At 36.1% G+C, this 54,738-nt stretch overlaps 1 protein-coding gene across 2 annotated transcripts; it reads right to left on the reverse strand.

The window, feature by feature from the left end:
• Positions 1–24,468: 24,468 nt before the first annotated feature.
• On the reverse strand, positions 24,469–28,060 carry LOC131168126 (probably inactive leucine-rich repeat receptor-like protein kinase IMK2). Of its 2 annotated transcripts, XM_058127360.1 has the most exons (3): positions 27,954–28,060; positions 25,830–27,880; positions 24,469–25,302 (listed from the first exon to the last, which is right to left on the reverse strand). In XM_058127360.1, exons 2-3 carry the CDS (start codon positions 27,787–27,789, stop codon positions 24,689–24,691), a joined length of 2,574 nt encoding a protein of 857 aa, XP_057983343.1. In that variant the 5' UTR covers positions 27,790–27,880; positions 27,954–28,060; the 3' UTR covers positions 24,469–24,688. The 2 variants fall into 2 exon arrangements, with proteins under 2 accessions (XP_057983343.1, XP_057983342.1); XM_058127359.1 differs by having other exon boundaries at positions 25,830–28,057.
• Between the last annotated feature and the right edge of the window lie 26,678 nt (positions 28,061–54,738).

Genomic DNA, 54,738 nt, shown 5'->3' on the forward strand with positions numbered 1-54,738 from the left:
TGGTGGTTGTAGCAACAGCAGCAAAGGATGGCTGGTGGCGGGGCTGGGTTGCAGCTGGTGCAAGGGAGTCTTCTCCTCGAGTTTGTGGTAACAGCAGCAGGCTTGGGAGTTGGCTGATGCAGCAGAGGAAGGAAAAGGATTGAGGGAGAAGGGGAGTGTAGGGAAGAGAGTAGGGAGGGATACTGAGATAGAGAGGGGCCCGAGAGACAGAGAGAATGATAGAGAGAGAGAGAGAGAGAGAGAGAGAGAGAGAGAGAGAGAGAGAGAGCGGAGGGGAGGAGAGGGAAGGATGGGAGCTTGAGGGTGCACGGGGGCACCGCCCAATAGGGGAAAGAAAAAAAAAGATTAAATAGAGAAGAGTGGGGTGTTACCCTATGCGAGACCTAGTGGAGGACCCGAGTGGATTCAACCCGACCCAACCATGCATGGTCGGGTCACATCTACTTAATCATTTTTTTTTCTCTTCTTTCTTCTCTTTTTTTTCATCTTGGCGATTGATCTAATTTTGATCCTTTCGGAGCCTATTTCTCTCAAAATAAAAACATCAAAGTTTTAAATAATCTTCTTGCCTTTCTCTAGAAATTCGAATCGGCTCGATCAGAGCTTGGATGAGAAAGTTATGCGTGAATTACGAACTAATGCCGATTTTGGCTCCCGAGAATTTTCCTGCGATAAAAAAAAAGCCAAAAATTCATAAATTGTTCCATAAAACTCATAAATTATAAATTGGACACTTTGTTAAAATATTGAGAGTAATTAGGCATTTAATTAAAAATATAAGCCCTAATGATTGGAATAAGATGCCTAATTACGCAGTTTAAGCACGTAATTAGGAGGCCAGCAGAGAAATATGGCTTTAGCCAGAATTTTTTCTTTGACGCCTGGAGAAGCTGAGACAGCCGTTGACATGGTGACAGGTATGATTAGCATACTTTCATTTAGAGTTACTGTATTATTTGATTCAGGAGCCACACACTTGTTCGTGTCTATGGAGTATATTAGATTATGTGGGGCAGAAACACGGTTATTAGACATGGGGTTATTAGTATCTACATCGACCGGGTCAACATTGAGGTGTAGTAGGGTGCTTTGAGGTTGTCCAGTTGATATCCAGGTGAAAGTCTCGTCTGCTGATTTAATAGTACTGGACATGCACGGGTTTGACGTCATATTCGGCATGGATTGGCTAGCAGCTAACTTTGCCGGTATTGATTGCCATTCAAGAGAAATAATATTCAAACCTCCAAGGATACCAGAATTTAGGTTTGTAGGGTCGCGAGTGCAATCCCTACCTTAGTTAGTTTCAGCTATTCAGGCGAGGAGACTGCTCCTGAGTGGTTGTCAGGGATTCGTGGCCTTTTTGAAGGAAATGTCAGGGAATAAATTGAAGCTCACTAGTATGCCAGTAGTAAAGGAATTTTTGGATGTTTTTCCGGATGAGTTACCCGGTTTGCCACCTAATCGTGAGGTAGATTTTCCTATTGATATGTTACCAGGTACAATGCCGATTTCTAAAACACCTTACCAAATGGTGCCAATAGAGTTGACAAAATTAAAAATCAGTTGTAAGATTTGCTTGATAAGGGTTTTATACGGCCCAGTGTATCTCCGTGGGGAGCTCCAGTATTATTTGTGAAAAAAAATATGAGTCTATGAGGATGTGTATAGATTATAAAGAAATTAATAAAGTGACAATCAAGAATAAGTATCCTCTACCCTGTATAGATGATTTGTTTGATCAGCTCCAGGGTACATAGGTGTATTCCAAAATTAACCTCAGATCAGACTACCATCAGGTGAAAGTGATAGCAGAAGACGTCTCGAAGACAGATTTTAGGACCAGATATGGGCATTATGAATTCCTCATTATGCCGTTTGGTCTGACGAATGCTCCTGCTGTATTTATAAACTTAATGAATAGAGTCTTTCACCAATATTTAGACCAGTTTGTTGTTGTTTTTATTGATGATGTACTAGTCTATTCGAGAAGCTATGAAGAGCATGAGACGCATTTTAGGTAGGTTTTACAGACGCTCAGGGAAAAGAAGTTATATGCCAAGTTCAATAAATGTGAATTATGGCTCGAGAAGGTTGTGTTTCTGGGGCATGTCATTTCAGGAGATGGTATTTCTGTGGATCCTAGTAAAATTGATGCATATATCTAGATATACTGATCTGTATAAAACTATAACATACTTATCTAGGTAAACATCTGTATACATATATATGTATATATATCTGTTTTGTGAAACTATTTGAATAAAATTTGTATATGTACGTATATCTGTCTGTATAATCTCTGTGAATATCTAGCTATATCTGTATGTTCTGTACAACTTCATATACTGGAAAAACTGTATAAAGTTCTACATCAAATATTATCTACTCATGCCACACATACTTTAGAACACATATTCTAAAAAACTACATCATAACTGGTATACATTCATGTTGGTAAAATTTCTATTAAAATATTCAAATTTCCTAGCATAGCATATTTCCCTTACCTTATCTCTGAAAAGTCCCTACTGTACTCTAGCCCTATACCCGCAGGATTCTCCACTTAACACCCTGAAAACAACATCCCCCAGAACAAAACATCAGTATTTTCTTGCCTACAACATTTCTTATAATAACAAAGAAGGCATAATCTGAATAAAATACGTTACCCGGAATTTGGGACGAATTTCAAACCAACTTCTCCACCGATCAGTTTCGGCAGACTTGCAGAGAACTTTGTCAAGAGCATCATGGTGGCCTCAAATCTTCAATCTGGCAAGAAACGGAGCTAGGATTGAATGGAGAAGGAGTGAGGTGCATTTTAGAGAGAGAAAAGGAGAGTTTGTGCTAAAAATTTGTCTAAAAATCCGGGTTTTCACTATTTATAGAGTCAGATTCGTTGATGAGACATGGCACCTCATCGACAAGTCCTGTAGAAATTTTGTTAATGAACCTGTACCCTCATTGATAAGTTTCAATAAGCATTTACCCTCTCTCGGTATCTTCTCATCGACGAGACGTGGCTTCGTAGACGAGGCCCTGTGTAAAATTTTCTGGGCTATTACATTCTCCCCTCCTTATAAAATTTTTTCCTCAAAATTTACTTATCTGTATTACCTTCTATCATCCCATGAAAGCAAATGGTCTACTTATTTTATTACTTACCCTCACTTATGGCGGAGGAATACCGTGGTTACTAGGTTCTAGGAGATTACACATATAAAACTAAAACCTATCTACTAACTAAATCCATACATATACCTGCAAAAGAAACTTATCTAACTATTATACTTTACCTGAGTACCTCTATACCTCTTGGAATAACTGCGGGTATCTCTGTCTGATCTGCTCCTCGAGCTCCCAAGAAGCTTCCTCTATAGCGTGATTTTTCCACAAAACTTTCACTAACTGAATTTTTTTTGTACGTAATTCTTGTGTGTTCCTGTCTAATATCTGTAGTATTGCTTCTTCATAAGCTAATGAATCCTCGAGTTCTATCTCTGCATAGCTGATGATGTGGGACAGGTCTGGGACGTATTTCCTCAACATAGCAATATGAAAAACGTCGTGTATTTTGGTTAAAACTGGCAGCAAAGAGGAGAACGACATCTTCTGCTATATAATGCCTCGTAAGGTGCCATGCCGATGCTAGCCTAATAACTGTTATTGTAAGCAAACTCAACTAATGACATAAACTGAATCTAACTGCCTCTAAAATCAAGCACACAAGCACGAAACATATCCTCTAAGATCTAAATTGTCCTCTTAGTCTGACCATCTGTTTGGGGATGGAAAGCAGTGCTAAAAGCTAACTATGTACGCATAGCCTCCGGAAAACTTTTCCAGAATCGTGAAGTAAACTGAAGATCTCGGTCGGAGACTATGGATACCGGCACACCATGGACACGAACTATTTCTTGAACGTATATTTCTTCCAATCTATCCATGGAATAGCCAACTTTAATAGGGATGAAATGGGCGGTCTTCATCAAACGATCAACAACCACACAAATTGCATTCAACCCCTATCGTGCTGGTGGTAATCCCATAATGAAATCCATCGAAACGTGATCTCATTTCCACTCGAGAATAAACAATGGCTGCAACTGCCCTTCTGGTCTCCAGTGCTCAGCTTTAACTTGCTAGAACTTCAAGCACTGCTGTACAAATTTAACTATCTCTCTCTTTATTCCACTCCACCAGAAGTACTCTCGTAGATCTCGATACATTTTAGTGCTACCTGAATGTATAGTGTATAGGGATCTATGAGCCTCCTCCATTATAGTTCTCCTGATCTCGGCATCTGTAAGAACATAGAGCCTAGTACGAAACTGCAGGACTTCGTCATCTGATATGCTAAATTCCTCACCCTGACCATCTTGCACCCTAGCCATTATCTCTTCCAACTCTGCATCATCACCCTGAGCTGCTTTAGTCCTCTCGTACAGTGTAGGCTGAACCACTAAGCTGGCAACGGACGACTGAGGACTATCTTCTACCAATTCTATACGAAGTATCTCCAAATCCTTTAGAATCAATCGCTAAATCTCCATGGCTGCCAAGACTGGACCCACTGATTTCCTGCTCAGAGCATCAGCTACCACATTCGCTTTCCCCAGGTGGTAACTAATGGTGCAGTCATAATCTTTAATGAGTTCTAGCCACCTTCTTTGTCTCATATTTAGCTCTTTCTAGGTGAAGAAATATTTCAAACTCTTGTGATCCGTGAAAATCTCGCACTTCCCACCATATAAATAATGCCTCTAGATCTTGAGAGCATACACTACCGCAACTAATTCCAAATCATGCACAGGATAATTCTTCTCATATTCTTTAAGCTATCTAGATGCATAAGCAATGACCCTGTCATGCTGCATCAACACGCACCCAAGACCCTTCAAAGAGGCATCATTGTATTTTATGAAACCGTCCTCCCCTGATGGAATAGCCAAAACTAGGGCCGAGACCAACCGCTGTTTTAATTCTTGAAAACTCTGCTCACAGTCAATGGTCCAATCAAACTTCACATTTTTCCTTGTAAGTCATGTTAATGGACCCGATAGTCTGGAGAAGCCATCTACAAAGCGCCGGTAATAGCCTGCTAATCCCAGAAAACTCCAGCCTCCTAAACGCTACTTGGCCTTTCCCAATTCACCACAACCTCTATTTTATTCGGATCAACTGATTCTCTTACTTCAGAGATCACGTGGCCGAGAAAAGTAACCTGCTTTAGCTAGAACTCACATTTCTTTAATTTTGCATACAATTTCCTTTCTCTCAATATCTGCAACACCAGCCCCAAATGATGCTCATGCTCCTCAAAACTCTTTGAATAAACTAGTATATCATCAATAAACACAACCATAAATTGGTCCAAATACTGATGGAACACCCAATTCATCAAATCCATAACTACTGCTAGTGCATTAGTCAACCCAAATGACATCACTAAGAATTCGTAATGCCTATATCTGGTATGAAATGCAGTCTTCGAAATATCCTCTGCTCTAACTTTTACCTTATAGTAACCCGACCGCAGGTCAATTTTAGAGTAAACCTGGGTCCCCTGAAGCTGATCAAATAAGTCATCAATTCTAGGGAGAGGATATTTATTCTAGACTGTTAGTTTGTTTATCTCCCTATAATTGATGTACAATCTCATGGTTCCATCTTTCTTTTTCACCAACAGAACTGGCGCTCCCCAGAGCGACACACTGGGCCTGATAAAATCCTTGTCCAGGAATTTCTGTAGCTGATCTTTCAATTCTTTCAAATCGACTGGAGCCATACGGTACGGTGCTTTAGATACTGGCACAAATCCCGGCAACAGGTCTATAGTGGACTCAATCTCATGATCAGGTGGCAAACCAGGTAATTCTTCTAGAAATACATCTGGAAACTCTCTCACTACTGGTATGCCAGCTTGTCTCAATTCTTCTTTTGGCAAATCTTTTATGTATGCGACATACCCCTGGCAACCACCCTGTAGCAATCTCCTCACTTGAATGGCCGACACCAACTGTGGTGAGGCACGTACGCGTGATCCTACGAATCTGTACTCTTGCTCGCCCGAGGGTCTGAAAATTACTTCCTTTTGATGACAATCAATACTGGCGTGATAAGTTGCTAGCCAATCCATGCCTAAAATCACATCAAACCCCTACATATCTAGGACCACAAGATCCTCAAGTAGTACTCTCTCTTGAACACTCACTAGAAAATTTCGAAACACATTCCTACATCTTATTATAGATCCTATCGGCATACCCACAGATAGTTCTATGTCTAACGGTTGTGTTTCTACTCTAGTCATTTTTATATATGTCGCCGATATAAAAGAGTGAGTGGCACCTGTATCAAACAAAACAACAATTTTATATGGTAAAGCAATAATGATCCTGTGACCACATCTCCAGCCGTCTCAACGTCCCTTGGTGTCAATGCATAAACCCTCGCCGGCGCAGTATTCCTCTACTGACCTCCGCAAGGTGCCTGATATCCACCTTGAAACGTTCTGGGAGCTAGTGCATAATTCAATGGCATCCGACACAATCGAGCCATATGGCCGGACAGGACTGCAACAATAACAGACATTCTCCCCTAATCGGTACTCACCAGGATGTCTCCGTTCGCATCTAAGACAAATGGCAGAAAACTGTCCACCCTGAAATCCACCATGCTCTACCATCTTTCTCTGGCCTCCGCTAGATCTATCTCCTCTCCAAGGGCCTCGACTGGGACCCGCCTGAAAACTCGAGGGTGTAGTCCTCTTCCTCTAACTCTATGTATCGGCCTCCCTAGGTAGACTCTCCTCCGCTATAGTGGCCTTATCAACCAACTCTGCAAAATCCTGGATCCTCAGTACCACCACCTACCTGTAAATATCTCGCCTCAGGTTCCTCTCGAACATTCTGGCCTTCTTCACTTCATCAGGGACAATATATGGACAGAAACGCGAGAGCCCGATAAATCTCTCCGCATACTGCTGGATAATCAATGATCCCTAAGACAGGCTCAAAAACTCCTGTACTCGAGCCTCTCTAACTGAGGCAGGGTAATATCTATCAAAAAACACATCCCTAAATCGAGCCCAGGTCATCGGCACTGGTATAGCCCTCTGTTCCTCTAACAATTTGGTGGCTACCCACCATCTCTCGGCCTCCCCTACTAGTATCTATGTAGCATATAAGACTCTCTGCTCATTGGTGCAATGAAATACTGACAGAATCTTCTCTACCTCCTGCATCCAGTTCTCAGCAACTGCAGGGTCAGTCGCCCCAGAAAAAGTTGGCAGATTCATCTTCATGAATTTCTCTATGGTACATCCCTAAGCTAAAGGTGGACCTCCCTGTTCCCTAGAGCTCCGAGCAATCACAGCCATAACTTGCTGAGCCACACTACGTAGCATAGCATCTGAATCTTCACCTCCTATGCTAGAAGAACCCACTTCATCATCACCATTGGCATGAGCGCTACTGCCTCCTAGATCCATCCTAGAACCTTATAAAACACCATTTCAAAAACCTACTTCCCTATAAACCCAACTTATTCAACTAAAACTCCAAATTCTCTATTAACCATCCCTTCTGATCCTAACCCCAAATCACATCCTAAAACCTAAATACATAACTCGTCAATAGTTTACTATGGATTTCCTGAAGTTGTCACCCCAGGAAAAACACAGAAGCCACCATGAAAATCCTGTATCTAGATCACAAAATAAAACCTCAAATTCTTTTCCTATATTGTGGTATTGTTTCCCGCTGCACTCTAAAGTCTACAGAACCTAACAACCTAGGCTTTAATACCAAATTGAAACGACCTCAAAATTAGATCATTTTTTTTTCATATTATACATATATATTAACTATTATGATACCCTCTACTATGAAACTCGGGCCTAAGCAGGCACCAGGGTACTCATGTATACAATATTCATACCTACGCAGCGGAAACATAAACCATACATCCATACATACTATACAATATCAGGGTTCAATACATTCATACCATAGTCATATAAAACATCTCCCTCCAATATCAACTTTCCCAAAAATACAAAACTCAGTCACAAACTCACCCTAAAACCAGGGCTATCAAGAAATCACTCCATCTGTGAGCCTGATCTGCTAGCCTAACTGGCTTACCTAAAAAAAAATGGTAAAATAATAGGGTGAGACGACGCTCAGTAATTGGAAATATGCTATTACTAGTGTGTGGTGACTGAGTCGTAAAACTATAATAATAGTATGTTAAACTGCATGATCTGGTAAATCTGTAAAACACATATATCATATGTATAGTAGCTTAAAATATATGTATCATCTAAACTTTCTATCATTCATACTGCTAATACCATACTATATACAACAAAAAATGTAAAACTATATACATATACATAACTGTGTTTTATCCCTAGAAATCTGTATGTCATGATTTGACCCCTCATGATAGGGTTGTGCGGCCCGTAGGCGGGACTTAACTCTGGTTGGCCCTCCAGGTAAGTCATTATACTCTACACTACCTCAGCACAACCAAACTGCATTCACTCCTAGGCTTAGGACTGGCTGCTACCTCGTCAAATTGGCCCCCTCAACCCAGTGAAATAGGGAGCTGCATCCTCTCCGAGCATAGTTTGACGGTATCTACACACTATCTGAGATATGTAGTTGCACTATATTTTGTATATAACAAGGGTACCATGCTCTGTATTCTTTATCTGTATCTGTCTGTAATCATTCCCCAGGGATCTAATACTATATATATATATACTCTTTTACTGCTTTCATCATGTTTCCAAAATTACCATAAAGGCTATCTTTCTATACTGTAACTTCTATAATCTCTATATCCTGTATCTGTAGCATCTTGATGCTATCGTTGTATATCTGTCTATAAAATACATATCTATATACTCTATCGGTATACTCTAAATGTTATGGTAATAGGAAACACGGCATACTGCAAAAGCTATATATGCTGATCTGAGTAAAACTGTAATATATTATTCTGGATAAACATCTGTAATATACTGATCTGTATAAAACTATAACATACTGATCTAAGTAATATTATATATATTTTTTGAAACTATTTGAATAAAAGTTGTATATGTACGTATATCTGTCTGTATAATTTGTGAATATCTGGCTATATCTGTATGTTTTGTATAATTTCATATACTGGAAAAACTGTGTAAAGTTCTACATCAAATATTATCTACTCAGACCACACATACTTTAGAACACATATTTTGAAAAACTACATCATAACTGGTATACATACATGTTGATAAAATTTCTATTAACATATTCAAATTTCCTAGCATAGCATATTTCCCTTACCTTATCTCTGAAAAGTCCCTACTGTACTCTAGCCCTACACCCGCAAGGTTCTTCACTTAACACCCTGAAAACAACATCCCCCTGAACAAAACATCAGTATTTTCTTGCCCACAACATTTCTTACAACTACAAGGAAGGCATAATATGAATAAAATACCTTACCCTGAATTTGGGACGAATTTCAAATCAACTTCTCTCATGATCAACTCCAGTAGACTTGCAGAGAACTTCGCCAAGAGCATCGTGAGGTCTCAGATCTTCAATCCGGTAAGAAATGGAGCCAAGATCGAAGAGAGGAGTGAGGTGCATTTTAGAGAAAGAAAGGGAGAGTTTGCACTGAAAATTCATCCAAAAATCTGGGTTTTCACTATTTATAGAGCCGGATTTGTCAACGAGACATGTCACCTCGTCAACGAATCCTGTAGAAATTTTTTCGATGAACCTACACCCTCGTTGATGAGTTTCAGCCAACCTTAACCCTCTCTCGGTATCTTCTCATCGACGAGACGTGGCTTCGTTGACGAGACCTCCTTATGCCCTCGTCGACGAACTCCCTATGTTCGTCGACGAGGCCTTGTATAAAATTTCCCGGGCTATTACAATATGCCAGACTACATTCTTTAACTCCCTTTTGGTTTCCATTTTCCCTTTTCCTTATATGTGTATTGAAATATAAACATGTTCACATTCTAAATACACACATAAGATACGAGTGGTTTGTCATAATCAAAACGGGATCGGACTCAAAACGTCAATAGATGGAGTGTAAATATTTATAACACCCATCTTGGAAATAATATTAGAGAAAAGATAGGAACCAAGGGGCTTCATTAAAATATCAGCTAATTGACCATTGAAAGAAACATGTAGTGCTTTCATAGTGTCGGCCAACAATTTTTCTCGAACAATATGAAAATCAATGTCAATATGTTTTGTATGTTCATGAAACACTGGGTTGGTGGCTATATGCAAGGCAACCTCATTGTCACAAAAAAGTACAACTAGTTTATTGTGGGTGACAAGTTAATCATTCAACAAATGTTGCATCCAAGTAACTTCACATGTAGTCAATGCCATGGCACGATATTCTGCCTCTGCTATAGATCTAAACACTGTATTTTGCTTCTTCGATTTCCATGAAATGAGGGATTGTTCAAGAAACACAAAAAAGCTTGTAATAGATTTTCTAGTGTCTCGTCATGTTGCCCAATATGCATCACAAAATGATTTCAACTATAAATCATTTGCTAATGAAAAGAACAACCCTTGACTAGGATTGCTTTTAATGTATCTCAAAACACGATGAGCAGCAACCAAATGAGCTTCAATGGGATTTGCAACATACTGGCTTAATATTTGAACTATAAAATGACAAGGTAGAACTCATAATGTTCAATTAGAAAAGTCTACCTACTAATATTTTGTAACAAAGCGGATATAAGAGAGATTTTCCTTTTGTTTTAGATAATCTTAAGCTTAGGTCCATAGGAAATGAAGCCGATTTACAAGCCAAATACCCTGAATCAGATAATATCTTAAGGGTATACATCCTTTGTGAATTCACAATGCCTTTTGTGGTACGAGCAATCTCAAGACCAAGAAAATATTTCAAAGGTATGAGATCTTTGAGCTTGAACTAAGAATGGAGGTACTTTTTTTAAATCAAGGACATCATCATCGTCATTACTTGGAATGATGATATCATCTACATATACCAACAATGCAATGAACAAATTATTTTTTTGTCAAGTGAATAGTGTGTGATCAGCAAAAGACTGAACAAAACCATGAGTTAGCAAGGTAGATGAAAACTTAGAGAACCACTATAACATCCTCAAAACTTCTTCTTCTTCTTCTTCTTCTTCTTCTTCTTCTTCTTCTTCTTCTTTTTAACAAATTACTCTAATATTTGAATATAATGGGCACCCCTATGCAACGGAAAACATAAATCACATAACCACATATACATGTATATACAATACCAAAATTCAGTATTTTCAACCACAGATACATAATACATCTCTCTCTCTCCAATGTTAACTACCCAAAAATACAAAACCCTACACAAAACTTACCCTATAACTAGGGTGACCAAATGATCTCTATCCGCGAGCCTGATCTGCTCGCCTAGCTAGCTCATCTGAAAAATGTTAAAATAATGGAGTGAGTCGACGCTTAGTAAGTGGAAATATTCAATAACTAATGTGTGGCGACCAAGTCATATAATTATAATAATAGTATTTAAAACTGCATGATTTGGAAAATCTATAAAACACATGTATAAAAGCTTAAAATATTTGTATCATCCGAGCTTTCTATCATTCATACTGCTATAACATACTACATATGATAAAAACTATAAAACTATATACATATACATAACTGTGTTCTTTCCCTGGGACTCTGTATGTCATGATTTGACCCCTCATAACAGGGTTGTGCAGCTCGTAGGCGGGACTTAACCTGGTTGGTCCTCCAGGTAAGTCATCATACTTTACACTACCTCAGCCCGGCCAAAGTGCATCCACTCCTAAGTGCTGGACTGGATGCTACCTCATCTAATCGGCCCCCTCTACCCAGCATACTGGGGAGCTGCATCCTCTCCAAGCACGGTTAGACGGTACCTATACACTATCTGAGATATGTGATTGCACTCTATCTGTATATAGCAACGGTACTGTGCTCTGTAAATTGTATCTATCTGTAATATCTCCACAAGGATCTGATACTATATAAGTACATCTATATATATATACCTTTACTATTTTCATTATGTTTCCAAAATAATCATAACGCTATAATTTTGTACTGTAAATACTGTAAAATATGAGTAACTATAGCATCTCGATGCTCTAACTATATAATCTGTCTTTATAAACTGTGCGTTATGGTATTCAGGAAAACATAGCATTCTATAAAAACTATGATATACTAAGCTGAATAAAATCTATATAAATTTGTCTGTTAATCATCTATGAATAACTGTACGTACATGCTATACAACATGATATGCTGAAGTAATGTATAAATTTTACATCAGATAAATATCTACTCAGGCCACACAACATTAAAACATTCGTTCTGTAAAAACTGCATAATAACTGGTATATATGTTTCTATGAAAACTTTTTTAGTATTCTTAAAACCCTAGCATAGCAAATTTCCCTTACCTTAACTCTGAAAAGCCCTTACTAAATTCTGACCCTATACCCGCAGAGTTCTCCACTCAACACCCTAAAAATCAATTCTCCCATAACAAAACATCAGTATTTCTTCGCATATTGTATTTCTTATAACTGAAGGAAAGGCAAATACTGAATAAAATGCATTACCCTGAGATTGGGATGAAATCCAAGCCAACTCCACCAATGATCAACTCCAGTAGACTCGTAGAGAACTTCGCCAGGAGCGTTGTGGTGGCTTTAGATCGTCGATCCGACGTGAATCAAGGCCGAAATTGAAGAAAGACGGACATGGGAGCATTTTAGAGAGAGAGAGAGGGTTAATTTGCATTGAAATCTGATAAAATATGAGTTTTTCACTATTTATAGGGTCCGATTTGTCGACGAGACACGTCACCTCATCGATGAGTCCTTCAATAATTTCTTTGATGAACTTCCTCCCTCGTTGACGAATTTCAAACTGTCCAAAAACCCTCTCGACATCTTCTCGTCGACGAGGCCTACTTATGAGCTCGTCGATGAACTCCATGTGTTCGTCGATGAGGCCCTGTGTAAAATTTCTAGGTTATTCCATCCAAAAGGCAATGTTGTCAACGAACGCTGCTGCCTCCTTCTGTTTCTGTTTCTGTTTCCATTTCCCTCTCTCTTTAATATTTAAATATCATTATTTTTGGGTTGTTACAACCACTATCTTGTTGCTTGCTTAAGACCATACAAAAATTTATGCAATCTACACACAAGCTAAGTGTTAGTAGAATCAACTTGAGCAAACAATAAAAACTCCCCTTGAGCAGATGATCCCTTCAAATTGTAATGAAAACCAGGAGGTAAAGATATGTACACCTCCTCTTCCAAGTCTCCATGCAAAAATGCATTATTGACATCCAATTGAGGCAAAGACCAATTCTTGGAAGCAATTATGGCTAATAAGACTTGTACGGTAACTAACTTGACAACTGGTGAAAAAGTTTCCAAGTAATCCAATCCTTCCTATTGTGTATAACCCTTAGCAACTAATCGTGCCTTGTATCTTTCCACAGAACTATCAGAATTATATTTAATCTTGTAAACCCATTTACATCCAACAACTTGTTTGTTAGGAGGTAAATGAGTTATAGTCCAAGTTTTATTATCTTCCAAAGCTTGAATTTCATCAGTCATGGCATTACACCATTGAGTGTGTTAAATGGCTTATCGAAATGATGTTGGGTTTTTTTTTTTTTTTTTTTGAAAAGAAATAGAAAGTGTGAATGCTTTATGAGGACAAGAAATATTGGAATATGACAAAAAATTATAAATTGGATATTTAGTACTTGAGAGAAGATCATTACTCATGAAATCTGATGATGAAGTGGCATCTACAATGTTAGCTAAGTTTCAATGATAATCTGCAAGATATGATGGAGCTTTGTGAATTCTAGTGGATCTTCTAATTTTTGTCTGCAAAGTAGTAGAATCAAGATTTTGCTGGGAAGAAGTTGAAGTATTTACTGGTTCATTTATAGAATTAGAAATAATATCAACAGAATCTAAAGAATTGTTTTGAGTTGTAGGATATGTGAGTATATCAATAGGAATGAGATCATTTGTTTGAGGAATTGGTATGACTACCGATGGAGTGGGAATATCATGACCAATTTTGAATGGAAATATAGATTCTTGAAAAATTACATCTCTAGATAATATAAAAAAAAAAAAAAATGACACTGGTTTCAAAATCATAGAGCTTGTATGCCTGGGTGCCATATGGATATCCAAGAAAAACACAAGGATGAGCTCTAGTATATGCAAAAAAAAAAAAAATCAAATACCCTAAGATGACTATAAATTGGTGGTTTTGAGAATAATACTTCATATGCTGTTTTATTGGATAAAATAGGAGAAGGTGTTCTATTTATTAAGTAAGCTACTGTGAGAACACGTTCATTCCAAAAAACAAGGGGTAAATTTGCATGAAATCTAAGAGATCTCGCTACATTTAATAGATGTTGATGCTTACGCTCAACTATACCATTTTGTTGAGGTGTGGCAACACATGTTTTCTTATGCAAGACTCACTTTGAAGAATAAAATTTAGGCATATCAAACTCAACACCTCTATCAGTCCTTATAGTATTGATATGAATATCAAATTGTGTCTTTATAAGCTTAAAAAATGACTGGATAAAGTGAGTATCAGATTTATTTTTCATCAGATATACCCAAGTACAACGTGAATGATCATCCACAATTGTAAGAAAATATCTAAAACCAATAATTGACACAACAGAGAAAGGACCCCATATATCACAATGTATCAAATTAAAGATTTTATTTCTGATCGAATGACTATTATTGAATGGCAATCTTTTATGTTGTGTCAATGGACAATCATTACAATTAAAATCTGAATAAGTATGTATATCAGGAAACATATTTTGTAATGTTTGAATCTTATTGATAGCTTCGCCAAGGCTTGAGTCCTCAACCACCAAAGATAAAATTTATAAATACCTAACTACTCCCAAGTTCAGTAGAACAGTAAGTCGGGCGTCGATCCTCAGAGACTCAATGCAGTGGTGTACCAGAATTAACCTAATTTACTACCCTAGAAACAATAAGCAAAGATTGAATGGTGGATTTTTTATTTAAAACTACGAAAGCAAATAAATTAAGGTTGAAGGTCTTATAGGAGAGTAATTCCTCGGTTACGAATCCACCCAAAGCCATTAATTCGAAATAACTAAGGTTCAGTCAATTTTCCATAATGGGGTTTCAATGGTTCATCTTAATACGAGCGCATAAAATGAACCCTAAACAAACACAAGTAATCCGCTCAAGTAGTATAGCGTATCCAGGTTCGCACCAATCATCCGGAGCATGATCGGGAGAACCGGGTATACCCTATCTAGCGAACACGAATTCCTTTCAATTAATCCCGTTGCATGAACATAGATTAGGCTTGGTCCACTCTAATCTAAACACTTTGATTATGAAAATTAATTTAGAAAAGTGTAAATAACATCATGCAACCATACCCAATTATGAACAATCAACTAAACCCTAGCTTCATGAATCTAACTTAGGGTTTCATCACAACCAGAGAATCGAGGGAGATTAGCTACTCATTATGCATGCAATCAAACATAAAGACAAGATGATAAACACGATTGTAAACATTGCTTTTATTGAAAATCAAAATTTTCACATAGTAGAAATGAAACTACGTTCAAACTTTTCAATTCGAGATTAAACAAAAATAATTCAAGGCTTGATGGCCAAAGGAAAACTTTTTTTTTTTATCTCTAGAAGTTTCGATTTATACCCCTTAGGGATTACACATGCTCAAATTCAAATAAAAAAACAATCGGCGATAAAATCACAAAACATATCTCTGAAGTCAACCAACGTCGACCTAGTCATACTGCCAAGGTCTCCTAGTTGTGCTTTGGTCGACATTGTCTAGAGGATCTTCAATTATTTCTTCGTGTTCAATCGACATGGTCACACTTCAAGGCCTCCTGGCCACGCCCTGGTCAAGAGTCTCTATGAACCTACTATTAACTAGCACTTTGGAATCTTCTAGCTCAACCTGGTCGCCCCTCGTGACTTCTTGATCGCACCATACAGTCGATCAAGGAAATTTTTCTATAGTTGAATCAAGGCCATGGAGACCTAGTCAAGCACTTCGTCGAGCCTTGTGCTTCCAAATTGCTACATTAACTCCCTGCACTATGTAACTCTTCGATTTAAGCTCCGATTTCCTAAAACATAAAATATACCACGTGTAACTCTGAACAATAATAAGAAGTGGTAATTACGAAGTAAATAGGAACATCGCACGGGTAAATGGGGGACTAAATAAGCATATTAAGGAACACATCACAACCCCCAACTTACACTTTGCTAGTCCTCAAAAAAAAAAAAAAAACCTTCAAAAGAGAAATAAATCCCTAAGTATCCCCTCTTTCGCGTTAAACACGATTGCATTTACCTTATGCAATAAGGCTTTAACTCCCTAGGTGGCCCTAGTGGACGAGTTATAGTCTTGTGAGGGTTTCTAAGGTGATTCCCACAAACACCTATCCCAGTGAATAACAATCAAGCTCAAACAAGTAACACAGCCATACCACTTCACATATAGAAACATAACACCATGACAAACATGCCCTTCTACCAATACCTCTATTATAAAGACAACTCAAAGAAAATCACCCATACATGCCTCAATAAGATATAGCCATTCAAAAATTGTAAACCTTAGAGAATCAATCAGCAATTCATATCCAGAGTTAATATCATCATATAAATATTAGCATAAACAAGCATAATCACAAGGCAAGTGTAAAGTGAATGACTCATTTCACTCGGATAATCCTTATACACCTACAGAATGGCTGTAAAATGACATTCTGTCCGCTAGTTTTTGAATTTAATCCCCCGGACTCATCAGCGAGTGACGTACGCTAGTCGTTGAGTGGCTCTTTATCGCTCGTCTACCAGAGCCTCTGGCTCGTCAATGAGTGCAGTTAAAACTGCTGCCTTATAATTCAATTTGAGCCATTAAAGAACAAAATGATTTGGGATTTTTAATCATAGATCCTTTAAAGTGCACATACCCAACCATTGTCTAATTTTGTTGAATCTCTCCTCATTAAGGGGTTTTGTCAAAATATCTGCTAATTGGTTTTCCGTATTGATGTATACTAATTCAATATCCTCTTTTTGCACGTGATCTCGAATGAAGTGGTGCTAGATCTCAATATGTTTGGTCCTAGAGCATAGGCACGTGTTTTTCGAAATATTTATGGTGCTTGTGTTATCACAATGAATTGAGGTTCCCTTTCCTAAGATTTTGAAATCCTCAAGTTACTATGTCATATATACAGCGCTTGAGCACATAAACTACTAGCTACTATATATTTAGCCTCGGTGGTTGAAAGGGCAACTAAAGTTTGTTTCTTGCAAAACCATGAAACAAGGGAGTGTCCAAGAAAGTGACACGTTCCACTAGTGCTTTTCCTATTAGTTTTGCATCCCCCATAGTCAGCATCTGAGTAGCAATTAGATCAAATGGTGCGTTCTTCGGGTAGAAGAGTCCTAAATCATGAGTACCTGCCAGATACTTGAAAATTCTCTTAACAACATTTAGGTGGGATTCCTTAGGACATGATTGGAATATTGCGCATAAGCATACGCTAAACATGATGTCTAGTCTACTGGAGGTCAGATAAAGAAGACTACCAATCATCCCTCTATATAGTTTTTGGTCTACCTTTTTGTCGTTTTCATCATTGTCAAGTTTAGCTGTTATACTCATAAGAGTTGTTTTTAATTTTCCCATTTCTAAACCAAATTTTTTGAGCATATCCTTTACGTATTTAGCTTGATTAATGAATATACCATTTTTCAACTGTTTAATTTGCGAACCAAGGAAGAAGGTTAATTCGCCCATCATACTCATCTCAAATGTCTCTCGCATAGTCCGAGCAAATTCTTTACAGATATTTTCATTTGTAACACCAAAAATGATATCATCTACGTAAATCTGTACAACTAGCATATCATTTTCCTTATGTTTCAAGAACAAGGTAGTACAAATTGTCCTCTATGAAGCCATCTTCTAAGAGAAACCTGCATAAACGTTCTTACCAAGCTCTTGGTGCTTGCTTAAGTCCATATAGGGCTTTTGAGATTTTAAATACATGTTCAGGGTGAGTATGACTCTCAAAACATGGGGGTTGTCTAACATATTCAAAAGTATGGTGTATTCCCAAGACGGGGGTGAATTGGGTTTTTAAAATTTTCTTTGAAACCTCTTTGTTTTACAAGTTCCTTTAGTTAAAAGTTAACCCAACAAATTAATATTCAGCAATCACAAAATTACAATGATATTGATTTGCAACCTCACAAGTCCAACCAACAATCTTTTTGAATATGTCAATCCAATCAACAAGGTGAGCTTGATTTCACAATATGAAACAAAATAGAAATTTCAGCAAGCTTCCAAAATTCAAATTTTGATATCAAATAAGTTACTTGAATTCAATCAATAAGTTAATGTGCTTTGATATTTATCAATCAACGTATTCCTTTAAGGTTTCCACAAATTTTGATATTTATCAATCAACGTACTCCCTTTAAGGTTTCCGCAAACTTTGATATTTATTAATCAACGTACTCCCTTTAAGGTTTCCGCAATTTCCAATAACAAATTAATTTCCAGCAATTAAGTAAGCATCCATGCAATCTATATATTCATAAAATTAAAGAGATTTAGGGAAGAGAAAGACACTAAGATTTTATAAGATTCGACTATACCCGCCTACTTCTTCGCCTTAGGTACACCACCCAAGGATTACACTATATCACTCCCTTAACCGAGCAAAGAAAACCATTTACACACTCCTTTAGGTAGGATAGAGCTTTCCTCTCCAAACAATACCCCACGCTTAGTAATCCAATGATTCAATCGACCCTGAATCGTCAAAAACAACAGGAGAAAATTTTGTGTACAATGACACTCTCATTGTTAGCCTTGGGGGCTACATAATCATAATTAATGTGTTTTGATGATATTAACCTAATTGTAGTTCCTAGTATTTCCCTATCTTTGCAAATCATGTTGAGGACAGGTACAAGAGACAAATTCATGAAGGTATTGGTCAAAAGGCAAAGATCGGACCAAGTAGACGTCAAGTAAGAAAGATAAGTTGGACACTCACTCGAAAAGGAGTCAAGCATAACCAAAGGAAGAATTAATGTAGAATTAATTGTAATGGGGTGTGTTTGAGGTAGTATACTTTGTAACTCTTGAGATTTTGTTTCTTACATGATTTCTGAGTAAGAGTTAAGCAAAATGCACAAGCATACTAGGACACGTGAGTTTATAGGATTTCACCTTAAGTCACAAACTCAACTTTCATAGTTTTCAAAATCAAATTTAAGAGTTTTTCAAAAGGATCCTAAACTCAAAATATGTTTTCAAAGGGACAAGTTTTCAACATCTTGGTTTTATAAACTTCTACAAACTTAGTCACCGTTTTGTTAAAACATGGTTTATGTCATGAAGACTCAAAGAAAGTCAAGTATATTTTCATAAAGGACATACTAAGCATATAAGACATCTAAATGAGCTTTCAATTTTTTTTTCATAAACAAGATATCTTATATTCAAAGGGAAACTCATTTTGAACAAGTATTAATCTTCATTAGACTTAATAACTTTAATATACTTTTCTTCAAGAATGTTCTAAGTCATTAAAAGGCTCATTAGTAGGAAAAAATAGAGCATTTGCCGACTAATCAAATGCATTCGTCGACTAATAAATCTAGCAGCCTCAATTGAGTTTCTGCCCAATCATCGACGAATGGCACGAACTCGTCGACGAATGGCAGTGACTCGTCAACGACTAAGTATTGACTCGTCAACGAAAGATTCTTGTAGCCAAAATGAGTTTTCAGCCCAGATGACTCGTCGATGAAAAGGCATGACTCATCGACGACTGAGCAGGACTCATCGACGATTAAGGTACACTCGTCGACGATTCGCATCCTGAACAGCGCACCAACGACTAGAAAACAGCTAGTTTCTTTTGGGATTTGCTCCCAATGGTCCAATAACGGCTAGCAAGGGTTTTTGGTTATAAATACAAGTCCATAGACTTTTTTAGCATGGTTTTTTTATCATTCTTAGTGAAAAACATTTTTTTTTACAAAACCTATACACTTTGCATATTAGTTCTTCATTACAAGTGCTCATTCTCTCTTGCTCTCCAATCTTATCCGATTCATTACTTGAGAAAATTGTGTGAGATTTGAATTGTAGATTTCATCTCATTTGAAGAGCATTTCTTTGTAAATCATCTTGTTGTTATAAAGGTTCTTTATGAACCATTTGGTGAAAGTTCTTTGTGAACCAAAGTGAAAGCTCTTGGTGAGCGTAGTAGGGATTTGTTCCCAAGAGTAGGGTTTTGTTCCCGAGTAATAAGGCTACTTCAATGGTGAAGAAGTATCCTTAATGGATTGTGGAATCCTTGGCTTGGTGCTAAGGTGTGGATGTAGGCTTGGTGCCGAACCACGTAAAAGTCTCGATGTTGATCTTTCTCTACACTTCTCTTTATTTTATTTGTCTTGTGCTTGATTTACATTATATATATTGTGATATAATTGTTTTCAATATTTCCAAGAGTTTTATTTTGAAGAGAAAATCAAAATACGCAAAAAGAGTCCATTCACCCCCACCTCTCCCCCCTCTAACTCTATATACTCCTGGGTGGGACATTTAACAAGTGGTATCAAAGTGAGGCGCTTGCATTTTTTGAAGTAAAATCTAGAGCGTAAAGATCAAATGGAGTATTTGGTGGGCACCTCTTCCTAAGGACAATCTATGACCAGGCCACTATTGTTCAATGACTCCAACTACCCGACTTGGAAAAATTGAATGACAATATTCATCCAAGCACACGTTCTTAAAATGTGGTGAGTCATCTCAAAAGGAGATTATGAGTTCAAAAATGCCAAAGGTGAACCAAAAAAACTTGAGTAGTTTTCAGATACCGAATCAGGGTTAGTTTAGCTTAACTTCAAAACCAAAAATTTTCTTTATTGTGCTTTAAGTGATAATGAATATAATCTTATTTGTGGTTGTGAAATCGGTAAAGAAATATAGGATAAACTTGAAGTTACTTATGAGGGTACATCCCAAGTTAAGAAATCCTATATATATGTTAGTTAATGATTATTAAATGTTCAAAATGGATGAGGGAGAATCCATCACATCCATGTTCACTCGATTCACACACATCACAAACAATTTAAAAGCACTCGGTAGATCTTATTCTATGGAGGACAATGTTAAAAAAGTTCTTCGGTCTTTACCTGAGTCATGACATGCTAAATCAACTGCCATTGAGGAAGTAAAGGATCTAACCAAAGTCACACTAGCTGAATTAATTGGGTTACCTAGGACACATGAGTTTATAGGATTTCACCTTAAGTCTCAAACACAACTTTCATAGTTTTCAAAGTTAATTTTAAGAGTTTGTCAAAAGAATCTTAAACTCAAAATATATTTTCAAAGGGACATATTTTCAACATCTTGATTTTATAAACTTCTACATACTTAGTCCCAGTTTTTTTAAAACATGGTTTATTTCCTAAAGACTCAAAGAAAGTCAAGTATATTTTCATAAAGGACATACTAAGTAGATAAGATATCTAAATGAGCTTTCAAATTTGTTTTCATAAACAAGATATCTTTTATTCAAGGAGAAACTCATTTGGACAAGTATTAATGTTCATTAGACTTAATAACTTTAATATACTTTTGACCGAGAATCCAAGTCATTAAAAGGCTCATTGGTTAGAAAAACATAGCAATCGTCAACTAATCAAGTGGATTCGTCGACTAATAAATCCAGTAGCCTCAATTGAGTTTCTGCCCAGGTCACTCGCCAACGAATGGCATGGACTTGTCGACGAATGGTAGTGACTTGTCGACGACTGAGTATTGACTCGTCAACGAAAGATTCCAGTAGCCAAAACAAGTTTTCAGGCCAAATGACTTGTCAACGATTGACCAAGACTCGTCGATGATTGAGGTACACTCGTTGATGATTCGCATCGTGAACAACCGGTTGTATAGGACATGAAGAAATCACGTCGAGATGTAACATGAGTTGAGGCGCCACTATCAATCATTCAGCTGGTCTCATGGCATGAAAAAATTAATGACATCATCATCATAAACAACGAATAATTCTCCAGAAGTAGTGATGGCAACTCGATCATCATTTTTGCCATCATCATTCTTCATCTCCTTCCCTTTCTCTTTGTTCTCTTTCTTCAACTGTCTGCAATGTTTCTTTATGTGCCCTTTCATGCCACAATGATGACACTCAACATTAGCAAACATGTTGGACTAGTTTCTGCTTTTATCTCAATTCTTAGAACCTCTACTCTTACTCCTCCCCCTTCTTTCTGTAATCAAAACTTTTGACTGTGAAGAGGATCGCTATGATTTTCTTCTCATCTCTTCATTCAATACACTGCTCTTAGCCAGATCCATATTGATTACAATATTTGGAGCTAAGTTAAATAATGACATTATAAATGCCTCCCAAGAGTACAACAAAGTACCAAGTAAACACAAACCCTGAACCTCATCATCAAACTTGATACCCATCCCAGCCAGCTGATTAATAATTCCTTGGAAAGAGTTCAAGTGATCTATTAAGGGAGTTCCATTTGGTATATCAAATACATCAACTACTTCATCAAAAACATTTTATTATTTTCAGTCTTGCAAGCCTACAACGCCTCAAGTTTTTGCCAAAGTGTGTGTGCATGTGTTTCACCATCAATATGATTCAAAACATTATCATCTACCCACTGCCTAAGATATCCACAAACTTGTCTGTGCAACAAAGTCCATTCTTCATCAAATTTATTTTCTGGCTTCTCAGAAGTAAACATAGGTAAATGGAATTGTTTCACATAATGTAGATCTTCCATTTTTCCTTTCCATATATGATAATTTGAACTATTAAAAGACACCATTCTACTTAGATTAGCCTCCATAATTCAACACAAGATATTTAACAGAATAATAACCACTTAAGGGCGCTCGATTGAACCTTGCTCTGATACCACTTTGTTGGAAGAAACAACAATACTCAAACTCCCCTTTTGTGCGAATCTGCAAAAAAACTATAAAATAGAGTAATATATATAGGCAAAAAATATATATCCAAACACCACAAACACAAGACACACGATTTTTACATGGAAAACCTTCTCAATGTGAGAAGGAAAAAACCACGGGACCATAAGTCTTCTCTAGTCTCAACTAGAGGCATACAATCAGCAACTATCTTCAAGAAATAAATTTCCTTGGCTTAAATCAACTTCTACAAGAATTAAAGAAAGATCTCACCAAAATAGAGGCTACTGTCCATAAGCTAAAAAAACAACAACACGAAATGCTCAGAATCCAATCTTCACCGTTCACAATGAAGATTCACGTGTCATGAACATTCCAATAAAATATCATTTCAATCAAACCTCAAATGCTTGTTGATCTGAGCAGTTAATCAAGACTAGACAGCTCTCTCTCTCTCTCTCTCTCTCTCTCTCTCTCTCTCTCTCTCTCTCTCTCTCTCTCTCTCTCTCTCTCTCTCTCTCTCTCTCTCAGAGTGTGTGTGTGTGTGTGTGTGTGTGTGTGTGTGTGTGTGTTGCGGCAGAAAATCGAGGCTACTGTCCATGGGCTGAAAAATGGCACCTAATGCTCATAATCCTTCCCACCATTCACAATGTAGATTCATGTGTCATGAACATCCTTATAAAATTTTAGCTCAATCGGACCACAAATGCTAGTTGATCAAAGCAAATGATCAAGACTGGACAACTTTCTCCTCTATGTGGCGGCAGCTCTCTCTTCTTTTCTTTCTTATTTTCTGATTATTCACCATACTTTACATCAGTAAAGGATAGGGTTATTGATTCTATTCTCCCAAATGGATCTCTCCACACATGGACTCGTATTGGGCAAGTTTGGGTCATTCTCACTAAGGAGGGAAACCCAACCCATCAAGGTCATCAAGGCAAACGAAGACGCAGGAATGGGTTGTTCCATCCTAGGATTTCAAACATGGATGGGATTTTAATTTTGTATGAATAAAACATCGAGGGTATGGGATTTTGATTTTTATCACTTGAGAGGACTACCAAATTTTGGCCTTTGTGCTTTTAGTAATTTAAGCAATTCCATGCATTGGATTTTTTTTTTTTAAATGTTAAAGGAATGTTGAGTTAAATTTTGCACTTCTTACTCATCAATCAAACTCATATTCTATTTTGAGCTTACCTAATCAATCAAACTCACACGCCACTGTATAATCTGATCACTAAGGGCGATCATCAAACCATACTCATATAGAAGACAATAGAAGTTACACAGAACATACTTAAACTGAAATTTTATTGTTTGTTGACATAAATATGAATGAAAGAATTAATTAATTTCCTAGATAAAATGAATACTAACGTTATACAAGCTCACTTAAACGTCCATTTACATATTACTAACAAAAAACTGACAACCAAAACACTTGCATCCCACGAACTAGAGAAGTTTAGAACCAGCATAAACCTTATATAAACCCAAGTTCAATGATAGAACCTTTATTCACTTGCTGATGGGACTCTAGCTCCATCAGCGCCAAAACTAGAAGCGAGCTCTGGCTTAATCTCCTCTAAATGTTGGAGAATTTGCTGAACTTCTGGCCTTGCTGCTGGTGAGGGATCGACACAATGCAGAGCCAGTTTCAATGTGTTAAGCAACTCATCTCCTGTGTTCGTCTCATCCTTCATTAGCTCCAAGTCAAAAACTTCATTCGTCCACTCCTCTTTCACAATTGCTGCTACCCACTCAGGCAAATCCGAACCATTCATTGCCTCGCCTGGGGACTTCCCTGTTAAGAGCTCCAACATGATTACCCCAAGGCTGTAGACATCAGTTTTGGTATTGGCCTTCTTGAGCTTCGAAAGCTCTGGTGCACGATAGCCTAGAGTTCCTGCAGTTGCGACCACATTGGAATTGGCAGCAGCAGTCATGAGCCGTGAGAGACCGACTTCTGCAATCTTGGCATTAGTTTGCTCATCCAGTAATATGTTGCTCGACGTGAGGTTCCCATGTACCATATTCTCTTGGTTGTGTAAGTAGCACAGCCCACGTGCAATGCCCATGGCTATGTTCATTCTTGTTGCCCAATTTATGGTGGTTTCAGGCCCACGAGCTGCATATGTTAGAAAATAACAAGAAAAAAATGTAAAAATTGATGACATGGTTTGAAGAATTAGGCACTCCATATTGCAAGTATAATGACCAAGTATAAAAATCTGACAGACTGGATGACATGATTTGAAGAATTAGGCACTGATTTTCCTTCCCAAACACCAAGGCTCCATTTCAAATTTAACATGCATGAACTATGAACAATTCTAAACAGAAAACACAACAATAGTCAGGCACTAGTTGGAACCTAAACAGAAAAAGGGCTTGGCATCCCACCAACCAGGCCATTTAAAATCCTAAACCTAACAATATGTTTTTTTCAAGATGGCAACAGTTCTGAATCAGTTGTCACTCCTCAAAACCATAGTAATTGGAAAAGAAAAAAAAAAAAATCTCTCATTTCTATGCACTTTTCCAGGTCATTCAGGACTCCCGAATTATTCAAAAAATCAACACAATACATATTTCCTAAAATTCTGAATTATTACGAAGAGAGAATTTATGTTGGGAGTAATTAGTTGAACATACCGTGGAGGAAGGATGCAAGGCTTCCCTTAAGCATGTAATCAAAGACCAGAAGCTTCTCTCCTTTGGGTCCCAAGTAATAGGCCCTGAGGGCTAAGAGGTACGGATGCCGAATCCTTCCGAGTGCAGCAACCTCAACTTCAAACTCCTTCTGGCCCTTCGTTAATTTCTCTCTTAACCTCTTCACGGCGACTTGATTACCATCCTCTAGAGTTGCCTTGTAGGCTGTTCCATATGTGCTCTTCCCCATTATCTCGGCGGTTGCGCACAACAGATCATCAGCCGTAAACACGAATGGCCCGTCAAAGTGGACTAGCTTTCCACCGGCTTCTCTGCCTGATTCAACTTCAGTCCCAACTGCTGGAGCTGCCTTCCCTCCTCTGGCTATAGCAGTTCTCTTACCATTCTTTGCTTTTGAAGCAGCCCTTTTCCTGATCAAACACCAGAGCAAAATGCAGCATAAAAGTAGAGCTGCTAACAGAATTCCAGCTGCTATGAGAATTATGTCCTTGGTACTCAGTTTGTGCTTGCCATGATGATGCTTCAAAGGTTCTACTGATGGAGATGGAAGATTTTTAGGTGGCGGAGAAGAGCATGGGGTTGAGTTGCTGTACCCGCATAGCTGAAGATTCCCTACAAAGGAGCTTGAATTGAACTTTTTATAGAGGAGTGATGGAACGGCCCCGGACAGATTATTGTAAGAAACATTGAAAGAACTGAGATTGGGTAGTTCAGCAAGTGAAGCTGGAATTTCCCCATCTAGATCATTTTCTGATAAGTCAAGCTGCATAATGCCAGAGATGTTCCCTATAGTTGCAGGAATATGACTTCTGAGCCGATTTTTTTTCAAAATGAGTACTGAGAGGTTTTGTAACCTGCCCACTGTTTCTGGGATCTGATTCTCTAGGTGATTGCCCTCCATCTTCAAAGAAACAAGGGAGGAAAGGTTGAAAAGACTGGCAGGAATGCTTCCATTGATGGCATTATTTGACAAGTCTAGTGTTTGAAGCCTTGATAGCTCTCCTAGTTCGATGGGTATGGTCCCTTTGAGTTGGTTATCACTCAGGGATATCTCTTCAAGCTCACCCAGCTTGCTTAGAGAACCCGGAATCATTCCCGAGAATCGGTTGTGATCGAGAGTCAAAGACTGAAGGCGATGAAACTCCTTCCCTGTTCCACCCCAAGTATCAGGGATAGAACCGGAGAGATTATTGTGTTGAAGAGCAAGAAAGATGAGGGAGGGGGATTGAGTGAAACTTACTGGAATTGAACCCGAAAATGAATTAAAGCTAAGATTGAGTCTGTATATCCTGGTAGAGTTTGCAAGAGTAGAAAGAAGAACCCCTGAAAGCAAATTGTTACTAACATCAAGTGTTTGAAGAAGAGGACAAGAGGCTACAGATGGAGGGATCGAACCCGAAAGCTGGTTATTGAAGAGATAAACCCCCCTGAGATTGTGGAGGAACCCCAGAGACCAAGGAATGGCTCCGGCCAGAACATTGTCATGAAGGCTAATTTTGCGAAGTGCTTGAAGCTGACTGATCTTCTCCGAGATTCGGCCGCCCAATCCCTTCCAGGGAAGCTGGATGGCGATAACCTGACCCTGAGCACACTTGATTCCTACCCACCTCCCCGAACAAGCTCCATAGCCACTGTCATTCCAGCTGCGTAGAACTCCTTTAAAATCTATCAGTTCATATTTGATGGCTTGAAGAGCTTGATAATCTGATTGGGTCACAATCACCCCATCCCACTGATGACTGCCTGAAACAAGTTGAGCCAGTAGCTGAAAAATCAGGAGCAGCGTCAAGAACCAGAAGGGAGAAAATGAGTTGTTGACACTTCGATAATGATTCTTCTTCCATCTCTCCTTTTGCTTTCCAGAAATGCCGCACCAACCACGTATGGATTTTAATAAATGGTTTCTGGAAATCTGATTCTTGAACTGATGCGCTGTGGCCATGAATAGAGGTGTAAGGATATTTGAAGAAAGGATAAAGAGCGAACTGAGTTTGATATCTCTGTTACTCTCCCCTTCCTCGTTTTCCTTACCCCTGCAAATCTAGTGGGATTAGAAATCTATTGAAGAACTGCGTAACAGAAGACAAATAAAGAAAATAGATATACCAGAGAGAGAGAGAGAGGATCTGAGGAGAGAAAGGGACGGGAACGGGTACGGTTCAGAGCTCGTTCGTCTTTGTTGATTTGTTCGTAACGGCTAGTTTTACTTTGAGGCATCTGTGCTACTTCGAGGGTGAATTGGAGGGCAGGGAAGGGGGACCCTCCCTCTCCAACGGCTATAGTTCCCTGGGTGGGCCCGTTCCCTGGACTTTATATTATACGGCACTGACGTAAGAACTCTGCCAGTGTCAGTAGCGAAATGACCATAACACCCTTTGACCGGTTCTTGGATGTAGCCGTTGATCGCTGTGCGTGCAGGGTTACAGGGACCGGAAAGGACCCAGTCCACAATCCACATCGCCGTCATGGGGACCACTGCCAGCCTGTGCCACGTGTCAAATTTCTGACATGATGACCTGGAGTTACTGAAATTGAGGTCACAATAACTGTTTTTTCATTAATGGGCACACTAACTGTATTTTAATTACTGGAGCGGTGTTATAATATTCACTGTAACGTAAGATTTTGTTTAATTAATGAAATATTAATGGACACAAGATGATATAATTAAGAATATTAAATAAAAATTTATAATATACATCATAATTATTTAATGTACCACTATATTATTTATCATTTCGAGGAATGCCTCCAAAATTTTAATTATATGAGATCCTTCATTCTAAATTTGAGATTTTAATTATTTGGGATCGATGCATGAATTAGAGGAGGATCGACTACTTTTATTATGTCCCGTGTCTAATAAAAATTTCACAAACATTATCTATATTTGTTTAATGAAAAAATTAAATAAATAATAAAAAATGGAAAAAATAAATAAGTATAAAATTTGAACAAAATCTTTAGGCTTTTCTTTTAAATAAAAAAGTTCAATTTGAATACGCTAGTTTATAACTTAGTTATTCTAACAATAAAATTTCTATCTTGAAAAAAAAAATTGTGATAAATGTTAATTTTCTAATGAACAAATGAATGGGTATAATCTTTGAATATTTTATAATTAAGTAAAATGCTCTATGATTTAATTTTCCTTGAAAGTATATCTGTTGATTCAAAGGCTTGAGATTATTCTTAAGCAAGTTTATGGTGGAGCTTTTGAACGACCAACTTGACGATCTATAGAAGGTCAATTAATTTGATTTTTTTAATCTTTACTAGACCTATTGATTGAGGGTATGGTGGTGAATCTTTGAAAGATCAATTTGACGATCTACAGTAGATTGATTTGTTTGATCTTCAATCTGTTTGATGAGATTTACCAATTTGATAACTCAAAAGAGAGTACTCTCGATTAAGGCAGAAATGGATCTCCTAAATGATGAAATTGATGATTCATTGAAAAATGAATCTATAACCAATTTCCGTGAGCGCAGGCTTGATTACGACAATAGATGCTTGGAAGAAGAATCGCTTAGCTTATATTAATTGGAATATGAGCATTCTTCAATTACTGATGTAGTGACCGGAAAATTTGCTTTGATACCAACTATAGTGGCTTGAATTCTTTTTTATACAGCGGAAGATCTCAAATATATTTATTAGAATACTAAAAAAAAACTCATTATATCAATATCTCCAATATCAAATTTAATACATCCTTAGGATATTTCAAGATAAACCAAAATTAACATTTAATCTAAACCCCTCTTTCGAATCCCACCCACGCTTCCACTGCGCTACTCTAATTTCAACTATACTCTTCAAATATCTGAAATGTATAATAATGATTGGGTGAGACACTTCTCATTAAGACAAAATAAATTATTATGAGTGTGTGACAAAATTGAGTTTTTAAGTAAGCAAAATACATCCATTAATTTAAATTTAAATAAAAAATGACATTTGTAAAATATAACTCACACCTATATAGTAAAAAAAAATACTTATTTTCCTTTAGATAATAACTCCGGTCCAATAATAGCCCCAACTACATAAATCTACAAATATATATAAAAGAACCTCTCATTTTGGACTAACGACATGTTTAACCCCCATGACGGGTTGTGCGGTTTGAAGACTGGACTTAGCCTTGGTTGGCCTACCAAGAGTAAACCAAAATAACTCGTCTATAAGTCCGATTTGCCTACCGCTTCCTTGTCCGAACTCCAGGAGGGTACACAACCCTTCTTTGGCAAAATCGACTTTTCATCCACCAACACTCTCAAAACAGTGTGGCTACACTGATTCTCGTCTGTAGCTACGGTACCGAGCATCCACTGGTCCATCAAGGTTCTTAGAACATATAATGAAATTTACATAATATAACAGATAGCATGATCTTAATTCTCAACACATAATTCGCCGTAATCTCTCCCCATCATTCTCAACAATCAATTTCTCAAAACATAATTCACAATAGTTTTTTCCAATATTTTCCAACTATCCACGTGATCGGTATTAAACCATCAAATTCAAAGTATCCACATTATTCTTAACAATTCCAGAAATCAGAATAATACCACAACTTTTCCATATAATACCATAAAAATTCCAACAAGTTTAAATATGCAATATAATAAATTATTCTCATGCCACAAAATTTGAATGTTATATCATAATCTAATAAACTGACCGGAGAAAGTATGTCATAATATTCTCGGTATATTTTGCTAAAAATAAGGGTATGATCACCTCTATAGTTTTAATTTAACTTAGAAATATATATATATATATATATATATATATATATATATTATAGGAAAAAGGAAATGATCACCCTACATAATTTAATTTTTCCTAAATACGTATATAATAAACTCAAAATCATAAATTCCATATGCTTGATTCATTCAGAAAATCCAATATAATATTTCTGTATCCAACTACTCAAGTTTAATTGGTTCAATTTCAAAATAAACTGACATAATCTATTCCTATTATCTTAACCTTGGAGTGGTGTCTATGACATCCAAACGACGAAATCTCTCCCGTTAAAATGTTGAGGAGTAGAGTTAGGACCCGAAAATGATGTTCGTTTTTCAATTCCACTAAGAAATGGAGGAGAAATTGAGAAAGAGAGAGAGAGAGAGAGAGAGAGAGAGAGAGAGAGAGAGAGAGAGAGAGATAGAGAGAGAGAGAGAGAGAGATGGACGGAGGGAATGAAGAGCTTGCAGAGAGAGAGAGTGAGAGAGCCGTTTGGGGGTTTAAAATTTCTTTTGAAGACTCAGGATCCTTCCTCAATCTTTATATATATATATATAATTTAATTAATTATTATTTATTTATTTATTATTAATTAATTTTAATTTTAATTTTTTTAAAAAAAAAATTACACTTCCATGCATATTATTTTTGGGTTCGTCACATTTTCTCCTCCTTATAAAAATTTCGTCCTCGAAATTTGCTAAACATAACTCCAAATAAAATTCATCGTTAACCCAACAAGTTTGAGTTAAAGCTTGTAAACAATCCTATCAAAAATTGATGGCTAACACTGACAAATGGATTGGATAACTTGCTTTAATACCACTTGATACAGAACCAACACCCAACAACTTTAATTCTCGATTCCAGTCTCCCAAAATCTAACATCGACATAACCTTTCTCTTTCAGCAGTCAATATGTTCTGGATTCTCCTTTAAAGATTCCAAGCACAGAACTCAATAGGGAAGCCACGACAATAATCTTATCCCACAATAATAACAAAAGTATGTACCAATCTTGAAAAATTCTTGTATTACACATGAAGACAATAGGAACTCATCATCGTAGACAGCACTTAAAATTGAGTTATTACCAATTTATACCAAGACATTATATTCCTGCATGCACACACGCATATAGATCCAAACATTAGTTAAATAAAATTTAATCCATAACATAATATGGATTTTTTCATTTATTTTATGCACATGCATCTTTGACTCCACTTTCCACTGAAATACATCACTACAATCTCATTAGACCAACTACATAAAGTCCAGACCACAAGCAGCCATAAGCTCCGCACATCCACTTTTCTAGACCCTATTATGAGTGGAAACCTTGTGCTAGGCCAACCTCAACTTAAGTGACCCCCAAGGCTTAAACAAGAGTTGTCAAATATTTTCCCAGTACATTTGGTTTATCTACAAAATGACTCTTAACCAGAACCTTATCATTGACTTTAAATTCAACTCTTGAAACAAAAGGCAATGGTGAACCTGCATAATAATTGCTTCATTTTGAACAGTTGATTTAAGGAAATATGGGGGGAAAAAAAACTCACCAAGACTAAAGTTTCCTAAGCTTCCATTATACTGTATCACCGCAATAAGGATTTTGGGAATCCCCAATACGAAAACATAACTGCAAGGCAAAGCAACATTCCTATATACAATGATATAGAATCAATATCCAACAACTTTAATTCTCAATTACAACCCCTTCAAAACTAATGTATACGGCCTTCATAGACTTATGCTTAAAAGTTGAGGAAACTAAATTAAGAAACCTAATTAAGCAAAAATATCAATTCCCCAAAGAACCTAGAATCTTGCTTTCCTAAGTAATAATATCCTAGAATCTTGGAGATTTGACCACAATGAAATCACCGTAAATAAACAAACAAGGATACAATTAAAATTAGGAAGTTAAAAATAAATCTTGGTAACAAGCTGCATCATTCCCTCACTATCAAAAAGAATTCAACCTCAAATTTTAAAAATGCAAAAGATGAAGAACAAAGACCACAAATAAACTTGAAGGAGACCATAGCTATTTTTCCTCATCAACTAACACTTCTCACTAACTAACCCCTTTTGAATGAACCAAAGGAAGGATTCTCTTCTAATTAACAATGCTCCAGCACAAAGAATGATGCACATTCAGAACCACCAAAATTTCCACACTACCCCCCACTGTTCACAAAATCTGAACAACCAGATATGACCTCCTTCCAACCTCGGGATAACCATTTACAAATTGAACCAAAACTATACACATCTTCTCCAAACCCACAACTTCCTGCAATTCTTGCAAGAACCCTATTCAATTGTAAACTCAACTCTATAAGCTTACCGTTCTAATTTTCTTTAGTCCCCATCCAAATATTTATCTTGCCAACTTTTATAACAAGTGCTTTTCTTCAATTCTCAAAAACAAAGGCAAGCACTCACAAACTCATCTAACCACCAAATAAGAGAATCCAAATCCATCAACTGCACATTTGGGTTTTTCCTCCAAGCAAATAAAACACCCTATCCAAACTTTTCCACTTGCAAATTGAAGGATTTTCTTTCAATCTGGCACTATTTTGTGGGAGTTTCACTTCCATATCTATATATATGTGCTTGTTTATTTGAATTCCAATTTCATATGTTAAAATGTTTTGATAATTTCCCAAAACTAAATTTTTGTCCTTAGATCAACAACTTAACATACTAGATTATCTTGTTAAATAGATGCAAAAATTGTAACTTTCAAGTCTAAGATAGTTGGCCAAACTTGTAGGAACACGAACCAAGAAAAGCAAAATAAAATAAAAGAAAAAGAGAAAGAAAAATTAAAGAGGGAAAAAGGTTTGGCGTAGGACCAAACATTCGACGGTTTCAGGGAGCTCAGGAAAACTATCGATGGTTTTAAACTACCGAGAGTTTCTGCTGGCTTTTTAAGTCTGATCTCTATTTTGATGTTGAAAAATACAAGTGTCTTATGTGTGTGCCTAGTATTTTGAGCAGGTTCATAATTTGGTATGCACACACAAAGGAAAGTGGAAGCCAGCAAAACTTAAAGCTCACATCAACTGGCGTTTTCCACTAAAGACTGAAGAGCAAAGAAGAAGACATTTGTCTTGAATTGTATTGCATTTAATTTTCATCTATGGTCTATAATAATGCATACATCTGCATGATATGTATTGAATGCTCAAATGACCGTAGACTGACCTTTAGGCACCTACACTTCATACAAAACCTTTTCATAAAAAGATAAAAATATGACAAAGGTTTTAATATAACTTTAGGGTCAAATTAGGGCTTATAAAGGTCAACCGACGTTAGATATTTTGGCTTAATTAAAAGCCTCGGTCGACCGAACCCTTATGGTTCAAATCTACTTAGTCGACCGAATACATTGTAGGCCAAAAGTCAACTTGTTGACCATGCCTTGGGCGACCAATCATAAAATGAACATACCTTTCATGGTCAACCAAACCATGGAACTTGACTTTTCTACTATCCCCGGGCGATCGAACTTGTAGTTCAAAAACACCTCAATCAACCAAACCTAAAATATCGGTAGACCGAACCATGCATCAGGCGCCCAAACCTACAAACGTTTAGGAAATCGCCCTGTCCTAGCCAACCGGTTCTCCCCACGGCAAACCGAACCCAATTTTGGCTATTAGTATGTTCGGACGATCGACGCTAGGCGTCAGGCGACGGAACCTCTCCAGTTGGGTTTATTTTTAGCGCCTAAACACGCTTAATTTTTAATTAAACATTTTTAAAAACACTGGACATGTCCCTAACGGTCATAATTTTTAAAAAAACTATAAATACCCCTTTATTACTCCAGATTAGTAGCTTTGATTAGCCATAATTTTCTCTCAAATTTATTTTGGCTTTTCCTAATCAAAGTTCCCCCAAACCTATTTTTATTGCAAAAATCTTTTCTTTGGGGCAAATCTTTTCATACTCTCCAAACTCTCTTTGATTCTTTCTTTGAAAACATTTTTAAGAGAGTATTTTATTTGGGCATTTATTTTGATTGTATTTATTGCAAAAACAACTTTTGAGAATAAATCCTAACTTCTCCAAATATCTTTTATTGAAAATATTTGTTGGAGAAAACGTTTATTACATTTTGATCTTTGAAGTTTTTATTGCATATTTAGTTCACAACAAAGATCATATATGTATTGTTTTTGCAAAAATATTTTTAGAGCATAACCCTAAGTTCTCCTATAGTTTTTTTTAAAATATATTTTACGAGAAAATTTTTATTAGGGGCCAAATCTTTGAAGCATTTATTATATATATTCTTTTCAAAGACTACAAAATCATTTTTAGAAAAACGCCCTTATTCGACTGAGCTCACATCATATCATAAGAGAGTGCATGTGTTTGAGCTTTTAAAGTGTACATCTTTGCCTGTATTTAGAAGCAATTTATTATGTACAAAAATATTTTTTAATGTACCGGTTGGGTTCAGCCTCTCAATTGAACTGGGGAGTCTTGGCCCCATAAATGAGACTGGTTGGGTTCATCCCATAAATTGAACTGGAGAGTCTCAGCCCCGTAAGTGAGACCGGTTCAGTTCAGCCAGGTAAATTGAACTGGGGTGTCTCCGCCCCGTACGGGAGACTAGTTGGTCTCAACCTGGTAATTGAATTGGGGTTTACCTTGTCCCATAAGGAGAGGTTGTAACAGTTTCTGCTCCACCCATTTAAGTGAGTAGGGTTAGTATAATCCTTGAGGGGTATGCCCAAGGTGGGGACGTAGGCTAGTTTGATCGAACCTCGACAACAAATCTGTGTGTCACTCTCTCTCTCTATCTCATTTATCCATTTGGGCTTACCGTGTGATGTTCCCATCTCAAGGCTTGATTCACAAGTTTCTTTTAGTCCCCCTTCAGCAGCCTTATCCACTAATGTAACTTGCAAACTGCTCCTTTTGAACTTACTGTGCAATGCTCCCATCCCAAGATTTGATTCATAAGATTTTTTTAGTCCCCTTTTAGTAGTCGTATATCTGGTGATGCAACTCACAAACAACTCCTTTTTAACTTATCATATAATGTTCCCAACCCAAGGTTGGTTTCATAGGACCTTCTTGATAATGATCCTACGTAGTGGAGCAACTCGAAAACAGCTCTTTCTGGACTTACCATGCAATGTTCCCATCTTAGGTTTGATTCACAAGACCTTAAAACCACAATCCTACCTAGTAGTACGACTTGCAAACGACTCCTTCTAGACTTACTATGTGATGCTCCCATCCCAGGATTTGATTCATAGGACCTTTCAGCCATGATCCTACCCAGTGGTGCGACTCGCAAACAACTCCTTCTAGACTTACCATGTAACGACCCGAAGAATAATAGTATTTAAATAATAAAGAGGGAGGAAAATGGAGACAGTAACAGAAGGAGGCAACCGTCTTTATCAATGAACGCGACGTTGCACTTTGGGATGCAATAACCTAAGAAAATTTATCAGGTTCTCGTTGACGAATACAGGGGATTTGTCGACGAGGGTACAAGAGAGTCTCGTCGACGAAGACAAGTTTCGTCAACCAGAAGATACCAAGAGGCTGTTTTCTAAACTCTGAAATTCGTCGACGAGGAGATGGTATTCATCGACGAACCTCCTTTGTGACCTCATCGACGATATGACGTGACTCGTCGACAAATGCCGTAGTATAAATAGTGCTAAACTCATTTTCTTGCGTAAAAAATTCACTGAAACCCTCTCTTCTCTCTCCTATACGGTCCTTCCCTCTTCTCTCTTCGATTCCAGCCTCATTAGTTGCTGGATTGACTATCTGAGGCCACCACGATGCTCTTGGAGAAGTTCTCTTCAAATCTGCCAGAGCGGATCATCGGTGGGACAAAGTTGGATTTCATCCCAAATTCAGGGTACGATTTTTTTGTTGAAATTTGACTTTCCAGCAATTGTAAGAAATGTTGTAGACATAAAAATAGTGATGTTTCATTCTGGGATATATGATTTTTAGGGTGTTGAGTGGAGAACCCTGCAGGTGTAAGACCCGTCATAGTAGGGGGATTTTAGTAGGAATCAGTAAGGGAAATATGCTGTGCTAGGCAGTTTTAAAATGATTTTCAGTATGAAATGTATATTTTACCAAGTTATTATTCACAACAGAACTTTATACAGTTTTTTAATTATAAATAATATGTTTTAGATTACTATGTGGCTTAAGAATATAGATATGGTACAGAAACATGTTTTACAGTATTTTTTAAAGTTATTTTTTACAGAATATACAGATAGTGGATATGTTTTACAGTGATTACAGAATACCATGATTATACAGTTTACAGTACCATGACATACAGTTTTATAGTTCATTTCAGAAATACAATTGATACAGATACAATTTATCACAGCGTCATGGTTAATACAGTAATTACAGAATCATTGTAAAACAGATAGTTGTATATAGAGATGTATTATACAGTATCAGACCCTAATGGATTATTACAAATACAGTTTACAGAGCACGGTATCGTTGCTATATACAGAAAAGAGTGCAACCACCTATTTAGATAATACGTGGTAAGTAGGTCGATCAAATGCCCACGTGTGGACAGGCTCCCCATTAGATATGGGTTGAGGAGCGCTGATCAGACTGATGGAGTATAGTGGTTTATTCTAGTCGGCCAGCTAGGATAAATCCCACCTACGGGCCGCACAACTCTGTCATGAGGGGTTAAATCATGATATACAATTATCCATCCAAGGAAGTTTTCAGCTATTATTATGTATGTACAGTGTTAGCCTTAATGGCTACACCATCATTGTTTAATGTGTTTTGATGATATTAACCTATATGTTGTTCCTAGTGTTTTCCTATCTTTACATATCATGTTTACTATAGGTACTCGTACATGAATTATTGGATTGAAGGCAAAGATCGGACCGAGTAGACGTTAAGAAGAAAAGATCAAATGGACATGTACTTAGAATGACCCAAGCACAACCAAAGGAAGCTTAATTGTATAATTATTTGTAATAAGGGTTGTGTGAGGTAGTACGTTTTGTAACTCTTGTGAGTGTATTTCTTGCATGATTTCTGAGTAAGAGTTGAGCAAAGCACATGCATATTAGGACACATGAGTTTATAGGATTGCACTAAAGACATAAACACAAACTAACCTTTCATGGCTTTCTAAGTTAAAACAAGAGTTTGTCAAATGAATCCTAAAACTCAAATATGTTTTCAAAGGGACAAGTTTTTAACATCCTAGTTTTAAGAACATTTTTATACTTAGTCCCGATTGTGTTAAAACAAGTTTAATGTCCTAAATGTTCAAAGAAAGTCAAGTATATTCAATAAAGGACATGCTAAGCATATAAGATATCGAAACAAGTTTTCAAATATGTTTTCATAAAACAAGATATCTTATATTTATGGGGAAACTTGCTTGGACAAGTTTTAATCTTCATTAGACTCAATATATTTCATATACTTTTGTCCAAGAATGTTTTAAGTCATTAAAATGCTTTTTGACAAGGAAAAACAAAGCAATCGTCACTACCGTAGTGCAACCTTGAGTTTTGAACACCCTTTGGTATTTTGGGCATAACTTTTTCTAAAAATGTCTAAATGAGACGATCTTGTTGTCCCTGGAAGCTAAGACAAAATTCCACAACGTTTATGTTGATCACTTTTTCTGATTCAGGGATATCCTTGATGAATACAGGGGATTCGTCGATGAGTGCAGTGTAAAATTAGTCGACGAGTGCAGGGCTTAGTCGACGAATTCAATAGGCAGAAGCGCTCCAACGGGCGAAAAACGGCTAGTTTACCAAATAAAATAGTTTTTCTTTCCCCCAAAGGCTAGTTAATGTCTCCTTTGGTTCTTGGGCTATAAATACAAGCTATTAGACTTGTATTAATATGGTTTTGAAGGTCTTTGATCATTGTTAGTAAAAAACATCATTTTATAAAAAACTTAGCACATTGCATATTAGTTCTTCATTACATGTGCTCATTCTCTCTTGCTCACTTATTGTGTTTGATTCAATTCTTGAGAGAATAGTGGGAACTTTGAGTTGTAAATCATATTTGCTCATTGTAAGGAGCATTCTTTGTAATCTTCCATCTTCTTGTGAAAGGTTCTTTGTGAACCAAGTTGTAAGGTTCTTTGTGAACCGAATCGATAAAGGCTCTTTGTGAGCGGTAAGGATTTGTTCCCAAGTTTGTAAGGCATGCTCTGTTGTGGAAGGAGAGATTATAGTGGATTGAGGAATCCTTGGCTTGGTGCTAAGGCGTGGACGTAGGCTTGGTGCCGAACCACGTAAAAATACCGGTGTTATTCTTTATCTCCGTTACACTCTTTATTTTATATCTTGTGCATGATTTATATTTATATTACGATATAATTTCTTGTATCTTGTCAAGAATTTTTATTTTGTAGAAAAATACGTATTTCGTGAAAAGAGTCTATTCACCCCCCCTCTAGACTATATACTCCCGGGCTAGGACAACCAACAAGTGGTATCAGAGCGAGGCGCTTGTATTTGTGGAGTAAAATCCAGAGCGTAAAAGATCAAATGGAGTATTCGGTGAGCACCTCTTCATATGGACGATCCATTTATTAACCACCAATGTTCAACGGTTCAAACTACCACGCGTGGAAAAATCAAATGTCCGTATTCATTCAAGCATATGACTTGGATTTGTGGGAGATCATCTCCAAAGTAGACTTCTCAATCAAAAAGAAAAATGAGGATATTCTGATGACTTTATTCGAACAATCACCAAATGAAAAAAGGTTAGTTGGGCTAAATTTTAAAGTAAAGCATATTATTTTTTGTGGTTTAAATGATGATGTACATAGTCTTATTTGTGAATGTCAAACCGCAAAAGAAATGTGGGATGTACTTGAAAACATCTATGGAAACACATCACAAAATGAGCAATCAAAAATATGCATGCTAGTTAGAGAATATGAAATATTTAAATTAAATGATGGTGAAGAAATTTCTTCCATGCTCACTCGGTTCACACGCCTCATAAACAACTTGAAAGCATTTGGTAGAATTTATTCATTAGAAGATTATATTCAAAAAATTCTCCAATCTTTACCTAAGTCATCTATGACCATTGAAGAAGTAAGAAATCTAGAAAAACCTAAGATAGAAAATGGTTTTGTCTTAGAATCATCTTGTACTAATCAACAAGAAATAATTGAAGATAATGATATTGAATTCTTCACAAGAGAAGTTAAGAAACATTTAAGTAAAATAATGCAACAAAAAGAAAAAGAAGATTCATGCAATGAATGTTGCGATTGTATTAACTCTAGGCATAACATAATAAATTGCCCCCTAAATCAAAATGAAGAAAATTTTCTAAATGGGGATCATAATGCCATAAGTGTGTTACTTGGGATCAAATCGATGGATTAGCCAATGATGATGAAAATAAGAAAGAAGCATATCCTTACTTCATGGCTAACGAACAAGAAGATGAAGGAAGGTCGGATGAGGAGGATTATGCACCGTCATATGATGAAGTTGTGAATAGTTGTGTTAAATTTTTTGATGAATTACTTTTAGTAGAAAGGAAGAATAAAAATGTTGAGAAAGAGCTTACTTTGTCAAAACAAATAGAATTTTCTTTAAAAGAAGAAAATGAATCCCTTAAAAGGAAAAATGAAGAGTTTGTTTTAAATTCTCAAAAAGAGCATGAAATTTTGAAAGAAAAGACAGAAAACTTGGAAGGAAAATTTTCAAAATCCAAAGGCAAGGAACCTTGTCTTTGTTCTATCTTGAAAGAAGAAAATTGCTCTTTAAAAAGGGAAAATGAGGAGCTTATGGAAAAAGCTAAAAAAGATCATGAAATTCTTCAAGGGGAAGTAGGAATTTTGAAAAATAAAATTGAAAATATTTTGAAAGAAAATACTCTCTTGAAAAACAAAGTTGAAAATCATGGTAAAATCATAAGAGGAAAAGAAAACATAAATAAATCTTTGGAAGTTAAGAAAAATAATGTTTCTAAAAAGAATTCAAAATCCTCTTATAAATCACAAGGTTATGCCTCAACAAGCAAAAATAATGCAAATAAGTCAAGACCCTCACATGAAAACAAGATTTGTCTATATTGTGAAAGAAATGGTCATGTTAGATATTTTTGCCCCTTTAGAGGAGTTAGAGGCAAAGAAAGAAAAATGGAATGGGTTGTGAAGAAAAATCCATTGGGACTCAAGGAGGAATGGGTACCAAAAGGAAACACATGAGCTCTCTGAATTGTTTCTTTAGGACCTAGGATTAGGAATTAGGTTTAGGTAGATTTAAACCCCACCTAAGTAAAAGTATTTAATGAACGAAAAATCCCAAATTTTGAATTGTTTAAATTACTTTGTTGGGAACTTTTGAAAAACATGCCAATATTGATGAGTTCAAATTATAAAACCAATGTGATGCTTTAATTGTATATGTCATTATCAAATGGTTCCTTTTTGAAAATGTTGGCTATTATTTATGGGATAAATAGCATGTGCTCTAAGTTTATTAAATGGAAATACCTTGTTTTTGTCATATAAGTTTCTAAGGTTTTGAATTTAAGTTCAAAGACATGCTATGATAGGTAAATCCATCTCTTATGGAAAAGAGATGTATTTCTTAGTCACATAATTCGTTTTGATGATATATACTCTTGTTTGAATACATAGTAGAATATCTAAACATAGCATTCATGAATTGAGTTTTAGTAAAACTAATCATAACAACAAGTGGCATTCTAAAATGAAGCATTTATTTGTGATATCATATGTTTGAGGAATACCTTCCCATTAGTGGCAAATTAGGAGAACATGTCTCCTATTTTCTAAGATCATTGTCAAATAAAGCCAAGTTAATTGGAAAGGTTTATTTTCCTCCTTCTACTTTATCTCATGTCATGATTCATGATTTACATCTTGTGTTAAATTCATTAACAAATCATGAGTTATATTTGCATGTTATCTTATGAGATATCTTAAAAGAAATTTTTTTTCTCATAAGATTTTTGTTAGGTTATAAGGGGTAATAATGTTTTAAATGTTTAAATAGTATTTTGTGCTTAAAATTTTAAATTTTAGTATACATTATTATTATACTAAGAACCTTAGGAAAATCAAGCCAATATGAGAACTTTAGTCAAACATCCAATCTATTTCGCTTAATATATATATCATTATGATTGGTTATTATATGATAGTATTGGTTATTGTATACTTAAGTAAATGGACAAAGGATCTTAACTAGTTAAATAATTTTTTAGATGCTATATACATATGTTTTTGTATGAATATCTTAAAATATAGCATATTTTGTCCATCATACAAAATTGAGCTTTTGCAAATTAATTATAGACTTTGCACATATAGCCCTAAACTCATCTTGAAGCTTAAATGATTAATATATTCAAAAGATTATAAAATTTTTGTGCTTGGGTTGTATAATTGAAGGGAAATAGCAAATTTAAAGTTCATCCAATAAATACTTCAGTGTATTGTGTTTATTTTGGAAATATCTTTTATATATATATATATATTGGATGCTTCATGTGAACTGAACGCTTACTATCCATTCCTTTCTAAATGTTATATTATTTGATGAATAGTTTATATTGATTGAATATACTGAACTGCATGCTTGATTTGAACATAATCTACTTGGTCGATGCAGATTTGTGCATTGTATGCTGGTAGTTGATTAGGGTCTGGCATGTTGATTTCATTGATCTATTTTAGACATACATGCTAGTTAGTCAACTGAAATTATGACTTCATAAGACTTATTTTTTAAATTCTAAATACTTTTGAAAGTCTTATGCAGTATTAGTATGGTGACCAAGTTGAACTTAGTGTTTTAACCTTAAGTGGTCACTTAGACTGGTTCATGTACATTGTCATTAATGAATATTTATAAATGATGCATGATAAAAAGATCATTTGCATGAAGATTCATTGGTAATTATAAGTTTTTGCATGTTAAATGATCATGACTTGAAATCCATTGCATGTGGGTTTAACTTTATGATTTTTTTATAATGCATGCTGAATAACTGAATAGGTAGTGGTACATGTTGAATCCTAAACATTGTATGCTATATTGAAAAACATGCAAAATTTTCAATAATCCTTTGAATTTTCCTAGAATGCTCTAAATTATACACATGCTCTTTACCAAGTTGTTTGGACACATTTACCATGCTTAAATTATAAGCATGAATAATTTGTGCTTATTTTGAAAATGTCCATTCTTGAATGATCATTGAATGATTGATCTATAACAAATGGTTTAAACTTCTAAATCATCATTCATGAGTTTGGAAGGAAGCCAATCCAGGCTTTTCTAATATTATGGTTTAGCACCCAAAATTTTGGTATATGTGCTTAGCACACACTCACCTCACCACCATGGAAACTAGTCTTAATTGGCTCTTAGAGTATTTTTAAGATAAATGACCTCTCTTTTTGATGATGATCAAAGGGGGAGAAGATATTTGAAGTTATCCATGGGGATAAGATTTATGGTGTTATATATGTGAGGGAAAACATGATGTATGTGTGGGGGAAAATATGGAATGCATGTTAAAAGTTCAAATGAACATGAATTATTTTTATGCCTCACGTGCATATAGTAAGGGGGAGCAAATTATAAATATCATTTAACAATATGCATAAATTAAGGGGGAGCTTTAAAACATACCCCATATAAAACACCAATGGTTTGCCATCATCAAAAGGGGGGAGAATGTTAGCTTTAGAGGTTATGTGAGTTTAATTGCATTGTTTTGATGATAACAACCCATTAGTGGTTTTAAGTATGCTTATCTTTGCATATCAAGTCATGATTAGTATAAATATAAATGCAAAGATTAAGTAAATTAGTAATAGGTTAGACATCATTAAAAAGGGGGAGAATGTTAGCCTTAGTGGCTACACCATCATTGTTTAATGTGTTTTGATGATATTAACCTATATGTTATTCCTAGTGTTTTCCTATCTTTGCATATCATGTTTACTATAGGTACTCGTACATGAATTATTGGATTGAAGGCAAAGATCGGACCGAGTAGACGTTAAGAAGGAAAGATCAAATGGACATGTACTCGGAATGACCCAAGCACAACCAAAGGAAGCTTAATTGGAGAATTATTTGTAATAAGGGTTGTGTGAGGTAGTACGTTTTGTAACTCTTGTGAGTGTATTTCTTGCATGATTTCTGAGCAAGAGTTGAGCAAAGCACATGCATACTAGGACACATGAGTTTATAGGATTGCACTAAAGACATAAACACAAACTCCCCTTTCATGGCTTTCTAAGTTAAAACATGAGTTTGTCAAATGAATCCTAAAACTCAAATATGTTTTCAAAGGGACAAGTTTTTAACATCCTAGTTTTAAGAAAATTTTTATACTTAGTCCCGATTGTGTTAAAACAAGTTTAATGTCCTAAAGGTTCAAAGAAAGTCAAGTATATTCAATAAAGGACCACTAAGCATATAAGATATCGAAACAAGTTTTCAAATCTGTTTTCATAAAACAAGATATCTTATATTTATATGGAAACTCACTTGGACAAGTTTTAATCTTCGTTAGACTCAATATATTTCATATACTTTTGTCCAAGAATGTTTTAAGTCATTAAAATGCTTTTTAACAAGGAAAAACAAAGCAATCGTCACTACCGTAGTGCAACCTTGAGTCCTGAATACCTTTCGGTATTTTGGGCATAACTTTTTCTAAAAAATTCCAAATGAGACGATCTTGGTGTTCCTGAAAAGTTAAGAGAAAATTTCACAACTTTCATGTTGATCACTGTTTTTGATTCAGGGACCTTGTCGACGAATATAGGGGATTCGTCGACAAGTGCAGTGTAAAATTAGTCAACGAATGCAGGGCTTAGCCGACGAATTCAACGGGCAGAAACGCTCCAACGGGCGGAAAACGGCTAGTTTACCAAATAAAATAGTTTTTCTTCCCCCCAACGACTAGTTAATGGCTCCTTTGGTTCTTGGGCTATAAATACAAGCTATTAGACTTGTATTAACATGGTTTTGAAGGTCTTTGATCATTGTTAGTAAAAAACATTATTTTATACAAAACCTAGCACATTGCATATTAGTTCTTCATTACATGTGCTCATTCTCTCTTGCTCACTTATTGTGTTTGATTCAATTCTTGAGAGAATAGTGTGAGGTTTGAGTTGTAAATCATATTTGCTCATTGTAAGGAGCATGCTTTGTAATCTTCCATCTTCTTGTGAAAGGTTCTTTGTGAACCAAGTTGTAAGGTTCTTTGTGAACCGAATCGGTAAAGGCTCTTTGTGAGCGGTAGGGATTTGTTCCCAAGTTTGTAAGGCTTGCTCCGCTGTGGAAGGAGCGATTATAGTGGATTGAGGAATCCTTGGCTTGGTGCTAAGGCATGGACGTAGGCTTGGTGGCGAACCACGTAAAAATACCGGTGTTATTCTTTCTCTCCCTTACACTCTTTATTTTATATCTTGTGCATGATTTATATTTATATTGCGATATAATTTCTTTTATCTTGCCAAGAGTTTTTATTTTGTAGAAAAATACGTATTTCGTGAAAAGAGTCTATTCACCCCCCCTCTAGACTATATACTCTCGGGCTAGGACAACCAACATACTGTTTTGCAAAAACAGGGAATATATATATATATATATATATATATATATATATATATTAAAAGTATTATGTATAGAAAGCAATGTGGGAAAGGTGGTGGTTATGTTATTTGTATTATATTTACAGATTCAGTTATACATGATTATAGAGAAACAGATCTTGATAGCATTGTAACTCATTTGCCACACACTAGCAATAGCATATTTCGTCTTACTGAGCGTTGGCTCATCCCATTACTTTAACATTTTTCAAGTGATCTAGGTAGGCGAGCAGATTAGGCTCGCAGGTAGATAGGCTTCAGTACCGCCCTGTCAGTAAAGTGAGTAATTTTGGGAGTATTTATGTATTGCCCTAGCCCAGTTGAGGGTAATTTGGAAAACAGTCATATATGTATATTTTGGAGAACAATTTGGCACTCTGGTATTGTATATATTTATATATGGTTGTGTTTATATGAATTCAGCTTCTCGCTGTTTAGGTTGATGGTTTGGTTTAATTCAGTTTGGTATCAGAGCATTATAAATTTTATAGTATAAAAAAAAAAAAAAGAACCGTTAAATAAATAGCAGGTCGTTACATACCATGTGATGTTCCCATCACGAGGTTTGATTCACATGACTTTTCGGCCATGATTTTACTTATGGTGCAACTCACAAATGGCTACTTCTAGACTTATTGTACAATGTTTCCATTCCGTGATTTGATTTTGTAGGACTTCTTGGCTACCCTAGCCATAATCTTACTTGGTGGTGTGACTTGCATGGATCCTTTTGGACCAGCCATGCAATGTTCCATCCCACAACTCGAGTGCAAGACTATCTAGAATAGATTCGAGAAGAAATAAAGAACCTCCGATGGATGTCTTAATTTTTCTTATGATGTATTTTTTTTATTTATTGACATAAAATAAATTTGTATTGCATTTTTTTTAACAACTAATTTCAATAAAATGAACACAACGATTATTTTAATCAAAAGTTGTTGATTTCTCAAATTGCATAATCACATCATGACATAGAAATATTTATTGAACAAAATTTTTTTTATGGTTTTTCATAGTTTATGCTCATAGGGTCAAAAGCACCCATTTAACCACCTTCAACTTGGTGGAATGTTTTAGTAGCTTAATTACGTACAACACTACTGGTGGGTCATTTGTTTACTACCTTAGATTCGGTAAAACACTTTAGCAGTTTAACCACATGCAACACATGGGTGGCACTTTTTTTTCTTTAATTTGGTAGAGTTTTAACGGTTTAACCACGTGCAACACTATTGGTGGGGCTTTTTTGGTTAAGATGTACACAACTTTAACTTAAGAATGCCAAGAACATTATATTTGTTAGTCATCTTGGACTTGGTAGAATGTTTTAGTAAATTTTTACATTTTTTAAAAAAATATATATTTTATCCATATAGGAAGTGATATTTCTAATACATTACTTTCCTACCCCAAAACCAATATAAAAATGAGTGATACTTTCCTACCCAAAACAATATGAAAACAAAATGCCTTGAGCTTAACATTCTTAAAAATGTTAAAAGATCCAAATATTGAATGAGCCCTTAAATTTATACAAGTATTGACATTGAATTTGGTAATTTTTCCTAAAAAAGGATATTTCCTAAATTTTAATCATGTACCCTGCAAAATTTTCAACCATTAAAGCTTAGAACTTTAATGTTAGAGGTCTTGCAATGTGAAAGGCTATGAAATGTAATGGACTAGTCCATTATATAGTCCAAACTTAATAAACCTTGAATAATATAATAATGTAACCTTAAGATTTGATTAAATCTCTTTTCTTTTTCTTTCTTTCTTCTTTCTCTTTTCTTTTTTTCCCCCCTTTTTTTTTTGTGGGGGGTCCCTGAGGGGAGGGGGTTTGGGGCTTGCTGTCTAGGGCTATTGGTATGCAGTTGGAATTTTAGATGTGCTGCAACACCAAAACTAGCATTACAAATAATAAAGTTGGTGATATATTTAAATCTATCGTTATTAAATTTGTTCATTACTATAAAAGTTTATATTATATGCTAATTATTTAATTCTATTATTCCCATTCATTACACGTAATAGCATAGTAGGTATTAATACATAACGCTATCTAAACTAAGGGCATTTCTCCCCACAAATTAAAACTAAAATTTTTTATACAAAATCATTATTATATATGGGATCATCACCTTATCACTAAAACAATAATAATTTTACCAGTGAGATCGTGACCACATAAAATCTCAATGGCGCAATCAAACATACCACTATTCATATCAAACATTAACTTCTTTTTTTAATACATACATATATCTCTCTTATCATGCTTCAGACTTTGAAACTCAATAACTTGTTTCACTAGAGTACTCAGGAAGCAACAAGCGCATAAAAATGAAGGCAAGACTTATGGATTAAGAAATAGCCACAAGTATTTAGCAAAAAACACATCATGTTTGGTAATGCAATGAATATTTAAATGATGAACATGAAATTATGGATTCTATTTCATTCTTATACAAGTTAGTTTGCAAACTAGAATGGGAAAAAAATTTGAATGGAGAGCTTAAATAAATTAATGATTTATTTTGTACAAAAGAATGCAATTAAATAGAATAGAATTAACCTTCAAAACTTCACATATTCACCTATAATTTTTCATTCCATTCAATCCTAGCATGTCAAACATTGAGCAAGTGATAAATTCAACTCCATTTTATAATCACAAGTACTGTGAGTTACACAAAATTATTAGAGACACTTTCAAGAACACTCTTGTGCCATTTTCAAACATATAGAGGTGATTTGCCATGGAAAGGCCTGCTCTTCCATTGCCTAAGTCGGTCTTGCGCTCTCATTAATTGTATTTTAGCCCAAAGCAACTCCCAAGTGACTTTCTAATCAACCAAGAGAGGTACTACAATAAACAATAGTCTCAGTCATATAATAGATGTGTTTATTTTACAAGAAAAATAATTCTCAAATACAAACTTTGGTATTTGCCCCAATTTTAGCACCAAGCGAGTCCTCAAACCACAGGCTTCATCCTCCACCTAATATTGTCGAAGTGGAACAAATTGTCAAATTTTCTCAATAATCAAACATCACACCCTCCCCCTTCCCCAAATAAACTAGTATAGTTTACATAATGATCCCAACCACAACTCTATTACATGAAAACATGACGACTAGCCATAGAAAAACAAGGGACTAGTCCTAGACAAGCTCAACTTGAAATACCTAGCATTTTTTTTTTTTTTTCATAAAATATGGCAGCACCTCCTTTCTTTATTAAAAAACTCCCTCACTTATGGCGGAGGAATACCGTGGTTCCAACAAAACAAGCAGAAAGGGATCCACTTGATCTCATATTCTCCGAAATCCTCCTAAGTCATACCTTGATTTCCAACAAAAATTCTTCAATCGATTCCTTAGCACCTTCCATTCAGACTCTACATCGACGCACCCAAAGTCTCCAAGTTATTAAACTCGGCAAGATACCAATGATTACACCCCCTCTGAGTCGATCTCTTAGTATAAGTAAACCATTGTTGAACACAACAAATCCAAGAAATTGCAGTCGTACAAGGAACCCCCAAGGCTATAGCAACAAAATCCCAAACCTTCACATCAATCTCGCTCGAGCAAAGCACAAGATTCAAGGTTTCTATTTGTCCCAGCTCGCAACACTTACATTGAGAAGCAAAAGCAATTCCCAATGATTGAACTTTCTCATCCAACGGCAAGCTGTCAAAACGAGCTTTCCAAACACATATGCTGACCTTCTTTGGCAAGAGATTGTGCCACAACCAATCCATATCTCTTACATGTGGTCCTTTGACTTTAATTAAATCCCATGTACTTGACGACGTGAAGCTTCCTTTATCATTGAGTTTCCAAATTAGAATATCCTCACCTGTTCTCCCACAAGCAATATTCTGAATGACTTCTTCAGCTTTGTCATTACCAACCAACTCCACTAAGTGCTACCTATCCCAGGCACCATCCACCCACACATCTTTAATATTAAGCAGTGGGTTTTTAATATTGTTAAATTGCAAACAAAGCGGGTGACTATCCAACCAATTATCAAACTAAAACAAACCCTTACCATTCTTTACCTTCAGCTGCACGTACTTCATCACCTAAGGTAAAACCTGCATGACTGATTTCCAAAACCGAGAACTCGAGTTATTGGAAACCACCATGGAAATATGTTCTTGTTTCACATATTTAGCATAGAAAAATTTTGTCCAAAGATTATCCAAAGTCATGAGCCTCCATGCAAATTTCATATGTAGAGATTTTTGAACTTCACCAAAATCACGAACACCTAATCCACCCTCACTAGTGGGCTTGCATAGTTTAGACCACGAGCACCACTTCATTTTTGACTTACCATTTATCTCACCCCGAAAGAAAGTTGAGTGGCTAGAATTCATCTTCTTGTGGACTGCCTTCGGAATGTCTAATACTTCCAACAAATGAGTCGCCATACAAGTGTGGACATGCTTTAAAAGAATTAGACAACCACCTTGCGAGAGCAGCTTTAGCTTCCAGCCCGCCACCTTACTTTTTATTTTTTGAACCAATGGCTCCAAGGATCTAATCGTAAAACGCCCAGAAACAAACAAGACACCTAAGTAAGTGACCGGGAAAAACACCCTCCACAAATCTCGTTAATCATATCAGACTCCACCTTTGCTACATTAGAATTTTCTTTGAAAAGAAGATAGGCTATTTTTCTTTGCTAATCATTTGGTCAGGCCACTGCTCATAGATACCCAAAACTTTAATAAGATGCCACATGGATCGTTTCTTCCCATTAAGAAAAATCAAAATGTCATCTGCATAGAGTAAATGCAAAATCAAAGAGCCCCCAAATGGTGAGAAAAACAGCCAATACGCCCCTCCTCAAAGTTTTTCTGCAGCAATCGAGATAAAACCTCTTCCATGACAATAAATAGATAAGACAATAACGGGCCTCCCTGCCTTAAACCTCTGAGAGGTGATTTGTAATCAACTCTCATCGCAATTGGATAATCATGGAGGTGTGAATGTAAAAAAGAAATCACAGGGGAGGACACTTGCATTTTAAAACTTTATGAAAATCCCCGAAGTTGTACAGCAATCTAAATATGCATTTGTTTTTGTCATAAATCATTTCAAGATTACCCCATTGTCACAGACGACCTCTTCTGGCATCAAAGAGGGATGGGCAGGTGGTAGTGCAGGCTGCGGGAGTGCCTCCCACTAGGTCAAGTGTTCAAACCCTCTCGGGTTCGTTTCCGCACTTGGATTCCTGAAATTTAGCTCCATTTCGAGTTGTGGGGTCGGCTTCAAGGGGCGCGGGATTAGTCACGTGGATCGTAAAACGGACACGTGGAAACCCAGTGCATAATCCAGAAAAAAAAAAAAAAAAAAAAAAAAGAGGGATGGGCAGGAAAGAGTATTATAAAATATCTAGTCTCAGGCCCAACCGACTGTGAATGATGATCACGTGAAACAATCATATCAACTTTGTAGGGCAAGAGCTAAGAACTTTAAAAGTCCACTGTAATGCATGCTAAAACTCTATAAAATGAAAAAATAAATAAAAATAAAATAAAATTTGGAGAAGTGTTGTTTTTCAGTTTACCCACTTCATTTTATAGAGTTTTAGCATGCATTACAGTGGGCAGTAAAAGTTCTTAGCTCTTGCCCTACAAAGTTGATGCCCAAAAAACAAGACATCAATCAATCATATATAAATGTGCAGATTGCAGCACAAAAAACAAGACATCTATCAGTCAAACTCAAATGTGCAGATAAAGCTGCCCAGCAGGACAGAGAAAGAAACCAAAAAAGAACATGGGTTCATGTCAATTTAACTGATCATGTAAGAAGACAAATTTGAAAGTAGAAATCGTATAAGGTATAGAGCATCAACAACTAGTCTCTCTCCCTTGGCTGTTTGGATTCAGCTGCATTGATCCTGAGTTTAAGGCTGGCTATCCTCTTCCCCAATCAAATGTGTTCTTCACCTTCAACCTGTTTTAAGAATGCCCAATGCTCCTTCATCTTCATCTCTCATGTATTTTGTCGTGTATAATTCTAATGTAAATCTTCATTTTCGATTTGCAAAAATAAAAATAAAATAACGCAACTAAAATTATATATTTACAAACAGAATACTGTAAACTGCTTCGGCTATTAATATTTCAAAATTTCTTAAACTAAAACAGCATACACTTAATCCCCACTCCAAGTCCCCAAGACCCGCAACGTTGGGCTGTGGGATCTCCTTTTTGGCCCCCATCTTTTTAGTCCATCTTCATTCAAAGCCATCCTTTATCATCAGGCTACACGAACCATCAAAACACTCACCTCCATTTCTTTTCTAAAATTTAATCTCACCACTTCATTATTACTCAGAGATTGCTCATAAATTACCAACAAATTTAGCCATCTAAACATATAACAAAATTGTTTGTTCTTCAGTACATTCTGTTTCCAACTTCCAAATAGAATTAGAGACATCTCGTCACTTTGCAAACTAGTATGAATAGCAGCTCAACGCAAAGATTGAGAGCTAAATGAGCTTAAGTTGTTTTATTGCTAGACTAGACTGGGCTCTATTCAAGCCCAAGTTGAGCTCAAGCTACTCAACAAGCTTGACAAGTTGAGTTTGAGCTTTACAATACCCCTCACAAGCTAAATCAAGTTTGTGTTAGTTTATTAGTTTATATATATATATATTAATGTTTAAATATTTTTAATATTATTTTTAAAAAATTTTGAGTTTAAATCAAGTCGAGCTGTGGTTTTCAAAACTCAACCAAATCAAGCTCAAGTTCAATAATTATAGAATTGATCAAATTTAAGTTGAAATTTGAGCTTACCATTTTTCAGCAGGCGTTTGATAAAATTAGGTGTTAAGTGATAAACCCTGAAATCAAATATAATTTTGTAAACCAATCTCGAATTCAACTTGGACAAGTCACTAGATCTAAATAATAAACTTGGTATCTAATATCTTAAATAATATGATTTTTCAATTTCAACCTTCTCAACTCTTAGGAACATAAATATTTGATAAATAAAGTAACAAACAATAACATAAACTAAAGCATTTAATAGGATATAACTAATATTTTCTTATCCTATATTTTAACTAATAATTATAACTAAACATAGAATAATCCTTTTTTCTTTTTTTTTTTTATTTGAAGCACTTGGGTATTGAGTTTTTTGTTATTTTTCATTTTTCAGAAGGAACAAAAATTGAAAAATAGACCTTTGAATTTCCCACTTATCCAATCAGACATGTTTCATTAGACCCAACCACAGCGCCACATCCTGGAGCCACATCAGTTGGCAAGTAATCTGTCATGCCATCAAACCAGCCACATCATCAACATGACAGGTCACCATCTGCCATGTCATCAACATGACAGGCCAGCAGCCTGCCTATCAACTTTCTTCCCACGGATTCAGCTCATTGAAAAAGGTGGTGGGGGGTGGGGGCAATAAAAAACAAAAAGACTTCTGAGTTCTTGGAATGAGTTTCCTTTTGTGGGAAAGTTAATTTTTGTGAATATGAAAATTGAAGTGAAACATGTGAGGTCCTCCTTCCCCCTATCCTCTCCTCTCCTCTCTCCATTTCTCTCCCTATTCTCCCCTTTTTAATGGTACCTACACCATTCTGGTCATCTCCCTTGATGCTGCTACTGCATCAAATGTTGTTATTTCATTTCTCTCATCAAGCAGTTGCGCATACACTCCTAACAGAATAAATTATGAATTGAGATATTTTTTGTCAGCAACCTCTTTTACAATGAACACCAGCAGCTCAGCCAGTCGCCCACCGACCTCCATTTCTACAAGGTTAACAAAATTATAAAGATTTAACTATTTATTGATAACTTCATAATAACTGATTAACCATCTACTACTTAATATAACCTGGCACCTCTTTAACCACCTCTATTTTATCCTACTTACAAACTCTAGTGCCTAATGCACTAGCCTCCTTATTGGACATACCCAAGAACATCCTTTTACATTAACAAGCCGCCTTATCTTTGCAAGAACTTGTATCCTTGCAGGTTGCAAGTTGTCACTCCATAATAGTTGGATTTGAGATATTGTTTAAATAGCCTGAAAGTTACATGGTCACAAGTATAAACGACAAGAACCAAAGGCATGAAATGAAAATCGAAAACTTAAAACAGCTGAGAAAAGAGGGAAGGGGCTGTTGCACACGCACAATGCTACAACTTATGGACCCTTATGATAAAATTTTCATGGTTTGGTCAAAATTAAATTGTTTAAACTGTGTAAATACTAGTGTGATTGTGCAGGTGACCAACAAGGAGGTGAGTTGCGCTTGTAACAGGCAACTTATAGGCAACTGACATTGGCATGCTATAGAAATAAAAAATATTGAGCCAATACGCTAACAAGTCACCCAAATGGGTCCAATGACACATGAAAGGTTAATTAAATTTAATGGTCAACTTGAGGTCACCATGTCATTAGATTAAATCAAAGAAATGCTAGTAAGGACAAATGAAAATTCACAAGATGTCCTAGGCTTCATTTTTTCGATGACTATGTCAAGGTAATAAATTATTGCCACGAATCATCAATTGGTTTCTTTAAGTGACATCACAATGGCCAACAAAATAATGCCATGTGGCATTTAAGCCCCCACATGCATCCAAATAAGCACCTCATCCAATTTATCTCCAATAAATAAAATCAAAGAAAATAAATGCACTCTTCAATTGAGTATTGGACGGCCACATCTTCTGTCTAAATTAAAAGCCCTTAAGACTTTTCGAATAAGAATCTGGATGCAGTGGAATTCTGAACTTAAGCCCTTTTAAGGCTTTTGAATAACAATCTTGGAGGCAGTGAAAACCTGCAACATCAAACCCTAGATAAGAATTGTTTTAGTAGGAAATACATTTTCAAAGATTTTAGCCCCGTTATAAAAATTAATAGTCACTTAATTTTCTCAGCTATTTTAACTCAAAATTTGTGCACAGATTTCTAGCATGCACGGTACATCCCTGCTTATCTCTCTCTTACATCTCCAGTTTCAACTAGTACTGCCTTTTGAGGAACCAATGACTCGTAGTCATCTCAAGCCCTCACCCAACAACTCCATAGGGTGAAGTTCAACCAAAACTGTCATCACTCAACTTCTTGGCAAGAAGAAAAGCTCCCAACCCACAAGCCTGAATGCTACAGCACCTCTAAGTATATGGGCAAGACCCAGAATATCTATCCACGACCTATGCATCCTTTGGGTCATCTTTTGAGAAACATAGGGATGAGAGTGCCATTTAACAACCATCCAGAAGCTAAGTGACACCAGTTATGACAACTAGAACTGTACACCTAGAAAATTTCATTAATATGGAGTGGAAGGATTCTAACAAAAATGGTGGAAGGCAGAAAATTTGCAAATCAGATCTCTATTAA

This window comes from Malania oleifera, chromosome 11, assembly GCF_029873635.1.
Source record: "Malania oleifera isolate guangnan ecotype guangnan chromosome 11, ASM2987363v1, whole genome shotgun sequence".
NCBI classification, from domain to species: Eukaryota; Viridiplantae; Streptophyta; class Magnoliopsida; order Santalales; family Ximeniaceae; genus Malania; species Malania oleifera.

Excerpts from the sequence above, each read along its gene's own strand:
- LOC131168126 (XM_058127360.1), bottom strand. The coding sequence starts at position 27,789 with ATGGCCACAGCGCATCAGTTCAAGAATCAGATTTCCAGAAACCATTTA. Across the intron at positions 25,303-25,829 it reads CCTTGCATCCTTCCTCCACG|CTCGTGGGCCTGAAACCACC; the intron begins GTATGTTCAACT and ends TAACATATGCAG.